We start from the raw sequence: 72089 nt of genomic DNA, 5'->3' as shown, positions 1-72089 counted from the left end.
CAAGTGTTTGTGCCATTATCATAGTGTCTCCCAATGGCTTCAACCTCTTATTGGGATGCTAGTGAAAGTGGGGACCAGGTGGATCTAGAGACAGTAGTCATGATGATAGTAAGTGAGATCTAGAGAAGATGGAGACACAGCCAAGTCTTAAGGAATCTGAGCCACCAAGAGATGAAGCCACAGATGGAAGATTTCAGTAACAAGTGGGTTTGGGAGAGACTCAGGAACCAGTGCAAACTGTCATAGTGCAGCCCCAAACTCTGACCAAAGGCCTCATTCCACACATTCGTTTTGGTCTCAGATAGTCAGCCGCATGCTCATGTATCCCAGCTTCTGTGTCAGGGATACTCCCATTATTCCATATGAGCATCTTCTGTTCTTCCAGGTCTAACACAACTTTCTAAACCATGTTCTGAGTCTCTTGGTTATAGTCCAAAAGCCAATGCAGGGAGTGAATCAGCACAAACTATACCCATTAGTCAGAAATGCCAACCATAGGGTAGAGGGCCATGGCTAGATAAGACATAAACCTAGACCCCCAGTACTGGGGGATGGAGACGGAAGTCTGAGAAACCCTAGGCAATTATAAACACATCCACCACCAGGAGGAAAACAAAGTCCTTCCCATTGTGTCACCTTTCAAAACCACAGGAGAGGATACATCATGTATGTCCAGTGAAGCAGTCCAGGCAAGAGCAGTTTCTTGCCCACATGGCTAAGGAGCCTCTTTGATGCCCATCTTCCTCTCGAAGTAGCTTGGTGCTGACAGGAGCAGATGTGTCTCACTGTCATGAAAAGTCCTAAATTTACAAAACATTTAAATGTCAAATTCTGAAGGTCTCTGGAAGATTTGAAGAATTCCTATTCATTTGAAATACTTCTCTATACATCTACGAAGAACCGGGGGTGGGAATTCTGGACAGGGTCAGCATGGTCTAGGGCCAACCCACAGGATGTGAATACAGGAATGTGGATTGGGCAGACACAAGCAAGGTTGTGGTGGGGACCCTGAGGGCCCTGACTTGCCTGAAGGTCTACATGGCATGGGCAGGGCTAAGGAGAAGGGCGGGCCTGCTGAGGCCCACCTAGGAAAAGGAAGGATAGGACATGGGCAGAGACAGGACCTGGAAGGTCAGGCTGTGCACGGGGCTCACCGGGTAGTGGGGCATTCAGGGGCAGAGTCATAGGAAGGATGAGCAAAGGGAGATGGTCAGATTGAGGACAGCAGAGGCTGTGTTCTTGTAAGCAGGACCAGCTGAAGATTGGGGTCAAGGAGAGTAGAGTAACTGAGAGGCAGGCTCAATGTAAAGAGATCAGAACGAGGGACAGTTTCAATGTAAGAAAGTTGGCCTAAGGAGTGAAGTCAATATGAACCAAAGAGCTGAGGGACAAGAGAATTATGAAGCTGGCATCGGGGCCAGGGTCAATGTGAAGAGGCCACTGATGGGCAGGATCAGTGTCGTGAGGTGGCTAAGGGACAGAGTAAATGTGAGGATGGACTGGGAAAAGGGTCAATGTGAGGATGACAGATGAGTGGTGGAGCCAGCTAGAGGAAAGACAGCCAGGCCAAGACTGGGTGAGCTTGTGGAAAACAGGGCATGCAGAAAAAGTATGAGCATTAGTTTGGGGTGGCACCAGTGGGAAGAACGATCTGGAGGCAGTGCCAACAGGGACAGGAAGGTTCAACTGCGGGCCGCAGTCTAGCAAGTGGTCAGAGGAGGGGCAGTTGGCTGCTCTGTACAGGCTCCACTTTCCTAGTGAACCTGTTGGGAGCTCCTTCAAGGTTCCCATGGGATCAATGCTCGCCCCTTGCTGATTGCAGGTACCATGGAGAAAAGCCAATGTGTGGTGGCATCTGCCCAAGAACAGAGAAGCCATCACTACCACACTGCCCATCCGGCAGTCCATGTTCCGAAGTGCAGAGCCATCACTTGGGGCTTCTGCAGTGGCACTGGTAGGCCAGGAACTGCTAGGCGGGCTGGGGGCCATTAACCACCTCACAGTGCCTCTGCTTCCCACCTGTCCGGGTCTAGAGGGAGCTGCCAGGAGAGCACTGGCCCAGACACATGTCGATTAGGAAGCAGAGCCATCCCCAACACATCAAGTATGAGAACAGCTTTGCCCCTAAACCCCTGCTTGCACCAAGCCTCAGTGTATTGCCCCTGTGCAGCCGCCCAGGCCCTCTGGGCCCACAATTTTCACACAGTGCTGTCCCCCATTGTGTGGATATGCCAAGAACATCTTAATCCAATTTCTTCCAGTGGGCAAGGCCACTGCCTCTCATCAAGGGCAGCCCACAGCTCACTCCATGGACTACATTTGTTGAAGTATTTTCACTAAAGCAATCATTCATTCCTGGGGTAAAAATAATCTACTCTATATGAATAAAGCACTGATATATACATACTGGGAATCTAGATACGGATACATAGCTTATGGAATTTCATGTTTAAGGAGATCGGCTGGTGAGATGGCTCAGTGGGTAAAGGTACTTTACTTTATGTCAAGCCTTATATTTTCCCTGGGACCCACAATGGTAGAAAGATTGAACAAACTTTTCCCAAACTATCCTCTGATCTTGATACATATGCACTCACACACCCACCACAACTAGTTTTTAAATGACTCAGAAGTCCAAGGTGAAAACGTGTCAACAGACCTGTCAGTGACATCTTGTGCCTTGGTAGTAAACACTGAATGGGTGGGTTACTTTATCTATACCCTGCCACGTGACAATGTGACTGTTCTCTGGCAAGCTGTGGTGTGCATCATCACCATGGAGAACAGCAAGAGCTCCACATAATATTTGCTGCTGTTCCCAATTTGTGGAAAAGCCTCTTCTTGTAGAGGGACAACACAGAATAGGGCTTGGGGTAGGAGACAATATTGAGTTCAAGGCCTGGACCACTTCCTGGTCATATTGCTAAATGATTGGCCAGATTTTATCCCAGCCCTCACATCAAAGGTCAGTCCACTAGATTTCCTTCTCTTCTGTTGTACAAGGCTGCTCTCTGTTTTTAGCTGCTCAGCCCCAAATTAATCACACAGAAACCATATTATTTGCAATACTGTTTAACCAATAGCTTAAGCATATTTCTGGCTAACTCATACATCTTAATTTAATCCATTTCTATTAATCTTGGGCTGATAGGGGCAGAACTTTGGTAAGCAGAGAAGACAGAACAGAATTCTGGAAGGAAGAAAGCAGAGTCAGAGAGTCGCCATGGAGCCGCCAGTGGCAGACATGCTGAATCTTTCCTGGTAATCCACTGCCAAGTGGCGCTACACAGATTAATAGAAATGGGTTAAATCAAGATGTGAGAGTTAGCCAATAAGAGGCTAGAGCTAATGGGCCAATCAGTAATTTAATTAATACAGTTTCTGTGTGGTTATTTTGGGGCTAAGCTAGCCGGGTGGCCAGGATGAACAAGCGGGCCCTCTCCCTTGTAACATACCCTGCTGTGCTATAGGATCAAAGCACTTTCCTTATTCATTAACCAATAAAGGTAACACATAGACGGAAGGATCTCCCACACCACTCTTCTTACATCAAATTGATTGTACATGGGCTACAATTCCCAGAACCGTCTTTCTCCCTGACCCAGACAGCACACAAGCACACTTAGGTTAAGTGTATTCATGATGGTCACTGCTGGCAACAGAATCAAGGGCATAGTGTCCCCAGTACTTACAGACACCCAAACACACACAGGAGCCTCCTGATGTGTATTTTCTTGCCATAAAGTTCAGTGTACCATTCCTGTTCTTTGGTCCGTGTCCTATAAGCAACTAAATTATATCACTTTGTACCCCTGAGACAGAAGCTCAGATAGCCTCAACTGTGCCCTCACCCCTGACATTCCTAGGAACAGTTCCTCAGGCAGCAGGTCCTGGCTATGCGTGCCTGCACCATACTGTGTTGGCTCTTAAGGGGCGTTTGTTATTTGACAAATAGTGTCAGCGCCATCCTGGATTGGAATAAACCCTACACTGGTGTTCTTGCTTCATCTATGTATCAGCTGCCATGGAATCTCCATACCTGTCTACCTGCTACATTCATGTAAATGTGTTAGTGTTTGTTCCATTAGAGGGATATGAACTTTTGTTTTTTTTTTTCCCCCAGAAGCTATCAAAACCAAGATAGCTGGCCTCAAAGCATCACCTGAAAAGTGGGTTAAGTGAATGTGGCCATCGGGAATTTTTAACTGAACTGAGACCAATGTAAGGCCTAATCACCTCTAAAAGGTCTTCTATGTTGCCTGGATAAGTACTTCTCTTGTTTAGCTCTGAGTGTCTCCAAGGGACTGTTTTGTACCAAAGGCAGGCCATTCTCTGTGACCTGTTAAAGTATCACAACATCTTATAACATACTTTAGATGGCCTGGATGATGGACAGCTTGTCCAGGTGAGCTTTATTCTGTCATCCACACTCCTCTGAGATGTTAGCAGTCAATCCCACCACCCAGAGCCAAAGAACACACAGCACTAGCTCTCCTGTGTTCAGGCAGACACGAGCTGCAAACTAGAAGGGACCTGGCATTGTGGGCGTTTGCCCAGGCTGACAGCAGCCGGCTCTAGGAAGGGTAAATAACCTGAGAATAAGAAAAGGACTGTGAGGAGGCAGGCAGAGATTCTGGATGAATTCTTCAAGAACTCCTCAGGCCTCCAACAGTTATTTCCCATTGCCAGGATCTTTGGCATAAGGGGTCCATACAGCACAGGAGAGCAATGAAAGTCATTGTCCTGGAATACAATGCACCTTTTGTGCTGAATGTGCATATTTGGGTCTGCCTAGTGCCAAGAATAAATGGTTATGGACACAGCTCCCTCTCCCAAAGGTGGACCTGTTCTCCTTCCTTTTCCTGTCTACATGGATTGAATTTAATCTTCCTTGCTCCCTGAATGGTGAGGTGAAAAGAAGTAGGGATTTGACCACGTTCACTTCCATAATGGTCCAAGTGGTCTAGCTCTCTCAGCATCTACAAGAAGCAATGGTCTATCCTGCTATGGAGGCACATGCATTTAACACTCGGGGAGGTAGAAGCAGGAGATCTCTATGTGCTTGAAGCCATACTTAGAGAGTTCCAGAACAGTCAAGTAGAATGGATGTGTAATTCAAGAGCTAGTTTTGCAAAAGAATAAAAAAAGCAAAAGCAAGATATCAAAATATTTAAACAATATTTTCTAGAACACTTACATTCTCAGACTTCTCCTAGTTGATTTCCTAACCTCTGAGTGTACATTGCTAAGAAGTTCAGTTTGGCTATAGATGCTTGGAGTAACCACTGAGGCATGTTTTTCTTTCATGCTGACATGGTATTATTCTCTAGCCCAGGCTAGCTCTCCAAATCCAAGTCCCTCTTCCTCAGCTTTCCCAGTGTTAGGATTGTAGGCTTTCAATAGCTACACCAGCAATTTTCGACCTGATTTGTTTTTAAAGACCTAAGGCCAGGTTTCCTGAAGGCAGAAGACTCGCCTAAGATGAAGGTGCAACTATTCCATATAACAAGGCTATAGCATAATCTTTTAGTAGATGGGAAACCTCCAAGTGCACAATGTGTAGAAAGTGACAGACATTGGAGCATTGCGTCCTAAATGGGATGTTTTGATTGAACCCCTCCCCACAAGGCTCAGGGAGGTATGAGGAGAGGAGGCAGAAAACCTGTAAGAGCCCGAGGTGATAGATGAATACAAGGAAACAGTGACTTCCAGGCACAGAAGGACTGATGTACGTATGAACTCATGTAGACTGTAGCAGCAAACACAAGATTTGCACAGGTTCAATCCTGTAGTCTCAGCACTGAGAGGGGGTTACTGTGCATTTAATTCTTTGAAAATTTTGTATATTCATATAATATATTTTGGACATATTCACCCACGCCATCCTTCTTAAATTCTTCTCCTTCTTTTTAATATATATATATAATACATATATATGTGCATGTATGTACACACATACATACAAATAAATATGTACACACACATAAATATATATATAAATTGAACACGGTGAAATATATATTATATATATATATTTCACCGTGTTCAATTTCTGCTGCCAGTATATGGACAGGAATTGGGGGGTTGGGCATCCACTGAGACCTGGTTGATCAAAGGGGTTCCTATTCTCAAACTGACTCTCTTTCCCCAGAAGAGATCAACTGTCAACAGCTCCTCAGAAGCCCCGCCCCCAGTAGGGGCGTTCACTGGAGGGCATAGCTGTCTACTCAAGGTCTGAGGGCAGCGCATGCGTGGGTGGGCGGTGCTGTTGCAGGGGGAGTCAAGGAGGCCCCTGTTAAGCTTCTGGGCTCCTTCAACACCGCGGAGCCTGCACCTCTCCCCAGCCAAAGAGCTGCCACCTATCGTCGGTCACCGCCTAGGCCCGGAGCTGCTCGGACTTGGCCTCGGGTGAGCCCGGGGAGCCGACCGGTGAGGGCTCAACTTAGTTGAGGGAAGTCTGGGCCTGACGAGCGGTCGCCGGCATCGGACTCTCGGCCTCGGTTGCCCGCAGCCACGCGCGAGATGCAGGACCCGGGTCAGGCGAGAGCAACCCGAGTGGTGGACCTTCTCCCTAACATCCACGGACCCGCCTTCTCCTGCTACCAGCTTCAGTGGCTCCTGCTTGGACTTTCCTCTGATGCACAGGTGCTCGGCAGGGACAGAGCTCCCTGGTACAGTGGATCAGTCAGGTAAGCACTGCGTGCCCTGGCAGTCTTAGGGCATTTTCCCATGCTTTCTCTGGGGGAGGGGGTGTTACCAGTGCTCAGAAAACTGCATTCAGATCCTCAGCTGGGGCCCTAGTGCATACCCAGCTAGTCGCTGCTTTTGGTAAATAGAAATCGCAGGATGCATGAAACGATGTAGAAAACCCTGTGTTCTTCTAGTTGAGAAAAGTCTACCCCATTCCCCCCACATCTTTCTAGACTCTACTGTGGATTCAGGAATTCACAATGAAAATTGGATCTTAGTATTTGGTCTTTGCTTTTCTACTCTATAATTAAGCTATTTTGAGAGTTCATTGTCAAAGTGATGTATCTTTTTATGCTTACTACCGTCACTCCCTTATCATCCCCATTTATTTCCAGAAGTTGCTCATTCATGTTTTTAAACCATTCCATTTTCTGGGTCTGGAGAGGTGCTCCAGATTTTGAAAGGTCATTGTCTGTAGAGGCATTCCCATGAGCAGAGATGACTCTGAGATAAATCGGTGTCATTTTGTACACCTTCATTTCTTGGGGATTTACAGATTGCATTAAGCACATGCCTTCTCCCTGCATTTGGTTGACTGGAGTTATGCTGTGATGACGATTCTGTTTTAATTCCCGAAGTAGAACTAGCTTAATTATCCTATCATTCATATTGAAACATAATGGTCTTGTCATTTCATGTTAATTTCAGTTGCATCTCTTTGGCATCTGTTAGTTAAAGTTTTCTTTGGAAAATACTGCAAATGATATTTTGATATTTTGATTTATTTTCTTTTTTTTATTTTTTCATTCAAAAATTTCCACTTCCTCCCCTCCTCCCATTCCACTCCCACTCCCCCACTCATCCTCCTCTTTCCCCCAGCAGTCCTAAGAAAGGGCAGGGTACCCTGCCCTGTGGGAAGTTCAAGGCCCTCCCCTCTCCATCCAGGCCTAGGAAGGTGAGCATCCAAATAGACTAGGGTCCTAAAAAGCCAGTACATACAGTAGAAACAAGTCCCAGTGTCATTATCAATGGCTACTCAGTCCGCCCCCATTGTGAGCCAGATTCAGAGATTACATGCTCATTCAGTCCCAGTCCAGCTGGATTTGGTGAGCTCCCATTAGATCAGGACACTGTCTCAGTGGGTGGACCAACCCCTCACATTCTTGACTTTCTTGCTTATCTTTTCCCTCCTTCTGCTCTTCAACTGGACCTTTGGAGCTCAATCCAGTGCTCTGATGTAGGTCTCTGTCTCTCTCTCCATCCATTGCCTGACAAAGGTTCTATGGTGATATTCGAGAAATTCATCAGTGTGACTATGGGACAAGGCCAGTTCAGGCACCATCTCCTCTACTGCCCAAGGACCTAGCTAGGGCCATCCCCGTGGACACCTGGGATCCCCTCTAGAGCCGAGTCTCTTGCCAACACTAAAATGGCTCCCTTCATGAAGATATCTTCTTCCCTGCTCCTATATCCGCCCTTCCTCCATCTCCACCCTCCCACTCCCCCAAGTTCTCCCCATTCCTTCCCTTATCCCTTCTCTCTCCCCCTCTCCCCTTTCCCCCACACAACCCCAATCCCACCCACATGCTCCCAACTTTTGCCTGGCAATCTTGTCTGCTTCCAATTTCCAGGAAGATCTATATATGTTTTTATTTGGGTTCACCTTATTATTTGGCTTCTCTAGGCTTGTGAACTATAGGCTAAATGTCCTTTGTTTATGGCCAGAGTCCACTAATGAGTGAGTACATACCATATTCATCTTTTTGGGTCTGGGTGATCTCACTCAGTAAAGTGTTTTCCATTTCCATCCATTTGCATGCAAAATTCAAGATGTCATTGTTTTTTTTTTTTTTTTTTTTTTTTTTTTTTTTTACCACTTAGTAGTACTCTAATGCATATATATTCCATACTTTCTTTATCCATTCTTCCATTGAGGGGCATCTAGGTTCTTTCCAGGTTCTGGCTATTACAAATAAAGCTGCTATGAACATAGTTGAACAAATATTTTTGGAGCATGATTGGGCATCTCTTGGGTATATTCCCAAGAGTGGGATTGCTGGATGCTGAGGTAGGTTGATCAAAATTTCCTGAGAAACCGCCACACTGATTTCCAAAGTGGTTGCACAAGTTTGCATTCCCACCGGCAATGGATGAGTGTATCCCTTACTCCACATCCTCTCCAGCATAGGCTTTCATTGGTGTTTTTGATTTTAGCTATTCTGACAGATATAAGATGGTATCTCAAAGTTGTTTTGATTTGCATTTCCCTGATCACTAAGGAGGTTGAACTTGACCTTAAGTGTGTTTTGGCCATTTGAACTTTGTCTGCTGAGAATTCTCTGTTCAGTTCAGTACCCCATTTTTAAATTGGATTAATTAGAGTTTTGATGTCCAGTTTCTTGAGTCCTTTATATATTTTGGACATCAGACCTTTGTCTGACATGGGGTTGATGAAGATCTTCAATGACAGTGTTCTTTGCATTAAAGAGGCCTCTCAGTTTCAGGAGGTCCCATTTGTTCAATGTTGCCCTTAATGTCTGTGCTGCTGGGGTTAAATGTAGGAAGTAGTCTCCTGTGCCCATGTGTTGCAGTCTACTTCCCAAATTCTCTTCTATCAGGTTCAGTGTGGTCAGATTCATATTAAGGTCTTTAATCCATTTGGACTTGAGTTTTGTGTATGATGATAGATATGGATCTATTTTCTTTCTCCTATGGGTTGACATCCAGTTATGCCAGCACCGTTTGTTGAAGATGCTTTCTTTCTTCCATTGTATACATTTTGCTCCTTTGTCGAAAATCAGGTGTTCATAGGTTTGTGGGTTAATATCTGGGTCTTCAATTTGATTCCATTGGTCAGTATCTCTGTTTTTATGCCAATACCAAGCGGTTTTCACTACTTTAGCTCTGTAATAGAGTTTGAAGTCAAGGAGGGTAATGCCTCCAGAAATACCTTTATTGTATAGGAATGTTTTGGCTATCCTGGGTTTTTTTGTTTTTCCATATAAAGTTGATTATTGTTCTCTCAAGGTCTGTGAGGAATTTTGTTGGGATTTTGATAGGGATTGAGTTGAATTTATAGATTGCCTTTGGTAGAACTGCTGTTTTTACTATGTTGATCTTACCCATCCAAGAGCATGGGAGATCCTTCCATTTTCTGGTATCCTCTTAAATTTCTTTCTTCAAAGCCTTAAAGTTCTTGTCAAATAGATCTTACACTTTCTTGGTTAGTGTAACTCCAAGACACTCTATGCTGTTTATTTGTGGCTATCGTGAAAAGTGAAGTTTCTCTGATTTCCCTCTCTGCTTTTCTATCTTTTGTGTATAGAAAAGCTACTGATATTTTTTTTTGAATTGATTTTGTATCCTGCCACATCACTGAAGGTATTTATCAGCTGTAGGGGTTCTTCAGTAGAGTTTTTGGAGTCACTCATGTATACTATCATATCATCTTCAAATAACAGAAGTTTGACTTCTTCCTTTTCAATTCAAATCCCCTTAATCCCCTTATGTTGTCTTATTGCTTCTCCTAGAACTTCAAGAAGTATGTTGAAGATATGTAGAGAGTTGAGAGCCTTGTCTTGTTCCTGATTTTAGTGTAATGGCTTTGAGTTTCCATTTAATTTTATATTAGCTGTTGGCTTGCTGTATATTGCTTTTATTATATTTAGATGTGATCCTTGTATCCCTAACCTCTCCCCGACCTTTATTAAATGGGTGTTGAATTTTGTCAAATGCTTTTTCAGCATCTAATGAAATGATCATATGGTTTTTCTTTCAGTTTATTTATATGATAGATTACATTGATAGATTTTTGTATGTTGAACCAGCCCTGCATCTCTGGGATGAAGCCTACTTGATCATAATGGATAATTTTTGATGTGTTTTTGGATTCAGTTTGCCAGTATTTTATTGAGAATTTTCGCATCAGTGTTTCTGAGAGAGATTGGTCTGTAATTCTCTTTCTTGGTTGAGTCTTTGTGTGGTTTTGGTATCAGGGTAACTGTAGCTGCATGAAACCTCTTTTGTTTCTATAATGTGAGACACCATAAGGAGCATGGGTATCAACTCTTCTTGGAAGTTCTGGTAAAATTCTCTATTGTAACCATCTGGTCCTGGGCTTTTTTTGGTAGGGAGGTTTTTGATGGCAGCTTCTATTTCCTCATGACTTATAGGTCTATTTAAATTGTTCACCTGGTCTTGATTTAATTGTGGTATATGGTATTTATCTAAAAACAAGTCCATTTCTTTTACATTTTCCAACTTTGTAGCATATAAGCCTTTGTAGTAAGACCTAATTACTCTCTGAATTTCCTCAGTGTCTGTTGTTATGTCCCCCTTTTCATTTCTGATCTTGTTAATTTGCATGTTCTCTCTACCTTTTGATTAGTTTGATTAGGAACTTGTCAATCTTGTTGATTTTCTCAAAGAACCAGCTCTTTGTTTCATTGATTCTTTGGATTATTGTATGTGTTTCTATTTTGTTGATTTCAGCTCTCAGTTTGATTATTTCCAGTCTTCTACTCCTCCTGGGTGAGTCTGCTTCTTTTTTTTCTAGAGATTTCAGCTGTCCTGTTAAGTCTCTAATGTGGGCTTTCTCTGTTTTCTTTATGTGGGCACTTAGTGCTATGAATTTTCCCCTTAGCACTGCTTTCATAGTGTCCCGTAGGTTTGGGTATGTTGTGACTTTTTTGTTGTTGTTGAATTCAAGGAAGACTTTAATTTCTTTCTTTATTTCTTCCCTGACCCAGGGGTGGTTCAGTAGTTGCCTGTTCAGTTTCCATGAGTTTGTAGGCTTTCTGGGGGTAGAATTGTTGTTAAATTCTAACTTTATTCCATGTTGATCTGATAAGACACAGGTGGTTACTATTTTTTTTTTTTTTTGTATCTGTGGAGGTTTGTTTTGTTATCAAGTACGTGATCAATTTTCGAGAAGGTTCCATGAGATGCTGAGAAGAAGGTATATTCTTTCCTATTTGGGTGAAATGTTCTATCGATGTCTGTTAAGTCCACTTGATTCATTACCTCTGTTAGTTTTCTTATTTCTCTGTTAGGTTTCTGTCTAGTTGACCTGTCCATTGATAAGAGAGGAGTGTTGAAGTCTCCTACCATTAGTGTTTGAGATTTGATGTGTGCTTTGAGTTCTAGTAATGTTTCTTTTATATATGTAGGTACTTTTATATTAGGGGCATAGATATTCAGGATTGGGACTTCATCCTGATGAATTGTTCCTGTTATGAGTAAAAAGTGTCCCACTTCATTTCTTCTGATTGATTTTAGTTTGAAGTCAACTTTGTTAGAAATTAGTATGGCCACACTTGCTTGTTTCTTAGGTCCATTTGATTGAAAAACCTTTTCCCAACCCTTTACTCTGAGTAAATGTCTGTCTTTTTGGTGCAGGTGTTTCTTTTTTTTCTTTTTTTTTCTTTTTATTGTTTATTTATTTATTAAAGATTTCTGCCTTCTCCCCGCCACCACCTCCCATTTCCCTCCCCCTCCCCCATCAAGTCCCCCTCCCTCATCATCCCTAAGAGTAATCCGGGTTCCCTGCCCCGTGGGAAGTCCAAGGACCACCCACCTCCATCCAGGTCTAGTAAGGTGAGCATCCAAACTGCCTAGGCTCCCACAAAGCCAGTACGTGCAGTAGGATCAAAAACCCATTGCCATTGTTCTTGAGTTCTCAGTAGTCCTCATTGTCCATTATGTTCAGCAAGTCCGGTTTTATCCCATGCTTTTTCAGACCCAGGCCAGCTGGCCTTGGTGAGTTCGTGATAGAACATCCCCATTGTCTCAGTGTGTGGGTGCACCCCTCGCGGTCCTAAGTTCCTTGCTCGTGCTCTGTCTCCTGCTCATGATTTGGACCTTGGGATTTCAGTCCGGTGCTCCAATGTGGGTCTTTGTCTCTGTCTCCTTTCATCGCCTAAATGTTTTTCTTTGGGTTCACCTTCTTAATTAGCTTCTCTAGGACCACGCATAATAGGCTCAACGTCCCCTATTCATGGCTAGAAACCAAATATGAGTGAGTACATCCCATGTTCCTCTTTTTGGGTCTGGCTCACCTCGCTCAGGATAGTGTTTTCTATTTCTGTCCATTTGCCTGCAAAATTCAGGAAGTCATTGCTTTTTACTGCTGAGTAGTACTCTAATATGTATATATTCCATACTTTCTTCATCCATTCTTCCATTGAAGGGCATCTAGGTTGTTTTTCCAGGTTCTGGCTATTACAAACAATGCTGCTATGAACATAGTTGAGCATATACTTTTGTCGTATGATAGGGCATTTCTTGGATATATTCCCAAGAGTGGTATTGCTGGGTCCAGGGGTAGGTGGATCCCGAAATTCCTGAGAAACCGCCACACTGTTTTCCAAAGTGGTTGCACAAGTTTGCATTCCCACCAGCAATGGATGAGTATACCCCTTTCTCCACAACCTCTCCAGCAATGGCTATCATTGGTGTTTTTTATTTTAGCCATTCTGACAGGTGTAAGATGGTATCTTAAAGTTGTCTTGATTTGCATTTCCCTGATCGCTAGGGAAGTTGAGCATGACCTTAAATGTCTTTTGGCCGTTCGCACTTCTTCTGTTGAGAATTCTCTGTTCAGTTCAGTGCCCCATTTTTTAATTGGGTTGATTAGCCCTTTACGGTCTACTTTCTTGAGTTCTCTATATATTTTGGAGATCAGACCTTTGTCTGTTGCGGGGTTGGTGAAGATCTTCTCCCAGTCAGTGGGTTGCCTTTTTGTCTTAGTGACAGTGTCCTTTGCTTTACAGAAGCTTCTCAGTCTCAGGAGGTCCCATTTATTCAATGATGCCCTTAATGTCTGTGCTGCTGGGGTTGTATGTAGGAAGTGTTCTCCTGTGCCCATGTGTTGTAGAGTACTTCCCACTTTCTCTTCTGTCAGGTTCAGTGTGTTCGGACTGATATTGAGGTCTTTAATCCATTTGGATTTGAGTTTTGAGTATGGTGATAGATATGGATCTATTTTTATTCTTCTACAGGCTGACATCCAGTTTTGCCAGCACCATTTGTTAAAGATGCTTTCTTTCTTCCATTGAATACTTTTATCTCCTTTATCAAAAATCAGGTGTTCATAGGTTTGTGGGTTAAAGCTAGTGTCTTCTATTCGATTCCATTGGTCGACTTCTCTGTTTCTATGCCAATACCAAGCTGTTTTCAATACCGTAGCTCTGTAATAGAGTTTGAAGTCAGGGATGGTAATGCCCCCAGACAATCCTTTATTGTATAAGATTGTTTTGGCTATCCTGTGTTTTTTGTTTTTCCATATAAAGTTGATTATTGTCTTTTCCAGATCTGTGAAGAATTTTGATGGGATTTTGATGGGGATTGCGTTGAATCTATAGATTGCTTTTGGTAGAATTGCCATTTTTACTATGTTGATCCTCCCAATCCAAGAGCAAGGGAGGTCCTTCCATTTTCTGGTGTCCTCTTCAATTTCTTTCTTCAAAGACTTAAAGTTCTTGCCAAATAGATCTTTCACTTCCTTGGTCAGAGTTACCCCAAGGTATTTTATGCTATTTGTGGCTATCGTGAAAGGTGATGCTTCTCTGATTTCCCTCTCTGCTTCCTTATCCTTAGTGTATAGGAAGGCAACTGATTTTTTGGAGTTGATTTTGTAACCTGCCACATTACCAAAGGTGTTTATCAGCTGTAGGAGTTCTTTGGTAGAGTTTTTGGGGTCGCTTATGTATACTATCATATCATCTGCAAATAATGAAAGCTTAACTTCTTCCTTTCCAATATGGATCCCCTTGATCCCCTTATGTTGTCTTATTGCTATTGCTAGAACTTCAAGCACTATATTGAAGAGGTATGGAGAGAGTGGACATCCTTGTCGTGTTCCTGATTTTAGTGGGATGGCTTTGAGTTTTTCTCCGTTTAATTTAATGTTGGCTGTCGGCTTGCTGTAAATAGCTTTTATTATATTTAGGTATGATCCTTTTATCCCTAATCTCTCCAAGACCTTCATCATAAAGGGGTGTTGAATTTTGTCGAATGCTTTTTCAGCATCTAATGAAATGATCATATGGTTTTTTTCTTTCAGTTTATTTATATGGTGGATTACATTGATAGATTTGCGTATGTTGAACCAGCCCTGCGTCTCTGGGATGAAGCCTACTTGATCATAATGGATAATTTTTCTGATGTGTTCTTGGATTCGGTTTGCCAGTATTTTATTGAGGATTTTTGCATCGATGTTCATGAGTGAGATAGGCCTGTCATTCTCTTTCTTGGTTGGGTCTTTGTGTGGTTTTGGTATCAGGGTAACTGTAGCTTCATAAAAGGAATTTGGCAATGACTCTTCTGTTTCTATATTGTGAAATACATTAAGAAGTATAGGTATTAGCTCTTCTTGGAAGGTCTGGTAGAATTCTGCATTGAAACCATCTGGTCCTGGGCTTTTTTTGGAAGGGAGATTTTTGATAACCATTTCTAATTCTTTGCAACTAACCGGTCTATTTAGCTCGTTCACCTGTTCTTGGTTTCGCTTTGGTATATGGTCCTTATCTAAAAATATGTCCATTTCTTTTGCATTTTCCAGTTTTGTGGCATACAGGCTTTTGTAGTAAGATCTAATGATTGTCTGAATTTCCTCTGTGTCTGTGGTTATGTCCCCCTCTTCATTTCTGATCTTATTTATTTGCGTGTTCTCTCTCTGTCATTTAATTAGTTTGGAAAGAGGTTTGTCGATTTTGTTGATTTTTCTCTAAGAACCAACTTTTTGTTTCATTGATTCTTTGGACTGTTTTCTGTGTTTCTATTTTGTTGATTTCCGCCCTCACTTCGATTATTTCCAGTCTTGTACTACTCCTGGGTGCTTCTGCTTCTTTTTTTTTTTAGAGTTTTCAGGTGTGCTGTTAAGTCCCCAATGTACGCTTTCTCCGTTTTCTTTAAGTGGGCACTTAGTGCTATGAACTTTCCTCTGAGCACAGCTTTCATCGTGTCCCATAGGTTTGAGTATGTTGTCTCTTTATTTTCATTAAATTCAAGGAAGACTTTAATTTCTTTCTTAATTTCTTCCTTGACCCAGGTGTGGTTCAGTAGTTGACTGTTCAGTTTCCATGAGTTTGTAGGCTTTTTGGGGGTAGCATTGTTGTTGCCCTCTAACTTTAATCCGTGGTGATCTGATAAGACACAGGAGGACACTGATATTTTTTTGTATCTGTGGAGGTTTCCTTTGTTACCCAGTATGTGGTCAATTTTCGAGAAGGTTCCATGAGCTGCAGAGAAGAAGGTATATTCTTTCCTATTTGGGTGGAGTATTCTATAGATGTCGGTTAAGTCCATTTGCTTCATTACGTCCAACAATTCTCTTAAGTCTCTATTAGGTTTCTGTCTGATTGACCTGTCCATTGGTTAGAGAGGTGTGTTGAAGTCTCCTACTACTAGTGTGTGTGGTTTGATGTCTGCCTTGAGTTTTAGTAATATTTCTTTTACATAAGTGGGTGCTTTTATATTAGGGGTGTAGATATTCAGGATTGAGACTTCATCCTGATGAATTGTTCCTGTTATGAGTATAAAGTGTCCATCTCGATCTCTTCTGATTGATTTTAGTTTGAAGTCCGTTTTGTTAGAAATTAGTATGGCCACACCTGCTTTTTTCTTAGGACCATTTGCTTGAAAAACCTTTTCCCATCCCTTTAGTCTGAGTAGATGCCTGTCTTTGTGGTTGAGATGTGTTTCTTGCAAACAGCAGAATGTTGGATCCTGTTTTCGTATCCAATCTTTTAGTCTGTGTCTTTTTATAGGTGAATTGAGACCATTAATATTAAGTGATATTAATGACCAGTGGTTTTTTACTCTGGTTATTCCTATTGTTTTTGGTAGTAGAGTTTGTGTGTCTCCCTTCTTTGAGTCGTGCTGGTGAAGGGTCACTAGATGCCTAAGTTATTGTAGGCAGTGTTGGCTATGTTGGATTCCTTGTGTTGTGATTTTCCTTCTATTACTTTCTGTAGGGCTGGATTTGTGGCTACGTATTGTTTAAATTTGTTCTTATCCTGGAATGTCTTGTTTTCTCCATTGATAGTGAACGATAGCTTGGCTGGGTATAGTAGTTTGGGTTTGCATCCATGGTCTCTTAGTTTCTGCAGTACCTCTATCCAGGACCTTCTGGCTTTCATGGTTTCCATAGAGAAGTCAGGTGTAAGTCTGATCGGTTTACCTTTATAAGTAACTTGCCCTTTTTCCTTTGCAGCTCTTAATATTCTTTCTTTAATCTGTATATTTTGTGTTTTGATTATAATATGGGGAGGGGATGTTTTTCTTTGATCCAGTCTGTTTGGTGATCTGTATGCTTCTTGAATATTCAAAGAAATATCTTTCTTTATGTTGGGAAAGTTTTCTTCTATAATTTTGTGAAAAATATTTTCTGGACCTTTGAGTTGTGACTCTTCTCCTTCTTGTATCCCTATTATTCTTAGGTTTGGTCTCTTTATTGTGTCCCATATTTCCTGAATGTTTTGCGACGAAACCTTGTTGGTTTTGCTGTTTTCTTTGATCAGTGCGTTTATTTTCTCTATGTTGTCTTCAGAATCTGAGATTCTTTCTTCCATCCTTTGTAGTCTGTTGATTATGCTTGTTTCTGTAGCCTCTGCTCGTTGACCTAGATTTTCTATATCCAACTGGTCCTCATTTTGTGTTTTCTTCCTTGCTTCAATTTCCGTTTTCAATTCTTGAACTGTTTCCATTACCTGTTTGATCGTTTTTCTCTTGGTTTCCCAGGGCATCATTTACGTATTTACTCATTTCATCAAACTTTTTGTTATACTTCTCATCCATTTCTATAAGGGTGTTTTTTACATGATGTTTCAGGGACTCTATTGCTTTCATAAAGTCAATTTTTTTCCACTTCTTCTTTGTTAGGGTGTTCAAGTCCTTGTGTTGTAAGATCATTGGGTTCTGGTGTTTCCATGTTGTTTTTCATATTGTTGGGTGAATTCTTGCCTTGGCGCCTGCCCATCTCCTCCTAACAATGCTATCTAATGGGTCTTTTAAGTCAAGAACAGGTTTCCCTGCTGACCAAGGGCCCCGCTTACAAAGTGCCCTCGCTCCGTTTCCTGGCTCCAGCCGTGGGCCAAGATCGCTCTCACCACTCAGAAGGATCTTCAGGACCAGGACCAGGCTCCCCGTTTGCCCAGGACCTCATCCACAAAAGGCCTACCCCTTTGTAGGCCAGCCACCAAGACAGAGAAACTCCCACTGTCCTCTGCCCTGAGCTCCCGACCCAGTGCCCAAACAGGCTATACTGGGTGATCTGGCAGCCCCGCAGAAGGGAGGGGGAGTGGAAGAGGGCCCTGGGCACAAGCTGGGATGTGCCAGAAATAGAGAGGTCGCAGCAGAGGAGGAGCAGCCCCTGCAGAGGGTATCAGCCTTTGCAGGCTTACCAGGGGGGTGAAGGGGGTCTGAGAATGCTCCCGCTCCATTTCCTGTGTCCTGGCGCAGGCCCAGAACACTCTCCCCACTCAGGAGGGTCTTCAGGGACAGGACGCGGCTCCTCGTTCGCCCTTGGACCTCGCCAATAAAAGGCCTCCCTCTCTACAGGCCAGGCCCCCCCAAAACCTACTTGATTTAACTGAGCGGGCCAGTGGTCTGCCGCTTCTGTCCGCGCGGGCTGAGGATCCGCTGCTGCCGTCCTCCGCGGGCTGGGGCTCCGCCGCTGCTGCAGTCCGCCGCGGGCCCGGGCTCCTTCAACACCGCGGAGCCTCGACCTCTCCCCAGCCGCCTTAAAGAGCTGCCGCCTATCGTCGGTCACTGCCTAAGTGTGAAGCTGCTCGGACTTGGCTGCCGGTGAGCCTGGGGAGCCGACCGGTGAGGGCTCAACTTAGTTGAGGGAAGTCTGGGCCTGAGGAGCGGTCGCGCGCAATGGCCTCTCTGCCTCGGTTGCCTGCGGCCACGCGCGAGATACAGGACCCGGGTCAGGCGAGAGTGGTGGACCTTCTCCCTAGCATCCGTGGCCAGGGGTGGGTGGCGCGGGCACTGATCCCAGCCTCCATGTATCCGCGTTCTCCTGCGACCAGCTGCAGTGGCTCCTGCTGGGACTTTCCTCTGAAGGACAGGTGCTCGGCGTGGACATCGCAGGAAAGAGCTCCCTGGTACAGTGCATCAGTCAGGTAAGCACTGCGTGCCCTGGCAGTCTTAGGGCATTTTCCCACGCTTTCTCTGGGGGAGGGGGTGTTACCAGTGCTCAGAAAACTGCATTCAGATCCTCAGCTGGGGCCCTAGTGCATACCCAGCTAGTCACTGCTTTTGGTAACTAGAACTCGCGAGATGTATGAAACGATGCAGAAAACCCTGTTTTCTTCTAGTTGAGAAACTGTCTACCCCCATTCCCACCCCATCTTACCTCTGAAAGATTGGGTCACATTAAGTTTCTAGACTCTACTGCGAATTCAGGAATTCACAATGAAAATTGGATTTTAGTATTCGGTCTTTGCTTTTCTACTCTATAATTAAGCTATTTTGAGAGTTCATTGTCAAAGTGATGTATCTTTTTATGCTTACTACCGTCACTCCCTTATCATCCCCATTTATCTCCAGAAGTTGCTCATTCATGTTTTTAAACCATTCCATTTTCCGGGTCTGGAGAAGTGCTCCAGCATTTGTAAGGTCATTGTCTGTAGAGGCGTTCCCTTGAGCTGGGATGACTCTGAGATAAATCGGTGTCATTTTGTATACCTTCATTTCTTGGGGATTTACAGACTGCATTAAGCACGTGTCTTCTTAAGTTTTGGGTGCATTCATTCCCCTGCATTTGGTTGACTGGAGTTATACTGTGATGATGATTCTGTTTTAATTCCCGAAGTGGAACTAGCTTAATTATCCTATCATTCATATTGGAACACAATGGTCATGTCATTTCATGTTAATTTCAGTTGCATCTCTTTGGCATCTGTTAAAGTTTTCTTTGAAAAATACTGCAAATGATATTTTGATTTTTTTCTTTTCTTTTTTTTATTTTTTCATTCAAAAATTTCCACTTCCTCCCCTCCTCCCATTCCCCTCCCACTCCCCCACTCACCCTCCTCTTTCCCCCTGCAGTCCTAAGAGAGGGCAGGGTACCCTGCCCTGTGGGAGGTCCAAGGCCCTCCCCCCTCCATCCAGGCTTAGGAAGATGTGTATCCAAATAGACTAGGGTCCTAAAAAGCCAGTACATACAGTAGAAACAAGTCCCAGTGTCATTATCAATGGCTTCTCAGTCCGCCCCCGTTGTGAGCCACATTCAGAGAGTCCGGTTTTTTCATATGCTCGTTCAGTCCCAGTCCAGCTGGATTTGGTGAGCTCCCATTAGATCAGGCACACTGTCTCAGTGGGTAGACCAACCCCTCGTGGTCTTGACTTCCTTGCTTATCTTCTCCCTCTTTCTGCTCTTCAACTGGACCTTTGGAGCTCAGTCCAGTGCTCTGAATTGGGTATCTGTCTCTATCTCCATCCATTATCTGAAAAAGGTTCTATGGTGATATTTGAGATATTCATCAGTGTGACTATGGGACAAGGCCAGTTCAGGCACCCTCTCCTGTGCTGCCCAAGAAATGAGCTGGGGCATCCCCATGGACACCTGGGATCCCCTCTAGAGCCAAGTCTCTTGCCAACACTAAAATGGCTCCCTTAATGAAGATATCTTCTATGCTCCTATATCCGCCCTTCCTCCATCTCCACCCTCCCACTCCCCCAAGCTCTCCCCAATCCTTCCCTTATCCCTTCTCTCTCCCCCTCTCCCCTTTTCCCCACTCCACCCTCACTCCCACCCCAGGCTCCCAACTTTTGCCGGGAAATCTGTCTGCTTCCAATTTCCAGGAGGATCTATATATGTTTTTCTTTGGGTTCACCTTATTATTTGGCTTCTCTAGGCTTGTGAACTATAGGCTAAATGTCCTTTGTTTATGGCTAGAGTCCACTAATGAGTGAGTACATACCATATTCATATTTTTGTGTCTAGGTTATTTCACTCAGTAAAGTGTTTTCTGTTTCCATCCATTTGCATGCAAAATTCAAGATGTCATTGTTTTTTTTTTTTTTACCACTGAGTAGTACTCTAATGCATATATATTCCATACTTTCTTTATCCATTCTTCCATTGAGGGACATCTAGGTTGTTTCCAGGTTCTGGCTATTACAAATAAAGCTGCTATGAACATAGTTGAACAAATGCTTTTGAAGTATGATTGGGCATCTCTTGGGTATATTCCCAAAGAGTGGTATTGCTGGATCTTGAGGTAAGTTGATCGAAATTTCCTGAGCAACTGCCAGACTGATTTCCAAAGTGGTTGCACAAGTTTGCATTCCCATCAGCAATGGATAAGTATACCCCTTACTCCACATTCTCTCCAGCATAGGCTGTCATTGGTGTTTTTGATTTTAGCCATGCTGACAGGTGTAAGACGGTATCTCAAAGTTGTTTTGACTTGCATTTCCCTGATCGCTAAGAAGTTTGAACATGACCTTAAGTGTCTTTTGGCCATTTGAACTTCGTCTGCTGAGAATTCTCTGTTCAGTTCAGTACCCCATTTTTTAATTGGATTAATTAGAGTTTTGATGTCCAGTTTCTTGAGTTCTTTATGTATTTTGGAGATCAGACCTTTGTCAGATGTGGGGTTGGTGAAGATCTTCTCCCATTCAGAAGGATGCCTTTTTGTCTCCAATGACAGTGGTTTTTTTTTTTTTTTGCATTAAAGAAGCTTCTCAGTGTCAGGAGTTCCCATTTAGTCAATGTTGCTCTTGTTGTCTGTGCTAGTGGGGTTATATGGAGGAATTGGTCTCCTGTGCCCATGTGTTGCAGTCTACTTCCCAGTTTCTCTTCTATCAGGTTCAGTGTGGTCAGATTCATATTGAGGTCTTTGATCCATTTGGACTTGAGTTTTGTGCATGGTGATAGATATGGGTCTATTTTCATTCTTCTAGCGGTTGACATCCAGTTGTGCCAGCACCATTTGTTGAAGATGCTTTCTTTCTTCCATTGTACACTTTTAGTTCCTTTATCGAAAATGAGGTGTTCATAGGTTTGTGGGTTAAAATCCGGGTCTTCTATATGATTCCATTGGTCGACTTCTCTGTTTTTATGCCAGTACCACGCTGTTTTCATTACTGTAGCTCTGTAATAGAGTTTGAAGTCAGGGATGGTAATGCCTCCAGAAGTTCCTTTATTGTATAAGATTGTTTTGGCTATCCTGGTTTTTTTGTTTTTCCATATAAAGTTGATTATTGTCCTCTCAAGATCTGTGAAGAATTTTGATGGGACCTTGATGGGGTTTGCATTGAATCTATAGATTGCCATTGGTAGAATTGCCATTTTTACTACGTTGATCCTCCCAATCCAAGAGCAAGGGAGATCCTTCCATTTTCTGGTATCCTCTTCAATTTCTTTCTTCAAAGACTTAAAGTTCTTGTCAAATAGATCTTTCACTTCCTTGGTTAGAGTTACCCCAAGATATTTTATGCTGTTTGTGGCTATCGTGAAAGGTGATGATTCTCTCATTTCCCTCTCTGCTTCAATATTCTTTGTGTATAAGAGGGCGACTGATTTTTTGGAGTTGATCTTGTATCCTGCCACATTACTAAAGGTATTTATCAGCTGTAGAAGTTCTTTTGTGGAGTTTTTTGGGTCGCTTAAGTACACTATCATATCATCTGCAAATAACGCAAGTTTAACTTCTTCCTTTCCAATTCGAATCCCCTTGATCCCCTTATGTTGTCTAATGCTATTGCTAAGACTTCAAGAACTATATTGAAGAGGTATGGGGAGAGTGGACAGCCTTGGCGTGTTCCTGATTTTAGTGGGATGGCTTTAAGTTTCTCTCCGTTTAATTTGATGTTAGTTGTCAACTTGCTGTAAATAGCTTTAATTATATTTAGGTATGACCCTTTTATCCCTAATCTCTCCAAGACTTTTATCATAAAGGGATGTTGAATTTTGTCAAATGCTTTTTCAGCATCTAATGAAACTATCATGTGATTTTTTTCTTTCAGTTTATTTATATGATGGATTACATTGATAGATTTGCGTATGTTAAACCAGCCCTGCATCTCTGGGATGAAGCCTACTTGATCATAATGGATAATTTTTCTAATGTGTTCTTGGATTCGGTTTGCCAGTATTTTGTTGAGGATTTTTGCATAGAACTTCATGAGTGAGATTGGCCTGTAATTCTCTTTTTTGGTTGAGTCTTTGTGTGGTTTTGGTATCAGAGTTACTGTAGCTTCATAGAAGGAATTTGGCAATGACTCTTCTGTTTCTATATTGTGAAATACATTTAGGAGTATAGGTATTAGGTCTTCTTGGAAGTTCTGGTAGATGTCCACATTGAAACCATCTGGTCCTGGACTTTTTTTGGAAGGGAGGTTTTTGATAACAGCTTCTAATTCTTCGCGACCCACAGGTCTATTTAGGGTGTTTACCTGGTCCTGGTTTAACTTTGGTATATGGTATTCATCTAAAAAAGTGTCCATTTCTTTTGCATTTTCCAGTTTTGTGGCATACAGGCTTTTGTAGTAAGATCTAATGATTTTCTGAATTTCCTCTGTGTCTGTGGTTATGTCCCCCTTTTCATTTCTGATCTTATTAATTTGCAAATTCTCTCTCTGCCGTTTGATTAGTTTGGATAGGGGTTTATCAGTCTTGTTGATTTTCTCCAGGAACCAGCTTTTTGTTTTATTGATTCTTTCAATTGTTTTCTGTGTTTCTATTTTTTTGATTTCAGCCCTGAGTTTGATTATTTCCATTCTTCTACTCCTCTTAGGTGAGTCTGCTTCTTTTTTTTCTAGAGCTTTCAGGTGGGCTGTTAAGTCTGCAATGTGTGCTTTCTCTGTTTTCTTTAAGTGGGCACTTAGTGCTAGGAACCTCTCAGGACTGCTTTCATAGTGTCCCATAGGTTTGAGTATGTTGTGTCTTTATTTTCATTGAATTCAAGGAAGACTTTAATCTTTCTTTGTTTCTTCCTTAATCCAGGTATGGTTCAGTAGTTGACTATTTAGTTTCCATGAGTTTGTAGGCTTTCTGGGGGTAGCATTGTTGAATTCTAGCTTTAATCCATGGTGATCTGATAAGATACAGGTGGTTACAGATATTTTTTTTTAACTGTGGATGTTTGCTTTGTTACCGAGTATGTGGTCAATTTTCGAGAAGGTTCCATGAGCTGCAGAGAAGAAGGTATATTCTTTCCTATTTGGGTGGAATATTCTATAGATGTCTGTTAAGTCCATTTGATTCATTACCTCCATTAATTCTCTTATTTCTCTGTTAGGTTTCTGTCTAATTGACCTGTCCATTGGTGAGAGAGGAGTGTTAAAGTCTCCTACTATTAATGTGTGTGGTTTGATTGCTGCCTTGAGTTTTAGCAATGTTTCTTTTACATACGTGGGTGCTTTTATATTAGGGGCATAGATATTCAGGATTGAGACTTCATCCTGATGAATTGTTCCTGTTATGAGTAGAAAATGTCCCTCTTCATTCCTTCAGATTGATTTAAGTTTGAAGTCAACTTTGTTAGAAATTAGTATGGCCACACCTGCTTGTTTCTTAGGTCCATTAACTTGATACACCTTATCCCAACCCTTTACTCTGCGTAGGTGTCTGTCTTTGTAGTTGAGGTGTGTTTCTTGTAAACAGCAGAATGTTGGATCCTGTTTTCGTATCCAATCTCTTAGTCTGTGCCTTTTTATAGGTGAGTTGAGTCCATTGACATTAAGTGATATTAATGACCAGTGGTTGTTAACTCCGGTCACTTTTTTAGTAGTAAATTTTGTGTGTTTCCCTTCTTTGTGTTGTGCTGGTGAAGGGTCTCTAGTTGTCTGAGATATTGTGGTCATTGTTGGACTCCTTGGTTAGTGATTTTCCTTCTATTACTTTGTGTATGGCTGGATTTGTGGCTACGTATTGTTTAAATTTGTTTTTATCCTGGAAAATTTTGTTTTCTCCATTTATAGTGAACGAAAGTTTGGCTGGGTATAGTAGTCTGGGCTTGCATCCACGGTCTCTTAGTTTCTGCAGTACATCTATCCAGGACCTTCTGGCTTTCATTGTTTCCATAGAGAAGTCAGGTGTAAGTCTGATAGGTTTACCTTTATAAGTAACTTGGCCTTTTTCCTTTGCAGCTCTTAATATTCTTTCTTTGTTCTGTATGCTTTGTGTTATGATTATTATATGGCGAGGGGATGATTTTTTTTTTTTGATCCAGCCTATTCGGTGTTCTGTATGCTTCTTGAACCTTCGTAGGTATATCTTTCTTTAGGTTGGGAAACTTTTCTTCTATAATTTTATTAAATATATTTTCTGGACCGTTGAGATGCACTTCTTCCCCTTCTTCTACTCCTATTATTCTTAGGTTTGGTCTTTTTATTGTGTCCCATATTTCCTGAATGTTTTGTGATGAGAGTTTGTTGGCCTTGCTGTTTTCTTTGATCAGCGTGTTTATTTTCTCTATGGTATCTTCAGAATCTGAGATTCTTTCTTCTATCTCTTGTATTCTTTTGGTTATGCTTGTTTCTGTAGACTCTATTCGTTTACCTAGATTTTCCATGTCCAGCCAGCCTTCTGTTTGTGTTTTCTTCTTTGCCTCCAATTCAGTTTTCAAGACTTGAACTGTTTCATTATCTGTGTGATTGTTTTTCCTTGGTTTCCTAGGGTATCATTCACTGATTTACTCAATTCTTCAAACTTTCTGTAATACTTCTCATCCATTTCTATAAGGGCATTTTTTACATGGCTGTTTAAGGGTGTCAATCACTTTCATAAAGTCAATTTTTTCTACTTCTTCATGATTAAGGTGTTCATGTCCTGTTGTGAGGTCGCTGGGTACTGGTGGTTTCATATAGTTTTTCAGATTGTTGGGTGAATTCTTGCATTGGCGCCTGCCCATCTCTTCCTCCGAATGCTCTCCTATGGATCTTCTTTTACAGGATCAGGTCTCCTTGCCTACGGTTGTACCTTCCCAGTGATGGTACTCCCCAGTGATGGTTCTCCTGGTGCTCCAGTGATGTCTCTCCTGGTGACAATATCAGATCTCCGTGCCCAATGATGGCTCTCCTGGTGCCAAGATCCGCTCTCCTTGCTGGTTGGGTATTCGTAAACAAAGCGCCTACCTTGCTTGGTGCAGGCAGGCCAGTGAAACAAAGGAACTCCCGTCTGCCTGTTTTTCCTGAGGATTCGCCCCCAGTGCCCAGACAGGCCAGTGAAACAAAGGAACTCCCGCCCGCCTGTTTGCCCTGAGGATTCGCCCCCAGCGCCCGGACAGGCTGAGCTAGGTGGTGTTATGTGCCCAAAGAAGGAAGGGGGCAGAAGGAAGAAGGGTTCTGGATGCTAGGTGGGTGGGATAGGAACAGAGAGGCAGTCTGCAGGGAGTAGAGTCTCTGCAGGGAGCCCAGGAGGGGTGGGGGGTGTGAGGAACTTCTGAGTTCCCTGTCCGGGGCTGCTGCCGCATCACCCTTACTGCATATCTTTATTCCTTTTGTGACCAGGACGGCTTCTTAAAAGGCTAAGATGCAATGGGACTAGGGTTAAGGCTGCTTTGCCTTTTGGCTCTGTCTAGTCTGACCAGTTAGAGGAGGTCTGTACATTGCCTCTGAGAGCCATACTATCCAGATGCAGGGTCAGGTCATAGCAGGTATGTAGTCATTAAACAAGTTGTAGCACTCTGCTCACGAACCCCATTTACATGCTCCATAGCTGGACCTCCAGAAAGTGTCAGAGATCATGCTGGTAGCAGGGCCCAAGAAGCTGCTGTTTCAAACCATATGGCTTTTTTTCCCTCCTACCACTGAATCAGCAAAACCTGTCTTAAAGGAGCTGCAACACACTGCCACACTGGAAAAAAAATTACAGCTAAACTTTGGGGTTTTTATGTGTATCTAGAGTTCCTTTTCGAGTTTTTTTTAGGTTTTACATGGATATAGTCAACCACTATTTGTTGTAAAGAAGCTGCTTTTTTTGTTCTTGGCTGCTCAGATCTGAAATAATCACACAAAAAAACTGTATTAATTAAATCACTTCTTGGCCTATTAGCTCTAACTTCTTATTGGCCAACTCTTACATCTTAATTTAACCCATTTCTAGTAATCTGTGTATTGCCACGTGGCTGTGTCTTACTGGGTCAAGTTATGTCTGGCTCCAGCAGACTACATGACTTCTCTCTGACTCTGCCTTCTTTCTCCCAGCATTCAATTTAATTTTCCCTACATAGCTCTATTCTACTTTGTCACAGTCTCAAGACCGTTTCTTTAATATCACATTAAATATTCACAGCATACAAAAGGGAACCCCACATCACTCATCCACCTTGTTTCTATACTCTACTCCATCCTCTACCAGACCCTGTTCCACAGCACCCACTCTTGTTTTAAAGCCTTCAGCTGGATTCCCATTCACAGAGAGACAACCTGACGAGAGCTCTAGAGTCAGCAGAGCAAACCTGGCTTTACTTTTGCCTCTGCATCCAATGCTGAGTGTAAGACCTGAGCAGACAGCTCAGTTGTCTGGCCTGTGCTTCTCCAGACATTCCACACCCAGATGGTGCCAATTTATGCAGGGGAGAAAGGAAATGTATTTGAAGAGAGTTAAAGTAAGGAAGAGACTCTGCCTAGCAGTGAACTGCAGGCATCCTGGAAAAACTTTCCAGAGGCAGAGGACTGGGAGACTCAGTTTGCAAGCTGACCTAAAAGAATTATTCCATGGCTTCCAAGGGGAGTAAGGGAAGAGCTGGCCACGTCCCTGCTCTGCACCTGGCCCCCAGAGCATCTCTGTCAGGCTAGGATGTATGGGATCATTGGGTTTACATTCAAACAGGCCTCATTCTTACCAATTTGTTTGCCTTGTGGGAAATGGAATCAGGCTAACTAAAGGGATGATTCTAAGTAGGAGGTGGCACAAACCTTAGGAAAAGCTGCTACTAGTAAGGATTGAGCATCTGATGGGTGGAAACAATCTCTTGAGGTTCAGAGAAAAGCCTTAAGGGTAGAAACTTTGGATTCTGACAGTTCAAGTTCAAGTTGCTTTAATTTGTTTGGTCAGTTGCGTTTTTAATCAGGATTTCTCCATGTATCCATGGCTGTCTTGGAACTTGCTTGTAGATCATGTTGGGATAAAACACAGAGCTCTGCCTGCCTCTGCCTCCCTAGTTCTGGGAGTAAGGTATGTACAATCACCACCCTGCCAAATTCAAGGGCATGACTTGTGACAAGATGTTAACGTCTCTGAGACTGTTTCTTCATTGAAAAAACCTGAGAAACAAAGACAATTCAACTGTTGTGTTATTCACCCCTAAGTGGGCCTAGACTCAGTAGAGAGTAAATTTTAAATAGTACACCTCCTCACTCAAATTAACTTAGCTACTATGGGGAGCCTGTTATCTTTGCATTTGGGAGATTAAGGTAAGATAATCTCAAGTAGAAGTTTAGACCCAGCTTGATAGAGAGACCCTGTCTCAAAAACACACCAAAAATACAAAGAATTACTAGTATTGAGGGGTAAGGTGGAAGAAGATTTTTTGTACTTTTTTTGGAGGAAAATAACAAAACCCAGCTATCGCTCCTTACTCTAAAACTCTATTTACCATAAGAAACAGATGATGTGGGATTCTGCTCTGTATGCTGTGAATATGTTTTATTGTCATTGATTAAAAAGGAAGCTGATTAACAACTTTACCTAACAGAGTAAAGTTGCCAGGTGACAACTCCAAACAGAGATATAATGAGAAAGTAGGCAGAGTCAAGAAGAAGCCATGTAGCTACCAGAGGAGAAAGATGCTCCGAACTTTACTGATAAATCATGAGCCTTGTGGTTAAATATAAAATAATAGAAATGGTTAATTTAACATACACTTAAGCTATCAGACAAACAGTATTGCAAATAATGCAGTTTCTGTGTGATTATTTGGAGTCTGGGTGGCAAGGAAATAAACAATCAGCCTCCGCCAACAGACAGATCTCCTTCCATCATCTCATCCCATTTACCCAGGGCGTGAGGAAGGGCAGGGCCAAGATATCTGTGGGTGCGTGTGTATATTTGTTTATCAAACTATGGTGCATGCACGTGTATGTACGTGTGTGTGTGTGTGTGTGTGTGAAAGAGAGAGAGAGAGAGAGAGAGAGAGAGAGAGAGAGAGAGAGAGAGAGAGAGAGAGAGAGAGACTTAGTTCTCCTACCCATGGTCAGCATGATGTCTGGGGTTCTGTATCCAGTCCTAAAACAGACACTGTGGCCTATGAATAAAGTGACCCATCGTTATCAATTAAGTTGTCCAATTATTCATCCTCACCTCTCACCAACTGCCCCATCTACTCCTTTCTCTGTAGCTTCCCACCAGATGTGTGCTTTCTCACCTCTGGCTGTTTGCAGGTACTGCCTCTGTCTTTCTGGATTGTCTTCACTGTTCTCCACCTTAGAGCCATTAGTGCTGGCCCAAGTCTGACACATAAGCCTTCTGTGTGCTCCAGTAGTTCCCTGTACACATACATAGAATATAACCAGTGTGGACACGCTGTCCATCTGATTTGGGAGGTTATATCGTATGGTTGCTGAATAGTGGATCTTGTCATGAGTCCACTGCTTGTCCTAGTACATGGCTGTTGACTAGATAACAGTGGGGAACTATCCAGCATTTAGCTAGATGGTGACAAAGTCTGGGTGCAAACATAAGCATATTACATTCTTCTCGTTTTGTAATGTAAGGGTACTTACATAATTTTATTCTCAACTATGAGTGGTGCTCTCAATCTGCCCTACTGGCTTATGCTAACCTATTTCTAAAGCCTTTCTGTCTAGGTTCTGCTCGAGTACATCCTTGTTCCTTGTAAGCTCCTCCTTCAGGATCAGTATGCTGACATTCACAATCTATGTCAGGAGGAATGAAAAGCATAGAAATTTTAAAGAAAAGTATTTTCTGAATGATGAAAAAAAATTAGTGAAGTGTTTGCATATTTAATAGTTTCTATTAAAATACACTAATTAGAAATCAATCATTTAAAACTCTTTATGGCATCCGTAGCTTTTTGGTGGATTTTTAAGGTGGCAACCAGTCCTTCTGCCCAAGTGCTACCCCCTTAAATATTATTCTTATCAATAAATATTTTGGTAGGGAGAAAAAACAGTTGATTAACAATTTACCTGCATTTTTCTCCTCCAGTATTATATAGGCATGGAATTCCTGAGTGCAGTCATTGTGTCCTCTCCTGAAGACCCAGTTTCCAGCAATTCTTCCCCAACTCTGACTTTTACACCCTTTCTTGCTCCCTCTTCTACAGTAACACCTGAGCCTTGGGTGCTGCTGTGGTGGTTAATTTTTGCCAGTTTGACACAAACCTAGACATAATGTGGGATGAAGGAGGAAAATTCTCCATCACATTTTCCTGTAGGCAAGTCATTGGAGACATTTTTATGATTAATGATTGATGTAGGAAGGTCCAGCTTACTGTGGGTAGCAGTAATCTGTACAGATGGTCCTCATTCACAAAAGAAAACAGTCTGAGAAAGCCATAGGGAACAGGCCAATAAGCAGTGATCCTCCTTGCTACCCCCTCTCGTGTGTGTGTGTGTGTGTGTGTGTGTGTGTGTGTGTGTGAAAGACAAGGTAGATATGTGGAGGTCAGAGGACACCATCTTGGAGTTGGTTTAATTCTCCTATCATGGATTCCAGGAATGGAATTCAGGTTATCAGGCTTGTATGGAATATGGTTTTAGGTGCTGAGCCATTTCAATGGCCCTTTTCCCATGTTTTCTTTCCATTAAAAAATAAAAACAGAAGTGTTTCTTATATTTCTCTCCTTCCCTAAATAAGCAAATGCTTGTAAAATGCTAGCTAGTAAGGAAAACATAGGGCTGTGCATGCAGCTTGGGGGTAGTGTGAGCTTGCCTCATACATGGGTCCAGAAGAAATCATTGTATATCCCCTGCTCTTTGAATTATTGTTATGTGTTGTATATAACCATATATAGGCCTATAGGGAATTTTCTTCAGAATTTAAGATTTCTTATAACTCAACACTAGAATGACAGCCCAGTGACACAGAGAGCAATAAATGGATCTGAAGAGAAATTTTGTTAGTATTCAGGCACATCCTCACACAACACCTCACACCATCTGCCTGGCTGTATAGCAAATGGTATCCTGTCCCTTTAAGTGACCCTCTGCTCACTCTCAGTCTCTCTAGTGCTCTCCCTCCCTTCCCCCTCTCTCTTTTTCTCTTTTTCCCTCACTGAGGCAAGCAGGTCTCAGCCTCTTTTCCTTCTCCCTCCTCCCTCTCTCTCTCTTTCTCTTTCTCTCTGTCCCTTCCTCCCATCCCTTCCTCCCCACTACACCTCCCCTTTTAATAAAACTTTGCACTCAATCTTCATCTACATGGCATATTTGTCTGTCCCTAACCAGCCGCGGGTTGAACCTCTCCCTCATACCATGGGACCTGGAAAGATTTCCAAATGTCCCACTGCCACACTGGAAGATGTTCAACATCATCAGCTGTCAAGTGTTACAAATCAAATTTCAATGAGATGATACTTGATACCATTAAGATGGTGAAAATATAAAAGATAAGTCAGTCCTGGTTTCACAGCTCTGCAATCCCAGCACTTGGTAGAGGAGTGTGTGTGTGTGTGTGTGTGTGTGTGTGTGTGGTGTCTATCACATATGAATTTGAAGCTGGACAGCAAAATATGGTCTAAATATTGAAAAGTACATGTTGCATGCTGAGGATATGAGTCTCAGGGAAAGCACTTGTCTAGCATGCACAGGTGCTGGGACACATGTGAGAGTGTAAACACACCAGAGAACAGGAACCTGCTGCTGCATTACTGCTGGAATGTAGATTAAAATGGTGCAGCCACCAGCACCTGAGCATTTATATAAGAAAAAAGGGAGAAACCCCAATTACCTACTGCTTGATGAGTAGGTAAACAAAGGGTGGTGTGTTAATAGAGTGGTCTAGTTTCTAGTCATGGAAAGGGGTAGAGAAAGGATACATCCCATAACATGAATAAATATCACAAACATTACTTTCATTTGAAAGTAGCCAAAGGACTGAAGAATGGGGCACTTCTTTATTAGATGATTTGATTTCTCTTTAATACCCAGAATGAGACACTTGAAACAGAAAGTTAGATTGATAACTAATAGGTGGTAGGGGTCTGGAGAAATGAAGAGTAACTACTAATGAATAAAGAGTTTTTTTCTCGAATGAGAAAATTATTTTAAAAGTAAATAGAATGATGGTTGCATAATTTTAAGAACATAGTAAAAAAATACCTACTGGGTTATATACTTTAAAAGAGTGAACTTACTACATAAATGTATTACTTCTCAATATCTACAGATCACATTTCATGTCTATGTATGTTTTGTCTGCATATATGTATGTTCACTGTGTGCATGCCTGGTGCCTGCAAAGAGACAAGAGGGTGTTGGATCCCCTAGATATAAATATCTGTGAGCTTCCTTCCATTTGGGTGTGGTTGTAGGTTGAAGGGTTTGTGCTGAGAGGTATTGAGGACTACTTTTCTCCTCCAGGGGCATGTAGAGTACCTTCCAGGACAGTGATCTGTGGTTAGTAGGTGAATAATGTAGTTAGACACCAGCTCAACTTCTCCATATTCAGTGACAGAAGTGTTACCTCCAGAAACAAGACCTTAACATCAGCTTGTGTGAGCAACCAAGAGACTTGGCAATAGCCTGTGCTATTTGATGGTTTCCATGGGTACCTTTGGTGAATGACTCAAAAGGCTGTAACCTGTTCTTGGCACTGGAGGTTTAATTTGGTGGCACAAGATATCTAGTTGAAGTCTTCTCTCCCTGTTGTTTTTTATCTCCCTGTGAGTTCCTTTCACATATGTATAGGAAGATTCTAGGATAATCAATGTCCATATAGTTTTTCAAAGGACCTTTAGTATTGATTGTCCCTCTCCATTTTCCTTCCTTTACCTTTCTGTCCCATCCCCTTTTCATTAAACCATCCAATTCTAGTTTTCCTTAATAGCTACATAACACTATAGACTTTTTCCTTTCCTTGAGAGATACTCTCCTCCCTCCTGGTCCCTTACTAGGTTCCATACCTCTGTGGGTATTCAGATTGAAGTTCCCATATCAGAACCATAACATCCTTAAAACAGAAAACATACAATATTTGTCTACATGTACTGAGCACTGTATGTTTTGTCGCTGGAGTCTGATATGGGCATGCACAGAACACACACTTGGTGCACAGCTGCTGAGTACCATTGTGAGGTCATAGCGCATCACTATGCCCCTAGAACTGTGTTGCTAAGAGTGAAGCAGTATTCAGCTCACACTGAACCAAGGATCTGTCCAAGCAGGACGCTTATTTGGTTCAGTGGGGAGTTTTAACCAGATTTTGAACGTTTGTTTACTGTTGGGTTTGGGAGGGTGCGGGTGGTTAAAGGGGAAGGCAGGGAGGGGCAGTAGGGCCAGTAGGGCCAGGAGGGCTGGGAGGGCCGGGAGGTCCCAGAGGGTGGAAGGGGGGCGTGGTTGTCAGGAGGGCCAGGAGGGCCAGGAGGGCCTGTGGAGCCTTGAGCCTCAAAATGCAGGAGGATATGGAATATGATGCCCTAACCATTCGGGCCCCTCAGCGGTCTCGCTGGTATACCCGCCTGTGGCCAGCATGCCTGGGTCATGGGTGCTTGGGTCCAAGACAGCAGCGATTTCCCTTGTACCTTATTGGGTACGATCCTGTGGGGCGGTTCCAAAGGGCGGCCAGTGTGGGTGATGTGGCTTTGGTAGAAAGATTGATCAATGCCAGTGAACACCATGTCAACGAATGCGACAGGAGGGGCAGGTAATGGGGCCTGAGGAGGGGCGAGGGGCAGGAGGGGCAGAAACTGTTGGGGACAGTCAGGGTCTACCAGGGAGAAACATACCTTCCAGATCTGCAGCCTGCGGGGGTGGGGGGGGCAGATGTCATGCTTAAGGCTCTTCTTTCATGGAGATCTCTGGGTGTGTACCTGCTTTAGGCTCCTAGGCACCTGAAACCTGCACACCTTGGAAGGCCATCTCCGAGGCTTTCTTTAAGAGAAGCAAAACAAAGAACTTCAGTTAGTTTACAAATCCCTTTACATTGTCTCTTTTAGAGCACTTTATTGAGGGCTTTAAAGGAATTTCTCTAAGAAAACCACATACATCTTTTTATGTGTACACTTATAATTTTTTAGGTTTCAGTGTTTTGGCTGCATGTATTTTCAGTGTACCACACAAGCATAGGAAGAGGGTGTTGGATCTCCTGGAACTGGAGTCATGGACAGTTGTGATCTGCTGTGTGGGTGCTAGGAATCAAACCCAGGTCCTCTGCAGGAAAAACTAGAGCTTGTAAATGTCAAGCCATCTCTCCAGCCCTTTAATGTATATGTTTTTAGTGCTGTTATATGCAACACAGAAAATTGTATCATAAGATAAATTTTCACATAAAAAGCCAACTCAAAGCCAAAAAACCCCACAAAGAATTAACAAGAAATCTTATGTCTGTTTCATGCTTGCTGAGGTATTTCATAAGGAAATTTTCAACTTGAACTATAACTCTGTCCCCCGGCCCCTTATATACATGTTGTGTGTGTTTTGGTACATACATGAAGGCTAACGGTTGACATTCTCTTTGAAAATTTCTTTTCATGTCATTAAAAAAATCATATGTGTGTGTGCACCTGTGCCTCACACATGCCAAGTAAGTGTGTGAAGGTCAGAAGAGAACTATCGACAGCTGTGTTCTGCTGTGTTTTGGATTCTGGGGATTGAACATAGGCCATTGGCTCTGCCAGTAGGTGCCCTCACCTGATGAACCACCCTGTGGTTCCTCCACCTCAGCTTTTTAGACAGATTCTCTCACCCAAATCCCCGCTGTGTTTGACTGATTGTCTTGGCGTATACTGATTGACCTAGACTTGCTGGCAAGATAGATTTGGGGATCCTCCTGTATCCACATCTCCAGCACCAGTTTCTCAAGGTGCTGGGGGTTCTGAAGTTGGGGTCTCAGGCTTGCAGGGTGAGTGGTTTTCCAACTGAGTTGTAACAATCACTGCAGCCCTCTTTCCTAGTCCTTGTTTCCTGTTTCTTGCTAGATTATAGGCAGGAAACAATGACCCTCAACAGTAGATTCTCCATAGCTCACATGCTTCTTGATCATGTCTATGGTTGTGAGGTTATTTAGTCTATAGTTATTCAGTCTTCCAAATGACAGCTTCATACAAATATTAGAACAGTAAATTATTGTTTCAAAGTATTTTTGCTTAATAAGTGTATTCTTTTTTTTATTGAAAAAAAAATTTTCCGCTTCCTCCCTGCCTCCCATTTCCCTCCCCCTCCTCCCGCCCCTCTCCCCCTCCCCCCACTTCTCTTCTCCTCCCTCTCTAGTCCCAGGAGCAGTCAGGGTTCCCTGCCCTGTGGAAAGTCCAAGGTCCTCCCCCCTCCATCCAGATCTAGGAAGGTGAACATCCAAACTGTCTAGGCTCCCACAAAGCCAGAACCTGAAGTAGTATCAAAACCCAGTGCCCTTGTCCTTGGCCTCTCGTCAGCTCTCATTGTCCGCCATGTTCAGAGAGTCCGGTTTTATCCCATGCTTTTTCAGTCACAGTCCAGCTGGCCTTGGTGAGCTCCCAATAGATCGGCCCCACTATCTCAGTGGGTGGGTGCACCCCTCGTGGTCCTGACTTCGTTGTACATGTTCTCCCTCCTTCTGCTCCTCATTAGGACCTTGGGAGCTCAGTCCGGTGCTCCAGTGTGGGTCTCTGTATCTATCTCCATCCATCACTAGATGAAGGTTCTATGGTGATATGCAAGATATTCATCAGTATGGCTATAGGATAGGTTCATTTCAGGTTCCCTATCCTCAGGTGCCCAAGGAACTAACTGGGGACATTGCCCTGGGCATCTGGTAGCCACTCCAAGTTCAAGTCTCTTGCCAACCCTTAGGTGGCTCCCTTAACTAAGGTATGAGTTTCCCTGCTCCCCTATCCAACCTTCCTATATCCCCAATCATCCCGTTTCCCCAAGTTCCCCTCATCCTCTCCTTCACACTTTTCTCTCTCCATCTCCCCTTACCCACATCCCACCCCACCCCACCCCCAAGATTCCAATTTTTTGCCTGGCAATATTGTCTATTTCCCATAGCCAGGAGGATAACTATATGTTTTTCCTTGGGTTTGCCCTCTTGTTTAGCTTCTTTAGGACCACAAATTATAGACTCTGGCCCCCTATCCATGGCTAGAAACCAATTATGAGTGAGTACATCCCATGATCTCTCTTTGGGTCTGGGTTACCTCACTCAGGATAGTATTTTCCATTTTCATCCATTTGCATGCAAAATTCGAGAAGTCATTGTTTTTTACCGCAGAGTAGTACTCTAATGTGTATATATTCCACACTTTCTTCATCCATTCAAGTGTATTCTTTTAAAACATTGAATTTTCCAGCTGTATTTATCCATTCTGCCAATCTACTTATTCCCTGCACGTAACTTAGATATCTACTGTACAGCATACAAATCTACTAGCTCTCAAGACCCTCTCATTCTTAAGATATTACATTTCTCTGTCCAGTCAGCTTTCCTGACGTTCTATAAATTTAAATATTGAAAACAATGAATGATGCTCAGTTGAATCCCTAGTAATTTTTGTCTTTAAACTTTTTGAAAATCAAAGCAAGGGATCTATGATACCCATGGGTTATCTCCTTCTGTATAGATTTACTAAGTTTTGGTGCTAATTCATGGAGGTATAAGGCAAAGAGCCATTTGCTACCACCCGGTGTCTATATTAACATGGACATTCTGTCTATTGACTGAGGACTATGTTGTTGGCAAATATAGAAACATTAATTCTGGGCATTGAGATATGAAAAAAAATTAAAGTATTGATGACTGAAATTTTAGGTTTTTCTTTGTTGTTATTGCTATTCTAAATATGTTTACATTTCATAGTCTTAAGAGCTGAAATTTACATAGATACATGTGACCTTTAGAAGTGTCATGGGCCTGTGGATTGTGTCATATTTCATTGGATGTAAGGCACAATGGACTGCATGGTGACCTTTTATTTTGTATGGTAGCAAAGTAAAAAACATTGCCAATTATAGTCATAAAATATCATGAATTATAAGTGGCAGACATCAGCGATGCTAAAGTGTGAAATAAAGAGTAAGGTGGGTGCAGTGGAACTGCCTGCATTCTTACCTACTGGGAGGATTACCTAGTTCAAGGCCAGCTTAGGGAATATAGTTTTAAAATATTGTAAAGATACTTGAGTAAAAACTTTCACATCTGCAGTAGGTATAATTCTGCTATTTCTCTTCATTGAAATATTGTGTTTGTTACCATTAGGAACAAATTGTAATTGAATCCAGCAAACACTGAGCTGTCAGGTGCTGGGAGCATTTGTACGTGCTCTTGAAGATGTGAGTTGAAGCATCACAGCAGCACTGTGTAAGAGAGCTGCAGTGTTGAATCCCCATTCTACAGATGGAGAGATTGATTTGTGGAGCTCATAGGAAGTCTGTGTTGTAACTAGAAACACTCAGTGATTAGAGTAGGATTCAGATCCAATCTGAGTTCAATCTACTGGGCATTCTCCTGTTATCCAGAGAGGCTGCTCTGAGGAAGGATGAAGCTTGTGATAGAGCACTCGCCTTGAATGGGACAGCCATGCACTATATGCCTAGCACAGAAAGTGAACACCTGAGTAGAGAAATAAGTAAATAAGAAAATTTCCCTTTCTTCTCTTACATCAGAAGGAAATGCACATTGGTGTCTACTTGAGTGTGCCTTTACATAATAATCTGTAATTTCCTAAAATGTCCTCTCAATTTGTAGGAGTGCACTGCACTACGCCTCTGCCCATAATCATCCTAATGTAGTGACATTGCTATCGTCCAACGACTGTACCGATATTAATATGAAGGATGATGAAGGCTGCACACCCTTAATTAAGGTAGCTATCGCAAAACACTTTTGGTATAAAGTGGATTAGAAATCATCCTTGTTTGGTTTTTGTTGCTGTGATGAAACACTGGCCAAAACCATCTCAGGAAAGGAAAGGTTTATTTGGCTTACAATTCCACATCACAGTCCGTCATGAAGGGAAACCAGGTCAGGAGTTCAATCAGGACCTGAGGGAGGAAATGAAACAGAGGTCATGGGGGAATGATGCTTTTCCGTGGCTTTTTCCAAGGCTTGCTCAGATATCTTATACTACACAGGACAACCTTCCCAGTCATGCCACCACCCCTAGGAAGCTGTGCCCTCCCATATCAACCTCAATTAAGAAAGTACTATACAGGCTTCCCAGAGTCCAGTCTGGTGGAGGCAATTCTTCAAGTGAGATTCTTTCTTTCCAGGTGTCTTCAACCTGTGTCAAGTTATCAAAACAAGCAAATGAACAAGCAACCTCCCCCACTACAAAAATGGCCAAACAGTGCTGGTGAAATGCTTTAATATCTAGGTGTGCTGGCACACCTATGAAACTCTACCACTTGGAAAACTTTGGTGGGGAGGTTATGAATTTAGGAAAGTCTGGTTACTTGAGGACCTTGTCTCAAAAAGAGAGGGATAATATGCATGACCTAAACAATTGGTCTGATCCAAGGGTAACTATTCAATGGAATTGTTGGAATGCTTATTCAAGTTCTTGATTTCAGTGTCTCTCTCTTTATCCAATACCCACAGGCCACCCAACGGGACAACATAGAGTGCATCTCTATACTACTCATGCACGGTGCTGATCCCCACATTATAGATGCCAATGGCGATGCTGCCCTCCACCACGCCATTTGCAGAGGGAACATAACAGTTGTCAGCAAACTGCTGGAGTATAATGTAGATATTGACACCGAAACAGAGGTAAGAATCATTCAACTTCATTCACAATGTACTTCCAGCAATGACACTCAGATCACTTTCCACCTTCTGAAGCTCAAGCAGTCTCACTGAATCTGTTCAGAGTAAAGCATTTTTTCCAAATCTGTTTTTCATAGTTTGTAGGTAACTTAAAGGAACTCTGCACAGCACATTTTGTTTCAGACTTGGGCTTTACTTTAAAATTCAACAAGTAAAGGACTTGGGCCCACACATACTTCACATACACACAAACAATAGAAAAATAATTTAAAGATAAATGTCTGTAGAAAAAACAGAAATCTGTTGCAATTAAGAAGTTACTGATGTGACTTGTCCCTCAGAGATGAGGCTAGAGTGGGAAGGTCACAGGCACACAGGTAAATGTGGAAAATTGATCATTGAAGAAAACATGCTGAGAAGACATTTTTACTTAACTTTTTCAGATTTTATATGTACATAACAAAGGGGCCAAAATGTGACTCTATCTTAGACAAGGAGCAACTCCATTGTAATCAATGACCTAAGCCTGAATCCAGGACGTTCCCCAGTCAAGTTTAGCCAATTGGCTAAACAGTTCCAAACCTGGCCTTATAAGGCCAGGAGACCAGAGTTGCAGGATCTGGCCGCTACTGACTATATGTGACAGAAAAATCCCACAATGGATGAAACTGTTACTTATTCTGTCCAATCAACATGCCCCTCGTGTAACTGCTCCCTGAATGCCCAATTATTGAAAAAATATTTAAAGGATTAAAAAGATAGAATTCCCCACATCCACTTTAAAAGGGCCTGTATGTCTTTGTCCGTGGTCCTCATTATCACTTTATATGGGTGATGGACTGTTGCATGCGGGCTGTTTCTGAAGAATAAGCACTCTTTGTTTTTACATACCATTTGAGTCTGAGGTCTTCCTCCAGCATCTTTTGGACCACTACAACAGGAAACGATGTTTGGTTTGGGAGAAAATTTTTAGGTTAGGGAAAATAGTTTTGAAAAACAGGTTGAGAAACTGCTCCAGAGATGCCACTTGAGTTCACTCATTCAACAGAGGCATACCAAATCTATCTCTACGTTTTAGGATTGGGGCAATGGAGGCACATCTCCATGGAGCTAAGAAACTTGGAACTAGCAAGCGTTTGTGGGAAGTTCTGGAAATAGTGGTGTTCACAGGCATTGTTGGACAGGGAAAGATGTTTCAAAGGAAAGGGAAGCCCTGTGTGTGTGAATCTGCAGCAAGGGCTGAAGGAAAATCTATCCTTTTGTGACTCATTTTGTTTTCAAAATCTGTGATACATTTTTCATCTGAGAAGCATGTCAATTTATAAAATGAAATTTTTCCTTTCCAGTATGGGTTGACACCCTATAAACTCGCTTTATTTGAAAATCAACTTAAAATGGCGGAGTTTTTAATTGAGAACGGTGCAGATGCACCTTCGGAGCTTACACCAAATAGGTACCGTTTCTTTCTTACAATCTTAGTGCTGTTCTTGAGGGTGTCATTGCTTAAGTAATGAACATTAAAATGCTAGAGGGAAAATGGCTTCAACTCATAAGCATATATTGAGTAAGACTAGCTCACAGCGAGTGTGAGCTGGAAAAGAGACTGTTCCAACGTAAACAAAGGAACAGTGTGTGCCAGGGCTCAGCTTCCCATTTAAAAACAAGTTATCATTTCTAATCTGATTTGATTGGCAATTTTCTACTTGTTCAGGCAACTTCACATTAATGTTGTTTACTTTGAAAAGTGTCAACTTTATTATCAACACTGAAATGTATAATTTTATCATTTTTAGCCTGTTCCTTATATATTTTCTTCTTATATATGTTCAACTTAAATATTTTTTTTCAAATCATGTTGTCTCTTTGATCACTCACTCTGCTTTAAGTGAATTTGAATAAGCAAATAGTTTAGGGTGTCCATTAATTAGATGATATTACCAGATGCTATTGTTTTTCCCCTGTCCTGTCTGAAATATCTTGACACTGTGTTAGTCAGATATGAATCTGTACACCCAAACTCCTGAAACAGTTAATCTGGATAGGGACACTTGTCCAAAATGAGTACAAAGAACTAAGACTCCATTGAGAAAATGCCTCCATGAGATCTGGTTGTAAGGCATTTTCTTAATTAGTGATTGATGGGTAAGGGCCCAACACATCATGGGAGGCGCTGTTCCAGGGCTCATGGCCCTGAGTTCTATAAGAAAGCAGAATGAGCAAGCCAGTAAGCAACTCCCATCCATGACCTCTGTAAGCTCCTGCCTCCAGCTTCCTTCCCTGTTTGAGTTCCTGACCTGTCTTCCTTTAATGATGGACTATGATGTAGACATATAAGCCAAATGAATCCTTTGGTCCCCAGGTTCATTTTGATCATGGTGTTCTATCACAGAAATAGCAGCTCTAAATAGGACACTTGATATTTAAGACGATTTCAGCATTAAAAATCAAATGATTACCTTTTTTGTTCATACATGCAAGTTTAAAGTCAGATGAATTAAAAAGTAAAGCCTGTGTGTTGTGTATTTTTTATTGAAAATACACTTTGTACATACCATATATTCTAACATGGTTTAGCATCCCTCATCTTCATGTACTTGTTTTTGTGTCAGAGGACACGCATGCACTGATATTCCCAACGAAGACACAGTACAACACTGTGTGATGGCTTTGCCTTCCATCTTATTTGAGGCATTTTTTCTATTTTTATTTGGCACTTATCCACTTACTCCAGGTAAGCAGGCTGGGAAGCCTCTTTGGAATCTTACTACCTCCACTTCCTTTGTACTATAAAAGTGTCAGACTTTTTGTTGACAGTGTCAGACTTTTTGTTAAATTCCAGGTATTCAAATTCTGGGCTACTATGACCATTATGTTTACCCACTGAGCCATCTATCTGGCTCTGAAACCCTCAATTTTAAAAAGAAGACTTTGAGTCTAAATTAAAGAGGTGGCTATAAGTGTATTGCTATTAATTATGGAACTAAGGCTTCTGAGTACAGAGCACTTTCAATTAAACCTCTAATCCAGCTAGAGGGCCTGTGTTTCCCTCTAAGAAGAGACATTTGAGGTCATTTATTCTTCCTTTAATACACGATAGACAGAAATTTGTAGCTGGTACTTTTGAAGCAAATAAAGTGTGCTTGTGACTTTGACATGGAATAGCACAGTTTTAGGAATTCATGACTAGGAACATGTCTCAGAAATAAAGTACTTATCACACAAACCCAAGATTTCAGAGTTCAACTCCTCAGCACATAGAAAGGGCCTCGTGTGCTGTGTGCATCTTTATCTCAGGGAACCTTGAGGGACTTGGGAGATGGAGACAGGAGACTGTCTGGAAAGTTATACTTTAGATAGTCTTGCTTTTTACAGCTGTTAACAAGAAACTCTGCCTCAAAACTAAGTTAGGAGGCAAGGACTGACAGTCAAGGATGTCCTCTGACCTAAAAAACATGCACTAGGATCAACAGACACAAATGCATACACAGATGTGAACAGGAACACATATCAAATATGAAGATGAAAAAGTAAATTTAGATTGTTGATCTAATAAGATTGGGGATCATTATCTGCTCAAAAGACATTGGAAATAGTGGTCAATGTTGAAGGTTTTCTTAGTTTTCTGGAGATCACTTCAGTAGCAGTGCTATTTTGGACAAGGTTCACACCGCAGGTGAAAAGTCCCCATGACAAGTTCCAAGACCGTGATGACAGCCAAAGCAGAAACTAGGAAAATAAAGCTGCTGGTCCAGAGTATCCTGGCAATAGGCCCTGAAGTGCAGCATTCTTAGCTCCGACCTGGGAAGAATATAACTGACAAAGGAGTGTTGCTTTCCTTGAGTTTTGAAGCTGGTCGTGAGTTACAAAGACTCAGGATTACACAAAAAGGCTTATGAACAAAGAAACAGCCAGGCAGTGGTTTCAGCATTCACACATGAAAGAACTGTTAAAACAATTTGAAGGTACCACAACTGTCATGGTTTCTGAGAATGCAGGCAGAAGGATGCTTAGAAGCAAAAAAAATAAATAACTTTTACATATACTGACCATTGAGAGCATAGTACTCAACAAAATACCTCCAAAGAGTTCTGACTTGTGGGACCATAGGGACATGCAGGCAGATGAGTGGAACAGGAGCACTGACACCATGAGCATATAAATACAAGGTTACCAGAGCATTCAAAGAAAATCATGGAAAAAGCACTGCTATCATTCGTGTGTGCGTGCGAGAGAGAGAGAGAGAGAGAGAGAGAGAGAGAGAGAGAGAGCGCTAATCAAGAGCTAAATTTTCTCTGTTTCTTCTTATGAGGGAAGGTGGGAAGGACAGCAGTCATTAATCATCACCAACTGTTGAAGAATTAGTTTAGAGTTCTTAGGCTGGGTCTTGATGCCCATGCCTTTAATCCCAGAACTTGGAAAACAGGAGGCACAGAGATCTCTTTCATTTCAAGACCAACATGATGCATATAGTGGGTTTAAGGTCAGCTGGACTGCATAATGAAATCCTGTTTCAAGAAATTATTTGTAAATATCTAATGTAAGATATATTAGGGACTCAAAAATAAAGAATTTAGAAAACATGCTAAGTGTTTTTCTATGAATAATTAAATGATGATCACTTTTAAACATATGTCACAGTGGAGGAGCAGCTGCAGTAGAATCAGAACAATCAATGAAAAAGTATGCCATCTTCAACCAAGGTAAGAACGACTCCAACTGCTCCTACCTTCCCTAAAGAAAATAAGGAAGAGCGAAGATTTTAGATCCCCAAAAAGGAGTTAAGGAAATCCAGTATAAATGCAGTTCTGTGGTTTTCAAATATTCTGAAAAGTCAGAATTAATTAAGAAATTATTTCAAAGAACTTTCAACTGTGAAGATTATTGTCAAAACATTGCTTATTTTATATTAATGCTGATATCTGTACTCCCTTTGAATAAAGGAGAAATCAACTTTACGCACACATATCCTCCATAGTCCCATTGCAGCAAATAGGATTATTAGAAATGCATATTCTCCTTGAGTTTTATGACAAGAGCCTTGTATTTTGTACTGCATAACAATACACAGGTAGGTATCACTAGAATGTAATTATGTCACAAACCAACCTCAGTAATCAATAACTTTCATTAAATAATTTCCTACCTTATGATATAATTAAAATCTTCTGACCTCTTTAACGTGTGTGCAATTTCTCAATTTGTACAGTTTTGTCCTACTGTATAATTGTTTTCTTTAGAAATCTCCTATTTTAGGATGAAAGCTTCGTTCTGTAATGAATTTATGAAGACTTATCAATCCTGACATGTTTTCTTTTTCCCTTCCTTCCTTCCTTCCTTCCTTCCTTCCTTCCTTCCTTCCTTCCTTCCTTCTCTTCATTCCTTCCTTCTTTCCTTCCTTCCTTCCTTCTCTTCATTCCTTCTTTTTTGTTTTGGTTTGATTTTCTCAAGTGCTAGACATTGAGCACAAGGCTTTGGGAGCATTCTAGGCAAGCACCCTACCCATTATCCCTAACTTCAGTACTTTTCTCTTTAGTTTTTCTTATAGAACATGGTAAGGGTGAATATCATTTCCATGCTGCAAAACATGATTCAGGAATAAATATTGGAACAAAAAGCAGAGTGTAGAAAACGACATCATTCTGTATTTCAAAGAATTGTCTGCTTCTCCACTGAGTCTGGAGAGACTTTGTGGCAGTGGCAGGAACACCACGTAGTGTTTACTTCCAGCAACTGTCACCACAGTGTCTTTTATACCTAAGTTGCCAGTGGCAACCACTCTAGGTAGTGAATCCAAAACCCTCCTCCCTCAAGAGGTAAGATGAAGAGAGTCAATATTATTGTAATGGAGACAGCGTTGTGTCACTTTATTATGAAGTTTGCTGTTCATGGCATTTGTGGTGGTGAGAACTGACTGAGGCCTCCTGCATAATAAGCATAGGCTTTCCTACTGAGCCGCAATCCCAGTCCAGTAGTTGGTTTCTCAAATGAACTTCCTGAGTTGTGGGGAATGCTATGAAAGCACATTAAGTTTCTCTGACTTTAATCAAGACAAAAAATAAATGAAGGTTTTTTTTTTTCATTTTTGTTTTCCCATGTTTATTTTGGTTTTGTGAGACAGGGTTTTCCTGTGTGTTGACTTTGAGCCTAACCTGAAATTCATTCTGTAGACAAGGCTAGGCTTGAAATTACAGAGATCTGCGTGTCTCTGGTATCAAGTGCTGGGATTAAAGGGGTGCACCATCACTGCCCAACTCAAATGTTTATTTCTAAAAGCAAGCTGCAAGTGTCTAGGGAAGTATTCAGTGAGTTTATTGTTTACGTATGTAGACACATACAATGATCCTATGTCAGAAGGAAGCCCATGGAATTTGCTGCTCCAGTCTCACAGCTGCTTCTCTGCTGATCTCTCACCTGAGGTGGAGCTCGGGGTTATTACTACCAAGGGAGGGATCTTTCCAATAATTCATTTCAGGGGAGATGATGCCTGCTTTCATGAGCATCCTTTAAGCTGCATATAAGGCTGGGAACCCAGATGGAACTAAGGATATTCTTCCCTCAACGGGGATGAGGAGAGGAAGCCTGTTGCACTCCCTTGAGCTGTTAGGTAAAATTCTTTGCCCTTCTTCTCTTTTTTTCTGTTAGGTTATACCCTGATACAAAAGACAGAAGCCATACATCTAGTCCCAGTGGTAGCAATTTGCACCATAAAATGAACAATTGTAACTAAAAAGCTGAACAAGATTCCTTGTTTCCCTGAAGAACAAAAATGTGTATAGGCTCATGGATTTTTTTTCCATTTTGAAATTGTTTTGTGAGACGCAGTCTCATTGTTACGTAGTTCTGGCTGTCTTGGGAATCACAGGGATCCACCTGCCTTTACCCATGTGCTGGGATTAATGTTGTGTGCCACCATCCAGACTCTAGAATTTTTCTCAAGTGTCATTATCCCACAGTCAAAGAAGAACCACAGAAGCTATTTTGTGACACAGTTAATTGATGCTTATACTGGTAAGGATGCTGCTCTCCATCTGTCTGAGAGAGATCATTTAGGATCATTTCAATTGTTTATGGGTGGGTGTTTACCTTTAGGTATTATGCTTATTAAATTTAAGTCTTCTTTGATTTGAAATATAAAGAAAACGAATGAATTCCACATGAAGAAATGTCTTACAAAGGAGTATTTACTCTAGAATAATCTAGATTCATCTCAAAAATTATACTGTATGTCTAATAATTTTATACGTTATATTTTTCTAGCATTGTAATGAATTAATTTTGATTTTTTCAGAAGAAAATTTCAGCACTGACATAAAGTCTTCTTGCAGGTAAGGTCTAACAATATATAAAGACTAAGGAAACTCAAAGATAACAAGCTAATTATTGGTTGTATTCTCAGATAGATACTGATTTATACACTCAATTTTTGCTTTGTCTTACAATCCCCATAGTATTATCAATGTATTTTAGCCAGAAATATTGTTGTTTTTAGATCGTGGACATGAGGTGTATACTCAACCATCATTTCCCAAGTACCAATTCTGCGTTTTGGAAAATGAGCCTACTGATGATAACCATACTCACTATGTCCATCTGACATTCCTTGCCTTTCAAAACTTCCTGAAATCAGCTAGTGAACTAGATCTTCATCGCATTTGTCTTTCTGAGAGCTGGCAGGATTTGGGATCATTCTGCATTATCACAGAGTGTTACAAGAAATCAACAAATTGTTTACCTCCTTTGACACCATCTCCACATGCAGAGGCCCTTTTGTTCTGTGTAGGACCCTTTCACAGATGGTGGAAGATCCCATGCCTTCCTCCTACCACAGTGCTCCATCCATCACTTGTCCATTCCTGTGAGCTGTTTTCTACAGTAATGAAGTCTCTGGATCTCAGTACATTATCTGAATATAGAGAGCCAAACTGTGGCATGTTTACTCTTTATGTGTCTATAAAAGGGGCTTTGTCTTCCCCATCAGTAGGACATGAACATAGAGTAGAAGGCCCCTTCTGTCAGTGATCTGCTATCTCAGACAGTGATTTGGTAGAAAATTAAAGGTGGTATGTCAAGCTAGTTCTGTGCTCATCTTAATTGATTACTTCCATAATAGAGGACAATTGTGTTATCATTTGTGGGAACATGTATCATAAAGCATTCTATACACATTAGTAAATTGTTTATTACTAATTATTTATTAATAAATTACTCCAAGTTAAAAGGTTCAAATGCATCACAGTTAATGTCCAAAGTGCAGACTCATAAATTACCGTAGCTACAACTGTTCAAAGACACACCTTGTAAAAACCATGTTCCTTTCTACTAGGAATTCTAAACTGTCTCAAGCTAATAACCTGAAATTATCCACTGAGTTTTACTGCTGTTTGTTTATATTTTTATCTCGTTAATAGCAATGCTCATTTGGCATAGAAACAGGCCGATTATGGTTTCAAGATCCACTCATGAGTGGACTACTAAGGGACAGCTTGAGCATATCCTGGCCATGGTATCTTGTCAGAGTGCTAGCAGAAGCAGGAATCTATTCTATGGTCCACAAACAAACCTTGTGAGAGATAACAACACATGCATTGAGAGCCCACAAAATAACCTGAGAGAGAGGGGTTCTGTGATGCTCTATGAGCAGACAATGACATGACAAGTGGAATCGGGGCACTAATTACATTGAGCACAAGAGTAACCATCAGCTACTGCAGGATTAAAAAATGTGTTGTGGAGAAACTAGTGACTTTCTTCGTGTGTGTGTGTGTGTGTGTGTGTGTGTGTGTGTCTTTCTATGCTTTTAGTGGACCAAATTCTTTTTTCACATGAGAAAAAGTGTTAAGGAAATTGTCACCAAACCTAATCAACTGATTGAAGGGCAATTTAATGGCTGATGGTAAATCTCTAATGTATTTTAGGAAAACATTTGGTAAATGTTTTTATATGAATATTAAAATATTACTTTTTAAAACATGCCACAGTGCAGTAAGACCAGCAAGACAGCTAAAATCCCTATTGAAGAAGTCTTTCCAGATTAAAAGAGGTAAGAGTGATGGTGAATACTTTACTACCACCTCCCTAATTTCAAAAACAGCTTGGTTTTTTCAAAATATGAACAGAGGAAATTATATAGAAATGTAATTCTATCTTCTTTAAATTTGCCTTCAAATGTCCTTTGGATTCAGAATTATTTAAGAAGTAATTTCTGAGAAATTGTCAGTCTCAAACTATATCATCTGAAACATGTTTGTTTATTTAATGTGAGTCTCTGATGTACACAGTATCTTTGTATAAATAAAAAGATCTCTAACTAGTCCCCAGTACGTGTCCTCTATGGTCATGTAACCGCAGGTTGATTTGTTATAAATGGATTTTTTATTAAAACCACATTGTGTTTATGCTACATATTATTATATACATCCATGTCAATGTCAATAAGATGATCATGTTAAAAAACCAAAAATACAGTATTCAATTACTTTAAGTTTTTTGAGGAGTAAATGTTAATAAGTTTTCTGGGTTTTGCTCCTTTCTATAATTTCTCAATTTAGACATATTAGATAATTCACATATGGTATTATGTTTGACTTTAATTATCTGTTATTTAATCTGAATATATTTTGACAAAAATCTTGACCTAAGAAATAATAGGCTTGCTCAACATTTTAAAGAAATAAATGGACTTTGAGTCCTGTAGGCAGTTTGGGGGATTGAACACTGTTGTTATAAACATTCTCCAGTAGCGCATGCCCTATTGACTATATTGCCAGTACCTTTTTCCTTTGGTTTTCTTAGTTAGTTTAAGATATGATGATACTTGGTTTGTATGATGATAGACATAATTTCCATAGCAATTGCCATAATAGGAGGAAGGCTGAGAAAGTGCATCATTCTACAGTCGACAGCACTGATTGGTCCATTGAGAATATGGTATCTATCTAACAAAATTGTTCATTTCTTTTACATTTTCCAATATTGTGTAGTACAGGTTTTGTAGTATGACCTAATGGTTCTCTGAATTTCCTCAATGTCTGTTGTTATGTCCTTCTTTTCATATCTGATTTTGTTAATTTGAATGATATGTCTCTCCATCTTTTGATTAGTTTGGATAACGGTTTGTCAATCTTGTTGATTTTTTTTCAAAGAACTAGCTCTTTGTGCCATTGATTCTTTGTATTGTTTTCTGTGTTTCTATTGTGTTGATTTCAGCCCTCTGTTTGATTATTTCCTGTCTTCTACTCCTTCTGGGTGAGTTCTTTATTTGGGGGGGGTCGGTGTGGAGTGTTCTATAGATGTCTGTTAAGGCCATGTGATTCTTTACAACTGTTCTCTTGTTTCTCTCTTAAGTTTCTGTCTGGTTGATCTGTCCATTGGATAGAGGGAGTGTTGAAATCTCCTACTATTAGTGTGTGGTGTTTGATGTATGATTTCAGTTTTAGTAATGTTTCTTTTACATATGTGGGTGCTCTTGAATTTGGGGCATATATATTCAGGATAGAGACTTCATCCTGATGAATTGTTCCTGTCATGAGTATAAAGTGTCCTTTACCATGTCTTCTGATTGATTTTAGTTTGAAATAAAGTTTGTTTGATATTACACCCGCTTGTTTCTTAGGTCCATTTGATTGGAAGATCTTTTCCCAACCCTTTACTCCGAGATAGAGTCTGTCTTTGAGGTTGAAGTGTGTTTCTTGTAAATAGCAGAAGATTCTGTTTTCATATCCATTCGCTTAGCCTGTGCCTAAGAGTAGATTGATTTAAGCGATATTAATGACCAGTGGTTGTTAACTCTGGTTCTCTTTCAGTAGTGGTGTTTGTGTGTTTCCCTTCTTTGGGTTATGCTGGTGGGGGGCTACCAGATTTCCATGGTATTGTGGGTGTAGTTAGCTTCCTTGGGTTGAAGTTTTCCTACTAGTGCTTTCTGTAAGGCTGAGTTTTTGGATATGTACTGTTTAAATCTGTTTTTGTCATGGAGTATCTTGCTTTATCCATAGATGGTGAGTGAAAGCTTTGCTGAGTATAGTAGCCTGGGCTTGCATCCATAGTTTCCTAGCGTCTACAAAACATCTATCCAGGACCTTCTGGCTTTCATGGTTTCCATTGAGAAGTCAGGTGTAATTCTGATAGGTTTACCTTATATGTTACTTGACCATTTTCCTTTGCACCTTTTAATATTCTTTCATTATTCTATATGTTCTTTGTTTTGATTATTATATGGCTAGGGAATGCTATTCTTTTGATCCAGTCTATTTGGTCATCTGTAAGCTTCTTGTGTCTTCATAGGGATATCCTTCTTTAGGTTAGGAAAGTTTTCTTCTATAATTTTGTTGAATATGTTTTCTGTGCCTTTGAGCTGGAGTTCTTCTTATTCTTCTACTCCTATTATTCTTAGTGTTGGCCTTTTCATGGTAGCTCAGATTTCCTGAATGTTTTGTGTTAAGAATTTGTTGACCAATGAGTATTTTCTTTATGGTATGTTCAGCACCTGAGATTCTTTCTTTTATCTCTTATATTCCGTTGGTTATACTTGTCTCTGTAGTTCCTGTCATTTACCCAGATTTCCCATATCCACAATTCCCTTGGTGTGTGTTTTCTTTATTACATGTATTTCAGTCTTCAAGTCTTCAACTGTTTCTTTCACTTGTTTGATTGTTTTATCATGTATATTTTTGGGTTTCTTTGAAGAATTTATTAATTTCTTCAAATTTGTCTTCTCTTCAATTTCTTTAAGGGAGTTTTTCACTTCCTCTTTATAGATATTCATCATTTTCATAAAGTTACATTCAAACTCGTTTTCTTCTATTTTGCGGTCAGGATGGTCAAGTCTTCCTTTTGTGTGTCCACTGGATTCTCGTGTTACCATTTTGTGTTTTAGGATGTTGGAGGAATTCTTGCATAGGCACCTACCCATCTCTTCCTTCAAATGAGGCCAGCAGTGTCTTGGCATCTTGGTCCATTTTTGCTGTGGCTGTCTCTTAGGTCTCCTCAGTATTGAAGCAAGCTGTGTTTCAGAATTCCATGGAGCTCGCTGGCACTTGTGGCCCCTCAGTATTGGAACAAACTGTGTTTTAGGGTTCCACGGAGATTGCAGGTGAACAGGCACCACCTTGGATTTTCATTGTGGTAAAGAGGGTTGATGGAGGTCTCCCACATGCTAAGCCTCATTGGCAATCCATTTGTTGTTGGGACCAACACTCTGCTTCAGCCATAGGCAATGCCAAGGAAGTTATATTACAGTTTATATACTGTGAATAAAATAAACAAGAACTTGTTTTATTCCTTTTCAGAGGGCGGGCTTTTAGCATGCAGTGGGAGCTTGATACATTGTCTGTGGGAACTCTGATGTTTCCTGTAAGGTACTACTACCATGGAATTGCTGCTTGGTCCCCACGTTTCTTCCATACTTTTCGCCCTAGAGATACAGTTCAGGCTGAATAACTACTGCAGGGGGCTTTGCAATAGCTCTTACCATGGGAGGTGACAGCTGCTAATGCTGAACTTCTTTGCACTGCCCATTAGCGAAGGAACAGAAGCTAGAACTGAGGGCCTTCTGCAGCTTCCTCAGAAGCACTTGAGGAGAGTGCACACCTTGACCCCTCTCTGGAGCTTTGCCAACCTATCAGTTTGAAATTCTTTGCAGGAGCCATTGTCCTTGGTCTGCTTGTGGTTTTTTTTTTTTGTTTTGTTTTTTGTTTGTTTTTTCATTTTGCTATGCTGCAAAGGGCAGTCACAATAGACTTAGCTTCCTTGTGTCTGGAATTTTCATCTTCAATGGAATAAGGTCAACTCAAACCTTAGATAAACTCTTTTCACTTCCATACAAGATGAGTATACTCACTTACAATTCTCCTGCCACCACTAGTCCAGAGACAAAAGCCACAGCAGCAACACTGTGCTACTACTTTAACACTTCAGCTTGTGATATTGATTCTGGTTAAGATGTCTTATAGTGCTCAAGATCATAGGTGTTTTGTACACCAATTTATTATAAGTAGTAACTTTTGATAAGTTTGTCTCTATTTGAAACATACAAAGAAGTCTCAATTAAGAGTTATCCATATATTTGTTGTCTATAAATCAATATTCACTTTAAATTTTATCCACATTTGGGGACAAAGTATATGTAGAAAAAAATATTGGCCTTGGCATTTAATGCTCTTATATTTTACAGTTGATTATAATATATTTTGTTTTTCGACTTTATAGGTAGTCGAAGACTAAAAGACCAGATCTCACTCAGGTAAGAATGTCTGGATTTTAAAATACATTGAGCATGTAGCGAATATAAAGTTTAGAAGCTGCCACCATGTTTTTCTCTGCGTAAGACAGTTTCAGCTTCTTGATTATTTGCTAATCAAAACTGAATATTTATCTATGGAGAAGCATATAGTTTTAAATAACTGATTATTCCTCTGATATAGCATGAAATGCTATTAGGGCTCCCTATCTGTGGAGGTGATTCAGCGGGTAAAGTGCTGGCTGTGCATATGGGAGAATGGGAGATGGATTCCCAGGGTCTATATGAGGCCTGTTGGTCTTGTGCACTTCTAAAATTCTGGTGAGCTTATGGTGAGATTGCAGGTGGAGACAGAGCATCCCCTGACATTTCCTGGATTGCTTGCCTGAGGCTTGCATTCATGAGTGAGAGACCCAGCTGGTAAACTATGCTTAAGGTTAGGGTCAACTCCCAAGTCTATATTCCAATCACCACACCTACACACTGGCATGTATGTACCTTAAATCACACATACATAGAAATACACAGCATATAACATATTTTGCACATATATGTAAAAGGATCCATTTTCAAGTCATTAATCTTTTTCACTAATTTGTTTGGCTGAGTTGTCTGTGGGAAGAGTGTGAATAATATGGCAAGGTTCAAAACTCTCCAAGGCTTTGCTAAAGATCACCTCAGAATGGCCTTATAGACGTGCTTCTGTCCAGCAGGTTAATAGCTCCCTTAATGAGTTCCCCAACTGTGGTGAATCACCAGGTAGGTGAAGTTAGAAAAGCAAACTGGTTGGTCCAGAGCTTACCAACCAGAAGCCCTGAAATTTGGATCTCTTAGCTGTAGTTTGGATGGAGTAGAGCTGAGGGTACTGTATTGCTCTGCAGTGCCCTGTAAATACTCAAGACGTGTGCAGGAAGTAATGGCCGTTGAGTATAAAGAGGATCATCATAGATCCAGGTGGTTTTGGTGCATGCTTTTAATCCTAGCACTCAGGAAAGCAGAGGCAGGCATATCTGTGAGTTCAATACAAGCCTGTTTTACAAGAACCAGTTCCAGGACAGGCTTCAAAACTACAGAGAAACTCTATCTCAAAAAACCAAAAAAAAAAAAGGAAAAAAAGAATTTCATCATGTACTTGTGCACAGACTACCAATAAAGCAGCTTCAAATCACCAAAATATGGTGAATTGTGATATTGTTGGCAGCTTGATGTTTAAATGTTTAGATTTTTAGATGTTTGATGTTTAGATCAAAATGTTGCTCCCAAAGCAATTTCTTGGGGAGAGTGAGTGACTAAATGTAATGCCTAAAAAGTTTCTTGACAGAAAAGAGGACAAGGTGCTTTAGGTTTAGGGGAAGAAATGAAATAGAAGCATTAAGTACTTAGAGCACAAAACGATCAGTTACTGCAACCATCAGAACAAAGTGTGTGGAAAAACCATCCCATTCCTCTGTCTTGTGTGCTTGGATGTGTGTGTTGTGTGTGTTATTTTAATCCAGAGCTAAATTTTGTATGTTCTTCTCCATGATGAAAGGTGGAAAGGAGAGCAGTCATTAATCATCACCAACTGTTGAAGAATGAATTCAGAATTATTTGGCTCGGCCTCTTTGCCCATGCCTTTAATCGCAGAATGTGGGAGGCAGGAGGCATAGATCTCTTTGATTTCAAGACAAACATGAAACACATAGTGTATAAAAAGTTATCTGGAATACATAATGAGATCCTGTTTCCAAAAATGTTTTTGTAAATATGTAATGTAAGATGTATTAGGGACTCAAAAATAAAGAATTTATAAACATGCTAAGTGTTTTTATATGGATAGTTAAATGATGATCACTTTCAACATATGTCACAGTGAAGGAACAATGACAAGAGAGCCAGAGAAGAGAAAGAAAAAGTGTGTCACCTTCAACAAAGGTAAGAATTACTCCATCTGTCCTACCTTCCCTGAAGAAGAAGGAATAAGGAAGAGTAAAGATTTTAGATCCCAAAAAGGAGTTAAGGAAAACAAGTATAAATCAAGCACTTTCAAGTGTGAAGAATTTTTGTCAAAACATTGTTTATTTCATTTTCATGCTGATATCTGTACAGCCTTTGAATAAATGAGAAAACATCTTTACACAGCGCATGTCTTCCATAGTCACATTGCAGCAAATAGGATTGTCAGAAATTCAGATTTTCCCTGAGTTTTATGACAAATGCCTTGTATTTTGTACTGCATATCGCTACAAATCTCACTGCCACTAAAATGAAATTATGTCACAAAACCTTAATCTATTATTTTCATTAACTAATTTCCCTACCTTATGATGTTACTAAATCATCAGAGTTCTTAAATGTCTGTGAAAGTTCTCAGTTTGGAATGTGTTGGCATACTATATAATTGTTTTCTTTAGAAATCTCCTACTTTAGGGTGGAAGTGTTTCTTTTCCAGTGGATGCATTGATTTTAGGAAGACTTAACAATCCTTATATATTTTCCTTTTCTTTCTTTTCCTTCTTCCTTTTTCTTGGTCCCTGCCTCCCCTCCCTCCCTCCCTCCCTCCCTCCCTCCCTCCCTCCCTCCCTCCCTCCCTCCCTCCCTCCCTCCCTCCCTCCCTTCTTTCTTTCTTTCTTTCTTTCTTTCTTTCTTTCTTTCTTTCTTTCTTTCTTTCTTTCTTTCTTTCCTCTGAAGTGCTAGAGGTTGAACATAAGGCTTTGGGAGCATTTTAGGCAAGCACCTTAGCCATTATATCTGCCTTCTGTTTTTGTTAAATAGAATATGGTAAGGGTGTATATCATTTCCATGCTGCAAAGCATGATTCAAGAATAAAAATTGAAACAAGGAGCTGGAGAGATGGCTCAGAAGTTAAGAGCACAGGCAGCACTTTCAGAGGTCCTGAGTTCAATTCCCAGCAACCACATGGTGGCTCACAACTATCTGTAATGAGATCTGGTGCCCTCTTCTGGCCTGCAGGAATATATGAGGACAAAACACTGTAGATATAAGAAATCTTTTAAAAAAATTGAAACAAAAAGCAAAGTGAAGAAAACGACATCATTCGGTATTTCATAGAATTGTCTGCTTCTCCACTGAGTCTGGAGAGACTTTGTGGCAGTGGCAGGAACACCACGTAGTGTTTACTTCCAGCAACTGTCACCACAGTGTCTTTTATACCTAAGTTGCCAGTGGCAACCACTCTAGGTAGTGAATCCAAAACCCTCCTCCCTCAAGAGGTAAGATGAAGAGAGTCAATATTATTGTAATGGAGACAGCGTTGTGTCACTTTATTATGAAGTTTGCTGTTCATGGCATTTGTGGTGGTGAGAACTGACTGAGGCCTCCTGCATAATAAGCATAGGCTTTCCTACTGAGCCGCAATCCCAGTCCACTAGTTGGTGGCTCAAATGGCCTTCCTGAGACATGGGGGAATGCTAAAAAGGCACACTAAGTTTCCTTGACTTTCAACAAGACAAAAATAAATGATTTCATTTCTTTTTTGGTTTATGTTTATTTTAAGGTTATTGAGACAGGGTTTTTCTGTGTGTAGATTGGAGCCTGCCCTTTAATGTATTCTCTACAGAAGCTTGCCTTCTTGCCTCAAACTCCCATGGAGCCTCCTGCCTCTGTCTTCAAGCACTGGGATTAAAGGTGTGAGCAACTACTGCCTGCCTCCAATGTTTCATTTCTAAAAGCAAACTGCAAGTGTCCAGGGAACAATTCAGTGAGTTTATTGTTTATGTATGTAAACATGTACAATGATCCTATGTCAGAAGGTAGCCCATGGAATTTGCTGCTCCAGTCTCACAGCTGCTTCTCTGATGCTCTTGCACCTGAGGTAGAACTCGGGTTTATTACTACCAAGGGAGGGATCTTTTCAATAATTCATTTCAGGGGAGATGATGCCTGATATCATGAGCATTCTCTAAGCTGCATATAAGGCTGGGAACCCAGATGGAACTAAGGATATTCTTCCCTCAAAGGGGATGAGGAGAGGAAGCTTGATGCCTGCCCTATCTTGAGCTGTTATGTGAAGGTCTTTGTCCTTCTTCTCTTTCTTTCTGCCAGGTTTTATCCTGATACAAAAGACAGAAGCCATACATCTAGTCCCAGTGGTAGCAATTTGCACCATAAAATGAACAATTTTAACTAAAAGGCTCAACAAGGTTCTTTGTTTCCTTGAAGAACAAAAATGTGTATAGGCCCATGGATTTTTTTTTCCATTTTGAATCTGTTGTTTTGTTTGTGAGACACAGTTTTATTGTTATGTAGTTCTGGCTGTCTTGGGAATCACAGGGTGATTGTTTATTTTTAGGTATTGTGCTTGATAAGTTTAAGTCTTGTTTGATTTGAAATAAACAAAATGGATCAATTCTACATATACGAATTTCCTACAAAAAGAGTATTTACTCTATAATAGTCTATATTAGTCTCAAAAATGGATACTATGTATCTAATCATTTTATATGTTATCTTTCTCTAGCATTGTAATAAATTCATTTTGATTTTTTTAGAAGTACATTACAATACCAATAAGAAGCCTTTTTGCAGGTAAGGTCTAAGAATACAATAATACTAAGGAAATTCAGAGATAACAAGCCAATTATTGGTTGTATTCTCAGATAGATACTGATTTATACACTCAATTTTTGCTTTGTCTTACAATGCCCATCGTATTATCAATGTATTTTAGCCAGAAATATTGTTGATTTTAGATCGTGGACATGAGGTGTATACTCAACCATCATTTCCCAAGTACCAATTTTGCGTCTTGGAAAATGAGCCTACTGATGATAACGGCACTCACTATGTTCATCTGACATTCCTTGCCTTTTCAATTTTTTTCTGAAATCAGCTAGTGAACTAGATCTTCATCGCATTTGTCTTTCTGAGAGCTGATAGGATTTGGGACCATTCTGCGTTATCACAGAGTGTTCCAAGAAGCCAACAAATTACTTTCTTCATTTGACACCATCTCCACATGTAGAGGCCCTTTTATTCTGTGTAGGACCCTTTTATAGATGGTGGAAGATCCCATGCCTTCCTCCTACCACAGTGCTCCATCCATCACTTGTCCATTCCTGTGAGCTGTTTTCTACAGTAATGAAGTCTCTGGATCTCAGTACATTATCTGAATGTAGAGAGTCAAACTGTGGCATGTTTACTCTTTATGTGTCTATAAAAGGGGCTTTGTCTTCCCCATCAGTAGGACATGAACATAGAGTAGAAGGCCCCTTCTGTCAGTGATCTGCTATCTCAGACCCTGATTTGGCAGAAAATTAAAGGTGGTATGTCAAGCTAGTTCTGTGCTCATCTTAATTGATTACTTCCACAATAGAGGACAATTGTGTTATCATTTGTGGGAACATGTATCATAAAGCATTCTATACACATTAGTAAATTGTTTATTACTAATTATTTATTAATAAATTACTCCAAGTTAAAAGGTTCAAATGCATCACAGTTAATGTCCAAAGTGCAGACTCATAAATTACCGTAGCTACAACTGTTCAAGGACACACCTTGTAAAAACCATGTTCCTTTCTACTAGGAGTTCTAAACTGTCTCAAGCTGAAATTATCCACTGAGTTTTATTGCTGTTTGTTCATATTTTTATCTCGAAAAGTTAATAGCAATGCTCATTTGGCATAGAAACAGACCGATTATGGTTTCAAGATCCACTCATGAATGGACTACTAAGGGACAGCCTGAGCATTTCCTAGGCCATGGTATCTTGTCAGAGTGCTAGCAGAAGCAGGAATCTATTTTATGGTCCACAAACAAACCTTGTGAGAGATAACAACACATGCATTGAGAGCCCACAAAGTAACCTGAGAGAGAGAGAGGGGTTCTGTGATGCTCTAGGAGCAGACGATGACATGACAAGTGGAATCAGGGTACTAATTACATTGAGCAGAAGAGTGACCATCAGTTACTACAATATTAAAATATGTGCTGGAGAGAAACTACTGTCTTTGGTGTTCTCTCTCTCTCTGTCTCTCTTATCTCTCTCTCATCTCTCTCTCTCTCTCTCTCTCTCTCTCTCTCTCTTTCTCTTTCTCTCTCGTGTGTTTTATGCTTTCCGTGAACTAATTTCTGTGGACTAAATTCTTTCCTTTCTTTCACTTGGGAAAAGTTTAAAAGAAAGTGTCACCAAACCTAATCAACTGATTGAAGGACAAGTTAATGCTTGACTGTAAATCTCTAATGTATGTTAGGAAATCAAACAGCAAATAATCAAAGCATTCGGTCAATGTTCTTGTATGAATATTAAAATATTAATTTTTAAAATATGCCACAGGGGCATACGACCACCTGAAGAGCTGAAACCAATACTTAAGTCTCTTCAGATCAGTGGAGGTAAGAGTAATCATGAATACTTTGCTGCTACTTCCCTAGTTTCAATAGCAACTTAATTCATTCAAAAAAGGAACAAAGTAAATGAGATATAAACATAATTTCATTTTTTAAAATTTGCTTTCTAATGCTCTTCACATTCAAAATTATTTCAGAAATGATTTTCTGAGAAATTTCAGTATCAAACTATCTTACCTGAACCATGTTTGTTTATTTAACATGAGCCTCTGATGCACACAGTATGTTTGTATAAATAAAAGGACCTCTAACTAGTCCACAGTATGTGTCCTCTAGAGTTATGTGACAGCAGTTTTGCTTGTTATAAAATGAATTTTTCTTTCATTTTTATAATAAATATATTACCTTTATGCTACTTATATATTACTGTCAATAAAATTTTATCATGTAAAAATCAGAAATACAGTATTCAATTACTTTCATTAAGGATTTTGAGAACTAAATTAACTACATTTTTATGGGTTTTGTTCCTTTCTATGATTACTCTATTTAGACAATTAGACAATTCACATATGGTTTTATGTTTATCTTTAATTATCTGCTATTTAATCTGACTATTTTTTGGCATAAGAAATAATAGGCTTGCTCAACGTTTTACAAAAGTGGACTTTGAGTCCTGTAGGCAGTGCTGTGGATTGAACATTGCCATTCTAAGATTCTAGCTAGCGCTCGCCCTAATGGCTATACCGCCAGCACCTTTTTCCTTTGGTTTTATTGGTGTAGGATATGGTGATACTTGGTTTACATGCTGATAGACATAATTTCCAGGACAATTTGCCACAGTAGGAGGAAGGCTGAGAAAAGAGCATCATTCTGCAGGGGACAGCACTGACTGGTCCATTGAGTCTGGATAAGATTCTAAGAGTGGGAGGAACACTACAGCGTTTGGGCTTTCAGCTGTCACCACAGTGTCTTTCACACCTACCTTGCCTATGGAGAGCACAGCATCAAGTGAATAGGAGTACATGGAGTGTAGAGGAATCTGAAAGACTTTATTGAAAAGAGTCAGTATTATTGTAATGTGGGTGACTGTCCTTTACATTATTTCCACACTAAATTTCCTTTGTGGTGACGATGGTTGATGGAGGTCTCCAACATGCTAAGCCTCATTGGCAGTCCATTTGTTGGTGGGACAAATGCTCTGCCTCAGCCATCGCCAATGCCAAGGAGGTTATACTGCAGTTTCCATACTGTGAATGAAATAAGCAAATATTTGCTTTATTCCTTTGTGAAGGGCGGGCTGTTAGCATGCAGTGAAAGCTGCTCACTGAAGTTGTGTATGTGTGGACACAAACGTTTCCTGTGAGGTACTACTCCCGTGGAATTGCTGCTTGGTCCCCACATTTCTTCCATGCTTCTCACCCTAGAGATACAGTTCAGGGTGCATAACTACTGCAGGGGGCTTTCCCATAGCTCTTACCATGGGAGGTGATAGCAGCTAGTGCTGATCTTCTTTGCACTGCCCATTAGCGAGGGACCAGAAGCTAGAACTGAGGGGCTTCTGCATCTTCCTCAGAAGCACTTGAGGAGAGTACACACAATGCCCTCTCTCTGTGTGTAGCTTTGCCACCCTGGCATCTGGAAATTCTTTGCCCTTGGTCTACCTGTGTTTCTTAACTTTTGCTATGCTGCAAAGAGCGGTCCTCACAGACTTAGCTTCCTTGTGTCTGGAATTTTCATCTTCAACGAAATAAGTTCAACTTAATCTTTAGAGAGGCTTTTTTCACTTCCATGTAAGATGATATGCTCACTTGCAATTCTCCTAACACCACTAGTCCAGAGACAAATCCAGCAGTAGCAACACTGCTACCAATTAACACTTCAGCTTGTGATATTGATTCTGGTTAAGATGTCAGTTTCTCTGTTTGATAATGCTCATGATCATAGGTGTTTTGTACACCAATTTATTATTAGTATCAACTTTTGATAAAATTGTCTCTGTATTTTAAACCTACAAAGAAGTGTAAATTAAGAGTTATCCTTGTATTTATTGTCTATAAATCAGTATTCATCTTGAAAGCTACACAGATACAAAATATATGTAGTAACGAAGCATTGGCCTTGGCATTCAATGCTCTTTTTTCTACAGTTGCTTATAACATATTTTGCCTTTCTACTCTGTAGATAATGGAAGAAATCAAGACCAAATCTCACTCAGGTAAGTATGTCTGGATTTTAAATACAGTATGTAGAGAATATAAAATTCAGAAGTTGCCACCATGTTTTCCTCTGTGTAAGACAATTTTAGCTTCTTGATTATTTGCTACTGAAAGCTGAATTATGCCTCAGATACAGCGTGCAATGCTGTTAGGACTCCCTGTCTGTGGAGGTGATTCAGCAGATAAAGTGCTGGCTGTGCATATGGGAGAATGGGAGATGGACGCCCAGGGTCCACATGAGGCCTGTTGGTCCTATGCGCTTCTAAAATCCTGGTGAGCTTTGGTGAGATTGCAGGTGGAGACAGACCATACTCTGACATTTTCCGGATGGCTTGCCTGGATTGCTTGCCTGGGGATTGCATTCATGAATGAGATTCAGCCATATAACTAAGGCTGAGGGTGAGGGTCAACACCCAAGTCTGTACTCCAATCACCACACCTACACACTGGCATGTATATATCTGAAATCACACATACTTACAAATACACTGCACATAACATGCCATGTACATAGATGTAAAAATATTAGTTTTCAGGCTATTAATCCTGTTTACTAGTATGTTTGGGGCAAGGTGTCTGCTGGGAAGAGTGTGGGCAAAATTCTCCCAAACTTTGCTGAGAGGATCACCTCAGAATGGCCTTATAGACATGCTTCTGTTCAGCAGGTTTATTTCCCTCTTAATGAGTTCCACCTCTGTGGTGAATCCCTAGGTAGGTGGAAGTTAGAAAAAGAAAGTGTTTGTTCCAGAGTTTGCCAATCAGAAACCCTGAAATTAGGAACTTTTAGCTGTAGTTCAGAAGAAGCAAAGTTGAGGGGACAATGTTGCTATCCAGTGTCCTATAAAATGACTCAGAAATACCCTTGAGTATAAAGAGTTTCAACATATGCATGTGGACACACTATCAAAACATAACTTCGAGGCCCCAAAATATGGTGTCTTCTGAGATTGATGGCAACTTAATTCTTAGACATAGAGTATATTTCATGTTTTCCCAAAGCAACTCCTTGGGAGAGAGTGCTATGAAATGAAATGCCTAATTTTTTTTTGTTTGTTTTTTTTTTTTTACAAAAAACAGGCTATGGTGCTTTAGGTTTAGGGGAACAAATGAAATAGGAGCATTAAGTGCTCAAAACAATCAGTTACTGCAACCATCATAACAAGTGTGTGCAAAACTCGCCATTCCCCCCTCCTATGTGATGGGATGTGTGTGTGTGTGTTGCATGTGTGTGTGTTGCATGTGTGTGTGTTGCATGTGTGCATATGCCTGTTGCATGCTTTGCATATTTCTCTGTGCAGACATGAAGGAAAGAGGAGGATATTGGTGTCTTGCATCATTCTCTAACTTATCCACTTGACATAAGATCTCTGACTGACCCTGGAGCTGGTCTGGCAGCCAATAAGCCCAAATGGTAGCCTGTCTCTTCCACCCACAGTACTGGGGTTACATGTGCATGTACCATGCCCAGTTTTTTATGTGGATGCTGAGGATTCAAACTCAGGTTGATCTGTGTTGGCAGCAAACATTCTTACTGACTGACCCATCTCCCAAACCACTGGCTTTTTAAATTTTTATTTTTAAATACAACTATGAGTGAGTCTTCACTGAATGTTACATAGATTGAGACAAGTTGAAACTGCCAAAGCAAAAACTTTTTAAAACGGGGGTCAATGTTGAATTACATAAATGCAAAAATGTCACTTAGTGCACAGATAACAAACTTTTCAAGAGAGATGCTCTAAGGACCAAACTCACCTCTCACTGCATGTTTTGATTCTAAAGGCTCTCTGAAAGACCTCATGTTACAACAGAGGACATGGCCACCACCTCTGCTATTAAGGTAAAATTCTCCTTTGTGAAATTTGTTTTCTTATGAATTTTGTTAAAATGCAGCAGTAGTCTACCTATCCAGTTTTATATGGAAATTTGGTCAGAGAAAAGTGTTTGGTATCAGTGAACCATCTCTTCTATAAATTCCAGTGAGCAGTAAGTCCTTGCAGATAGCGGTGGCCCGATAAGAGAATGAACTGGAAACACAGGGAGTGGAAGATTGAGTGCAGTTCTCATATATTAGAAGATGCCTGGTGCTTGATCAAGGATGGTTTGCAGAAATAGATACACATTAGACTGATTTTAAAAAAACTGTGGTAATACATCTGAATACATTTTAAAGGGTCCAGTTATTGTAGTGATCCAGGCATCACCCAGGTGCCTTTTCTCTCAGGATAATTGCAGGCAGGTTTTCTCTTCCTTTGAATATTTCTATTTCAGGACCACAGATAAGACCATCTCCTCTGTCTGTCTCTTTTCTTCTGTATTTACATCAGCAAGAAATTCTGGAAATGTAGCTATTTGTAATCTGTTCAACCAAGTTTTCATTATGAAGAGATTACAGTGTGTTTTCTGTTTGATTCCACCAGGAGGATATTGACAACTCTTCCTCCAGGTACACGGTAAGTATTTTTCCCCAATTAGCCAGCAGTGTAGATGTGAAGATTCAATTACTATATAGTAACACTTTGGTTTCCGGATATTTGCTCTGTATTTGACAATAATATACACTCTGATTCTTTGTTTCATGTTCACATATTTAAAATATTTTAGGGTTATACTTAGCATTTATGTGTTCCTAGTAAAGTGACCTCATCACTGTGAGCTGCAGGAGGTTAGGAATCCTGTTTGTAACCTGGAGCCTTAGAGTAAGGGCTGTGTGAATCAGAAGTTGAATATTAATGACTTTTGAACGGAACTCAGCAGAAAAATGGGTTTCTATAAAGCAGTTTCACAGATTCTATGATATGGAGGACACTAGTAAGTGAGAGTTTATTTGTAAGTTGAAAATAATATACATTTTGCCTCCCAAACGTAGAAGAGAAACACTGATGAAAGGGGGGCTATTAAAATTAATAATCATCTCAAATAAGATTCAGAAAGTTTAAAATATAGTGAGTTCAGTTTAGTCTCAATCACAGGGAAAGGCCAAATTTCTCAATTCATGATTTTCTCAATCTACCTAGTAAGGAATAAAGTAGTTTTGATATTGTGCACCCCAAATCAAGAGTTCATTTCCTAATCAAACTAGGAAAATTGATCCTCTGTCTTTTCATTGCAGATCATACAGAAACAAATTTTGTATTACAAGAAGATCACTGCAATGAAGAAACTGGACCAAGCAGGTCTTAGCAAATCAGTGCTAGACCTAAGTACTCTGGGAGAGGCACTTCCTGAATTCTCTAGAAAGAAGTCATTCTTCATGGTAATTCCTATTAATTTAAAAAGTAACATATTTGTCTGTGAGGAGAATGTTGACTTTGTGTTTCTATGTCTGTATAGTTGCAAATCATGTCAGAGAAGACAAAGCCTTGAACATACTTTTCACCCCCATCATACTCTCCTTCCTATGAATACTCATGCTAGCCTGTCCCCTTCTAAGACAGTAGTTCTCAATGTTCCTTATGCTGTGAACATTTAACACAATTTCTCATGTGATGATCCTACCCATAAAATGATTTTTGCTGCTCCTTCATAACTGTAATTTTGCTAATGTGATGAATCATAATGTCGATATCTATGTTTCCAGAAGGCCTTAGATGATCTCTGTAAAAAGGTCCTATGATCCCCAAATGGGTTCACAGGTTGGGAATCCCTGTTCTAAGGTGTAAGTGATAGCAAATTAGACTATGGAAACAAAAATCAGAAAGTGAGTAACTTTTATCACAGTTGTGGAGGACTCATAAAACACAGAGAATAAAAAATAAAGACTCCTTGAGTCATAACTGTCAACATGAGTGCACATAACATACATACAATGTTTTAAACTGATTTATTTTATGTGTATAAATATTTTGCATGCATTCTCTCCATTCACTTTGTGTGTGTGCTGCCCACAGACACCCAAGACAGCATTTGATCTCCTGGAATTGGTGTTCCAGATGGTTGTCAGCATATGTGTGGGCTGGAATCTAGTCCAGGTCTCTGCAAGAGGAACAAGTGTCATAAACTACTGAGCCATCTTTCCAGTCCCCAGAATGAATCCATTTGATACACAAATAGAATATATCATCAGTGGAAATGAGTAGTCAGTCTCAGGATGTTTACTACCCTCCTAGCCCTAGGCCACTTTGACACATTGAAATCCAGAGAACACAGAGGCAGCACAAAGAGCAGTAGGAGGCTGGGCATGTTGGTGCACACCTTTAATCCCTGTAATCACTAAGCAGAGGCTGGCTGTTCTCTGTCAGTTCAAGGACACCCTGGTCTCTATTTATTTGAAGGATGAGGGGAGGCAAGGAACATGTGCACCAAGCAGAAGTGTGGAGGTCAAAGGATAATGTATATAGGAGTAAGTTTTCTCATTTCAGGCTCAGGTATCAAATTCAAGTTGTCAGTCATACTGGCAAGTGCCTTCATCCATTTAGCCATCACACTGGCTCTCTGATTTACACTTGGACTGAAATGTTGTAGCACTCACACACACCACCACCACCACCAGCACCACCAGCACTACCACCACCACCAAACAAGAGAAAAAGAGTGACAGAGAGAGAAAGGATATCATATGTTTGAATACTTTGTTACAATTTAGGAGATTGGTTAACCTTTGGGATGGCATATGGTCTGGTTAGCAGAAGGTTGTCTGTGGTGGGTCTTAGTGTTTATCACTACTTCTGGAATCAGTTCTGAGTTGTCTCCTTCCCTGTCTACCAGCATGTGAGAAGCAATAGACCCTTGCCACAGACAAAGCTTCCCTGTTTGCTTTCCCTACTTCAACTGCTGCAGGGAAAGTCAGTCAGTTAGAGCAGGGAAGGCAAACAGTAGTTCCCTGTAGCCATGAGCCTTTTTCCCTTGCATAAATAATCTCTGTCAGATATTTTGTCACAGCAACTATAAAAGTAATTGCCTTCTTTGTTTTTATTTATTTATTTTACTTTTTCTTTTATTCTTTAAGACAATCTTTTTTTTTATTTTACATACCAATCCCAATTCCCTCTCCCTCCCTTCTGCCTGCTCCTCCAACTCTCCACCACCCCACTCCACACTACCCCACTCCTCATTCATTCCTCATAGAAGATGAGGTCTCCCACGGGGAGTCAACAAAGTCTGTCATATCCTTTGAGGGAGGACTAAGGCCATCCTCCCTGTATCTAGGCTGAGCAAAGTATCCCTCCATGGGTAATGGGTTCCAAAAAGCCAGTTCACACACTAGGGGTAAATAAATCCTGACCCACTGCCAGTGGACCCACAAAACTGACCAAACCATATGACTGTCACCCACATTCAGAGGGCCTAGTTTGGTCCTGTGCCAGTTCCCTAGTTGTCAGTCAATAGCCAGTGAGCTCCCACAAGTTTGGGTCAGCTGTTTCTGCAGGTTTTTTTTTTCTATAATCGACCTCAGATTTTATCACAAAGCAAATCTCAACAGATTAAAAATAGTGGAAACAACCCCGTGTCTTATTGGATCACCTATGGGTTAAAGTTAGAATTCAACAACACTAATTGCAAAAATTCCACATACTCATGGAAACTGAACAGTTCTCAACAGAATTATCCCTGGATCAAGGAAAAATAAAGGAAGCCTTCCTAGAATTTAATAAAAATGAATGCATGACATACCCAATTCTTTGGGATGCTTTGAAAGCAGTACTAACAGGAAAATTCATAGCCCTAAGTGCCTATATAAAGAACCTGGAGAAATCTCACACTAGCATCTTAACAGCACACCTGAAAGCTCTAGAACAACGACAACAAAAAAGAGTTTCACTCAGGAGGAGTAGATACCAGAAAATTATCAATTTGAGGACTAAAATCAATAAAATAGAAACAAAGTAAATGAAACAAAGAGTCAATGGGACAAAGAGATGGGGTTTTGAGAAAATCAGCAAGATAGACAAACCCTTATTCAAACTAATCAAAAGAAAGAGAGACCAAAATCAGAAATAAAAGGGGACATAGCATCAGACACTGAGGAAATCCAGAGAATTATCAGGTCATATTTCAAAAATCTGTATTGGAGAAAAGTGGAAAATATAAAGGAAATGGACAATTTTCTTTTGTGTTTTAAACCTTCAGAAGGTATAAAGCAAGCAGGAGAGCTCGCTCTGTTTGTACCCCCTACTTAACCAAGTGCCAGTTTCCATTACAAATGGCTAACAACTAGCTAGTTACCTTGAACCATCTAAATTCAGCATTAGGAGAGACAAGGGCAGACTTGACATAATTATGACACTTAATAAAACCATTAGTAACTGTAATTTTAATATATTCAGAACCAAACTCCGAAGTTCTTTCTTTTAAGCCTAATCCAACTTGGTTTCTAAATTAATATTAGCTATTATGTATGGGGTCAAAGTGAGTAATTGGTCAAGGGAGGTCTTAGCAGGGAGACAGATCTCAAGTGATTTTAATAAACAGACATTCAATTGCCAGACATCTTCCAAGATTTCAGTGAAAAATCATTAGCATATAAATTGACATGATTAATACAAATGTAAATTTTAGACTAATGTTGAAATTTTAGGCTGATACAGAAAGTAAATGGTAATGTGATGAGTGTGGCGACCATGGAGTGTTCCCCTTGGTGTGAAGGGACCAACATCTTGGATATGCAAAGGATTAGAATACAAACCACAATATACAAAGCACAATATCACTAATAGAAATGAGATCTTAGCATATTCTTGAGGCAAATAAAGCGAAAGGGCAGTTGTTTCTATCCTTCAAAGATGTGATTGAAATAAAAAGAGACATCACTTTTATGATGTTAGATTTGCATAAAATCATATTAACACATGAGTTTCCAGAACCCATTACCTGGTGATTGCAGTGTAATGAGTATAAAATCACCACCTGATCTAGATAATGTCAGTTCCCCATACTAGCAGAATACTAAGCAGAAGTCTTCATGAAGAGCTACAGTCAGACATGCTGATAAATGACACAGGCTTCAAAGGCACAAAGATGATGCTTAGCTTAGGAGAAAGAAAAAGCTCACATCACAATGAGATGGAGAAAACATCTTCATTCTGAACTGATAAAAACCAATCTCTACCTCTATCTCTGTTTTTCTCTCCTCTCTCTCTCGCACACACTTCTTTTCATTAAAAGGCTACAACACAGAGAGAGAGAGACACACACACATATGCCAGCAGTTCAGAGCCCTTACATTGCAATCCTGTTGATAGGAGTTCCATCCCAGAGAACCAAACAAACAACAAGTGTCTCACATATGTAATCTCAACACCCCTAAATCCAGATTGGAGGCTGAGAGAGTAGAACAGCTCTGAAACCTACAAACCAGCCAGACTGGAACACACAGAGGCACAGAAACATTGAGAGACCCTGTCTCACGCAGTGAAACAGAGAGCTGCCTCCTGAAGGTTATCCTCTGCGCTTCACACACACACACACATGCATGCATGCACGTATACTCACACGCACTAGCATAGCACAAACAGGCATATTAATTCAAGCACACAAGCAAACACACACTCCAATAGTAATTTTTAGGATGATACAAAATTGATTATTCAGATAATAAATGGTGTCTATATATTCATTGTCACTCCTGTTGTGTAACTAACATATAAGGAAAATATCTTCAGGGTCTTCTCAGTCATCTTTAGTGTTTCTATTCTCCATGTGATATGTGTCCTGGAAAACTATACTTGTACCATGTGGCCCTTTCATTCCCTTTTTATAACTGGCTTAAGCATATTTAGTTAATGATGAAGCAATGAGTGAAATATATGGCGTGTGAAAATGTGTCTGAGGCTCACAAACCTCGAACTTTGATGTGTTCACGCTCATCATTCTCAAGGAAACCAATGAACTGAACATTTTCACATGATGCCCTTGAGCAGTTTGGACACACATGTAGTATGTGTACTTCCTCATCTGTTTTCCTTTACAAACAATGCTTCTCAAGCTATTTTGTTTACTATCTCCACGTTACGTTACATTGTTTGATCATGTTGGGTAAGCTTTGGAACGTTTGAGTTTTTCACATAAGTAGCACAAAGTCTCCTCAAACCTGGTACAGAAAGGTAAACATAGACTGCTAAGTTAGGAGTCTCCCTGAGATGTCATGAATGATTAAGGCCTAACATCATTATTTGTAATTGGAATAAAAGTTGGGGAAGCTCCTCTTCTGACAAACAGCATCAAATGCATTTTCAAAACTGGCACTTCCTAGATGTATCTGATTAAATCAGGTGGTGCTCTATGTATCCTATCTAAGCAAACATTATGGAATTGTCTCAACTCTTTTGGCATAATCCACTGCAAAATACCCCTTCAGCCTTTCAAATGCATCCTTCAGGTTCTGTCCATGTCATTGGAAGATGGTTATATTATTTTCTATTGCTGTAATAAAACACCCTGCCCATGGGGGATGGAGAGATGGTTCAGTGGTTAAGAGCACTGCTTGCTCTTCCAAAGGTCCTGAGTTCAATTCCCAGCAACCACATGGTGGCTCACTACCATCTATGAAGGGATTTGGTGCCCTCTTTTGGACTGCAGGGCTAGATGCATGATACTAACAATACCGTATACATAATAAATAAATAAATCTTTAAAAGAATTAAAAAAAAAAACACCATGCCGAAAGCAACATCTAGAAGAAAGTGTTTATTCACAGTGTGACACATGGTTCCAATGGGATACATACAATTTCATCACCACCATGATTCAGGCTGGCAGGCATGGTGCTGTAGCAGCAGCTGAGAGTTACGTTTAACTCTATACAAGAAACCAAGAGCTCACTAGAAATGGCACCAATCCTTTGAAACCCAAGACCACACAACTCCTCCAACAAGGCCACACCTCCTAACCTTCCCCCCAAATAGTTCCACTGCCCGGAAACCGACATTCAAATATTTGAACCCATGAGTCCGTTCTCATTCAAGCCACCACAGAGATGCTGGAACAGGCTATTACATTCATCAGCCATATATAAAAACAGTCATAGCTAAGGAGTAAGAATTTGGATGGCATCTCCCAGAACCCTCACTTCAGCTCCATAGTTCCCATCTGCTGTGGATGGTGGCACACTTTATTCATGCATTTCAAAAGTCACCCTCACTATTCCGTTATCCCAGGAACCTAATGGGCAATTGTGAAAGCCATGGGGAAAGCAGGAGTGTGGTGCAGAAGAGAGAGGTTCTTTTTGTTTCCAAAGCCCCTGATTGTCACATTCTCTTATGGAATGTAAAGTCCTTGTCATAAAGACAGGAGAGGACACATTGTGTCTTTTTTTCCATCTTCCCGTTATAGAGAGGTAGCAAAGAACCGTAGAAAAGAAGGCATAAAGCTGAGAAGGTCCCCTTTTAAGATTCTCAAACTCTGGGCCTTTGACTAAACCAGAAAGGAAGCAAAAGTTTCAGGATATCAGCGGTTATAGTGATAAAATTAGCCTGAGAAAACAAACATTTGGGGACTCTAAATCAAGACCCTGACATGAACAGATAAGTTCTAAAATGAACAAAAATAAGTGAAATTTTCAATGAAATCTAACATCTCAAAATTTCCTTAAAGGTTGAAACAAAGAAGGGAGAAGGTTTCCTTCCTCCACCTAATGTGCATGACATCGTGCCCCAGCCTCCTGCCCATGCCGATGCGACATCAACTTCTCATGTTAGTGAAAAAGGTGACAATCGTCAGTCACCTGAGGAAACTACTGTTAAGAACACCAGCGTTAGTGAAAGAGGTGACAGTCGTCAGTCACCTGAGGAAACAGCTGTTAACATCACCAGCGTTAGTGAAAGAGGTGACAGTCGTCAGTCACCTGAGGAAACAGCTGTTAACAACACCAGCGTTAGTGAAAGAGGTGACAATCGTCAGTCACCTGAAGAAACTACTGTTAACAACATCAGCGTGGATCACACACGTTCTCTAGGTACTTATACTGGGCATGCAAGGGGGAGAACACATGCTGTCCCTTAGCTTGTTCCTGGTAGACACACTGGTGACACCATGGACCCTGTGCAACATTCTGACCCCATTCTTGACACCTGCTTAGAAGAGAACACAGTGTCTTAGCTTCGCTACTGACCAGAAATCTGCTCTTGTTTGTATCCCAGGTGACGCGTTGCACCCTCAGAATGCTAATATGCGGGTTCTTGCTTCAAGTCCCGCTCACCGCACCAGCTATGCAGCGAATACCCCCACCAAGGTTTTTTCAATTTGGGCAGCAACCACATCATTGCTTCTCCTAACATCGTCATTATGGTTGCTGAAGTTGGTGGCTTTGATGATGCCGTGGGTATGGAACCTAATTTAGAAATCCTGCACAGTTAAAGTTACAAGGAGCTTAACAAGGTAAGTTAGACCATAACAATGGCTTAAAATTGATAAATATTTCTGTGCGAGAAATCCAATTCTCTTTGGCTCTAATATGCGTGATGATAAATAAATATCATACTTTGTATAGGACTCTTTAGATATTACCTATAACTATAAAAAATGATTATCTTTTCTAGTCATACTGAAAATGCATCACATAAAATTAACAAAATCTGTTTAGTCCAACCAAACTGATCAAGTAAAGTTGGTAAGCACACAGTTGCCTCCCATGCTGGAATGAGGAAATGATTTTCACTCTTAATGTGAAACTTGTATTTTCTGAATGGCTAAGCAGGGAAATGTAACTGTTAGATATTGGTTTTTATTTTTCTGTGTCCATACACTGTGACTTATGTGGACAGCATCGTTTTGGAAACAAACACCCCAAAAGAAACAACCTCTGAGAATAAAACCAATGAAACAAGACTCGACATTCTCAACATTCTCAAACACAATGATATTCATGGTGACACGACACTGCATAGGATTCTCCGGGTGATGCCTCTGTTACTGCTTATCTTGACGATGCCACCCATGATGTTCTGAAACTACTGATAATTCTTGCTTTTCTTTTTAGTTTCTGCTGAAGAACCTATGAGGATCTCCTGTCATCAAGTAACAAACTGTCAGAAACATTTTTTGAGGTTTTCTTTCATTTTATTGTTTGAAGAATATTTTCAGTTTACTCTTTGACATTTTAATGTATGTAATTTAGTTTCTGCTGAAGAACCTATGAGGATCTCCTGTCATCAAGTAACAAACTGTCAGAAAATTTTTTGAGGTTTTCTTTCATTTTATTGTTTGAAGAATATTTTCAGTTTACTCTTTGACATTTTAATGTATGTAATTTAGTTTCTGCTGAAGAACCTATGAGGATCTCCTGTCATCAAGTAACAAACTGTCAGAAACATTTTTTGAGGTTTTCTTTCATTTTATTGTTTGAAGAATATTTTCAGTTTACTCTTTGACATTTTAATGTATGTAATTCAGATCATCCATGTTGCTCATATCTTCCCAATCTCTGTCCTCTGCCTCCATCCCATCCCCTAACTTGTCCTCATCCCATTTTTGTGTCATTTATCTTAAGGAGTGTGACTTCCAGTAGGATCCCCACAGCCAAGTGCATGTGGACATTATCAGTTGGACTGAGTGAGGTATTAAAATAGGGAGGGAGACATAACATCCATCTTTCACTACTTTTGCAGATAAATTACATATAGTGTTTTGTTCCTTGAATTACTGGCCAGGCATTAAATCATTATATCTTATCTTATTCTACAGACCTTATTATGCTTTCAGAACATGTAAAGCTTGCTAAACTTTCATTCACCAATTAAACATGCATTGTACATGCATCCCCAGAGAGATGGCACAACTCAAGGGGATACTCAATTCAATAGGAATTTGACTTTTCTAGTGGAACAGACTGATAAATTCAGAAAGATAAAAAAAATACTTTGCTACTTGGACTTTCTCCCTTAGTCCTTGATCAGAG

The 72089-nt window shown here is 40.6% G+C and overlaps 1 protein-coding gene across 2 annotated transcripts; it reads left to right on the top strand.

Annotated features, from left to right (window-relative positions):
* Positions 1-18404: 18404 nt before the first annotated feature.
* LOC130884950 (uncharacterized) lies at positions 18405-71330 on the top strand. Of its 2 annotated transcripts, XM_057786283.1 has the most exons (20): positions 18405-18495; positions 18726-18818; positions 25600-25944; positions 37490-37607; positions 38342-38515; positions 39859-39965; positions 43151-43212; positions 45801-45837; positions 47491-47552; positions 51716-51749; positions 53599-53660; positions 56237-56273; positions 58024-58082; positions 60222-60255; positions 62039-62096; positions 62677-62709; positions 63369-63512; positions 69788-70148; positions 70333-70570; positions 71172-71330. In XM_057786283.1, the coding sequence occupies exons 4-19, from the start codon at positions 37572-37574 to the stop codon at positions 70530-70532; spliced, it is 1500 nt and encodes a 499-aa protein (XP_057642266.1). In that variant the 5' UTR covers positions 18405-18495; positions 18726-18818; positions 25600-25944; positions 37490-37571; the 3' UTR covers positions 70533-70570; positions 71172-71330. The 2 variants fall into 2 exon arrangements, with proteins under 2 accessions (XP_057642266.1, XP_057642265.1); XM_057786282.1 differs by lacking the exons at positions 18405-18495; positions 18726-18818; positions 25600-25944 and adding an exon at positions 28912-29031.
* The last annotated feature ends 759 nt before the right edge of the window (positions 71331-72089 follow it).

This window comes from Chionomys nivalis, chromosome 12 (genome assembly GCF_950005125.1).
Source record: "Chionomys nivalis chromosome 12, mChiNiv1.1, whole genome shotgun sequence".
NCBI lineage: Eukaryota > Metazoa > Chordata > Mammalia > Rodentia > Cricetidae > Chionomys > Chionomys nivalis.
This window is presented reverse-complemented; position numbering and strand designations above follow the sequence as displayed.

Coding starts and splice junctions, on each gene's coding strand:
- LOC130884950 (XM_057786282.1), top strand. CDS start 29,000: ATGTGTGCTTTCTCACCTCTGGCTGTTTGCAG. Junction 43,213..45,800: donor GTATGCCATCTTCAACCAAG/GTAAGAACGACT, acceptor TGATTTTTTCAG/AAGAAAATTTCAGCACTGAC. Junction 47,553..51,715: donor GTCTTTCCAGATTAAAAGAG/GTAAGAGTGATG, acceptor TCGACTTTATAG/GTAGTCGAAGACTAAAAGAC.